General features: G+C 39.9%; 3 protein-coding genes across 5 annotated transcripts; 2 read left to right on the forward strand and 1 right to left on the reverse strand.

Annotated features, from left to right (window-relative positions):
- The first annotated feature begins 17,006 nt into the window (after positions 1-17,006).
- LOC110939600 (thioredoxin-like protein AAED1, chloroplastic) lies at positions 17,007-19,374 on the forward strand. Its single transcript, XM_022181167.2, has 9 exons — positions 17,007-17,239; positions 17,454-17,592; positions 17,664-17,709; positions 17,814-17,873; positions 18,409-18,445; positions 18,625-18,704; positions 18,799-18,890; positions 19,005-19,065; positions 19,192-19,374. The coding sequence occupies exons 1-9, from the start codon at positions 17,047-17,049 to the stop codon at positions 19,249-19,251; spliced, it is 768 nt and encodes a 255-aa protein (XP_022036859.1). The 5' UTR covers positions 17,007-17,046; the 3' UTR covers positions 19,252-19,374.
- LOC110939599 (pentatricopeptide repeat-containing protein At5g02830, chloroplastic) lies at positions 19,273-24,415 on the reverse strand. The gene is made up of 11 exons (XM_022181165.2): positions 23,343-24,415; positions 22,871-23,163; positions 22,610-22,717; positions 22,338-22,502; positions 21,755-22,267; positions 21,084-21,149; positions 20,896-20,976; positions 20,285-20,382; positions 19,998-20,205; positions 19,847-19,907; positions 19,273-19,761 (listed from the first exon to the last, which is right to left on the reverse strand). The coding sequence occupies exons 1-11, from the start codon at positions 23,905-23,907 to the stop codon at positions 19,436-19,438; spliced, it is 2,484 nt and encodes an 827-aa protein (XP_022036857.1). The 5' UTR covers positions 23,908-24,415; the 3' UTR covers positions 19,273-19,435.
- A 9,070-nt stretch (positions 24,416-33,485) lies between these two features.
- Positions 33,486-43,077, forward strand: LOC110939601 (protein REVEILLE 8). Of its 3 annotated transcripts, XM_022181168.2 has the most exons (9): positions 33,487-33,741; positions 33,855-33,912; positions 34,918-35,041; positions 35,127-35,279; positions 35,369-35,494; positions 35,624-35,733; positions 35,847-35,906; positions 36,056-36,187; positions 42,717-43,077. In XM_022181168.2, the coding sequence occupies exons 1-8, from the start codon at positions 33,593-33,595 to the stop codon at positions 36,137-36,139; spliced, it is 864 nt and encodes a 287-aa protein (XP_022036860.1). In that variant the 5' UTR covers positions 33,487-33,592; the 3' UTR covers positions 36,140-36,187; positions 42,717-43,077. The 3 variants fall into 3 exon arrangements, with proteins under 3 accessions (XP_035839279.1, XP_022036860.1, XP_022036861.1); XM_035983386.1 differs by lacking the exon at positions 42,717-43,077 and having other exon boundaries at positions 33,486-33,741; positions 35,847-35,931; positions 36,056-36,276; XM_022181169.1 differs by lacking the exon at positions 36,056-36,187.
- Positions 43,078-72,089: the final 29,012 nt, after the last annotated feature.

Genomic DNA, 72,089 nt, shown 5'->3' on the forward strand with positions numbered 1-72,089 from the left:
TAAGGATGCTTGTATGTTAGATATAGTAGTTGGGACTAAAAGTAATTTGTTAGGAATTCTATTCATCCTCAATCACGTTCATCGAAGTCGAAATATCACAAATCGTCGCAAACACTCAAAACCAGGCAAGCCGATCGAACAGGGACCTGATCGAACGGGCTAGACGATCGAACAGGCTGTTTCGATCGGACAGTGCTCGATCAGGGATGCTGTTCGATCAGCTGACCCTTTCCTCTTTTGGAAGCCTATTAAATAGGGCTGTCCTTGTCAAACTTTCCACTTTTTGGAAAAGCTCTGACCGACCAGCCTTTTTTCTCACTAAATCTCAAATTCTCTCTCAAACCGGTAAGTATTTTCGTTCTAATCTTTGTACGTTTTTGTTCATTAATCGATTCTCCATCTTTCTATCTTTCAAAACTTGGATTTTCCATGAAATCACCAAGATCTAGGTGTTTCTTGAGTGATGTCATCATGGTGTTTTCGGTGTTCATCAAGAACTTCAATCCTTGACTTCATTCAACCATGAATAAGCTAGATCTAACCGATTTCCACATCAATAACTTAAAATCTACCAAAGATCTAAAACATTCACGTGGAAAAGATTGGAAAGATGGGTTTTTATCTACTTTCAACTCTTTTTACACTTCAACCGTGAAAACGAAGCTTGAAACCGATTTACAAACCAATCTAACAACACATGGTTCAAGATTCGGGTTCAACCGGAGATATACCGATTCCGGGTTAAACGTTAAAACTTAGGGTTTCCAAAACCGTCTCTGACGAGTTTGGGTGATTCCTGCTCGAGTCAGTAGACTAAGTAGGACGTCCAGTTTCGTGGTTCAACTCGGTAGTCAACATCTCCTAAACACCAACAACAACGGGGAATAAACAAGTGTTTAAGTGAAAGGTTGACCGAATCGAGAAGTGGCCGAACGGCAAGGCTGTTCGATCGAACAGCCCAACCGAACGACTATGGCCAGCCGATCGACTAGGCTAACCGATCGACTAGCACTTAGACCCACCAACTCACCAAAAGTGTAGTATTGACGAGGTACTGTTCGATCGACTACGCCACTCGATTGTAATCATTACTGCTCGGATCATGAGATACTATACTTTAAAACACTTAACCTTTTCGAAACATTGGAATGTCACCCGATCGAGCATGCCAGCCGATCGAGTGACATATTTGAAAACGTTACAATGCTAACCGATCGGTTGGGCTAACCGATCGAACCGCTGTTCGATCGACCAACTTGAAAGGTAGTACAAACCATCATACACAAACACATCCTCACATCAAAGGAAGAAACAATCCACTTGAAGGAACCAGCCGATCGAGCCAGCCGGCCGATCGAACGGATGTTCGAACGGACTTTCAAACCAATCGAACAGCCCACTCGATCGAACTGCTGTCCGATCGAATGGCCTACTCGATCCAAGTACATTGTTTACTTTTTCCGCGTTACTCATCGTTGTGTTATCAAATTATTCAGGCTAACCTATTCTCAGTGCTCCCTTCAATCCACAATCAATCACTGTGAGTATACTCGATCCCTTTTTGCTTTCAGCACTTTTGGGGTGTTACATACGTAATCTATCAAAATCACAAACAACACAAAATATTTGGAACGCTAACCTACTTGCATGTATACTTGTCTAAATGATTGCTGTTTATTATGTTTACACGTGGGATGCTATCTGCCTGCTTTAGCAACGTAGTACTATAGTTTGGACTCAGCACCCGTTCACACGGGGTTGCTAAGGACAATTACTTGCATGGATTACGGTGGTAATCATGTATTGCGAACTGTCTCGGACAGTCAACTCGAAGTCATTGTATCGATGGTCCCATGTTGATAATTTACATGCATCGTTTGGCCCTTGTGTACGTGCTTGGTTATGCGTAAACTATTCGAACTCTATATGCTATATCAAACTTGTGTACTCACCTTTACATTATATGTATTGACTTTTATTTTAACGTATGTGACAGGTGTTTAAGCTACTAGCGTGCTAGGGAAGCGAGGCAATAATAAGCTTCTAGGAGTCTGTGACCTTAGGACAGTGTCACGTACCTGTTCCAGGGCCATAATTATCTGTAGATCTTGCACTGGCACCTGTAGTCAGTAAGATCCCCAGTAGTCGTCTAGAAGTCGTAAAACAATATTTACTTTTGGTCTGTAATAATTAAGAATCCGAGTTGTCGGAACAGTTCCATATTGTTTAGTTGATTTCTATGATAACTTGTTATTATTTGGGACACGGTATGGGACGTGTTATATAACTGAATTGTATGATAGTTGTTGTGGAAACTTCTGAACAATCTGTTTCGCTCAGTGCCGCGCCCCGATGGATTCCGCCATCGGTTGGGGTGTGACAGATTGGTATCAGAGCCATAACTATAGGGAATTAGGTTAGACACGATCTAGTCCGGATCGCTGTCTTAGAGACCTAGACTATAGTTAGAAACCAAGAGACCAAGTTTATGTGCTTATTTTATGTTGTTTCCTTCTATTCTATCATTACATCCGAACTCCGAGCCAAATTTTGTAATTTGGACGGGATTAGGAGTGAAATCCGCAAATTCCTGCCTAAATTACAAATTTTTGCCAATTATTTTGTGTGATTTTCTATCAGCAAACGGGGGAGAATTATACCAAATCAGGGCTGAAAACCCGAAATTTGACGAAAACTTTCCTCTAAATATTTCTTAAAACAAGGAAGAAATTGCTAAGCTAGGGGTGAAACCCTAACCTTGGCAGTTATTCCGACCTTATTTCATCTCGCCAAGGCAATTGACGGACTCCAACGACCTGAACTCACGAGTATGACCTAGAATGCACATGCATAATGCCCAAGAATCGAGGCAGAAACATGTCCCCTAGAGTCGAAAGTGACGACAAGTCAACTGTGAATAGTTAAATTGCCATGGTTAGTCGAAGTCTAGTAGCCGCAGACAATCCATTTTCCAATTTTGAGTGTTGCTTTGATGATTTTATATGATTTACCTGTTTACGTGTTTTAAGATTGTTGGGTACTCCATTTGTTATCAATCTGCGTGACCTTTGTTGCTATTCCATCTCGATTCAAATCCCTGTTGATGTGATCTAAACGAAACCAGTGTGCTATGCTACGCTATACGACTAAGTAGGACGATACGATGTGGTATTATCCGATATGCAAAACGAACGACACTCGACTTGTGGTTATAGGTTTCTGTTTTCTGACTGCTCCTGTGGTAAAATTGCGTACGTGTTTAGGAAATTAAGTGCTCTACTTGCTTAATTGCTTATGTGCTCTAATTGCTTCTGTGCTTATGTGCCTCTGTGATTATGTGCTTATGTGTTTACATGTGTTACGTGACGTGAGATGTGACGTGATTCTAAGCTTTAGTAAACTAAGACGTGCGAGATTCGAATTCGTTGTGTTGAGCCCAATGGCGATGTCTATTGCAGACCATGTCGTCATCATCAAGGCCTCGCCAACGTCTTACTCGTCGGGAGAAGAGAGATCGTCGTTTTGCTGCTATCCTCTCTAAAACAGTAGCAAAGGCTGTGAGTGAAGTATTCGAGAACGCAAGCAAGTCATCTGAGGAATCCCGAACCCTCACGCCCAAAGACTCCAACAAAGCTACTTTTAGCTTCAAACAATTCAAGGCATGTGGGCCAAAAGAGTTTACCGGTGAAGATGGCCCTACGGCTCTGTTTCATTGGTTTGACTCGGTAGAAGTCACCCTTCGTCAAAGCGGATGCCCAGATCACCTCCGTACTCTCAATGCTACCGGTGTCTTCCAGTCGCGAGCTTTGGACTGGTGGACTGCGGAAAGGAACAAGCGCGGGAACGACGCTGCATACGAGCTGACGTGGAAGGAATTGAAAGCGATCATGATGGACGAGTTCTGTCCTCCCCACGAACGCCAAAAGTTGGAGGATGAGTTCTGGAGTATCAAGCAAAAGGAGGGAGACAATGCTGGTCTCACTGCCCGTTTCAAGCAATTGAGTATCATATGTCCCGACCAGGTCAAGACTTCCGACATGACCATCAAGAAATACATCCGAGCCCTTCCGGATTGTGTCGCAGATTTTGTTCACGCCGCCAAACCCGCAACGATCGAGGAAACCTACCTACTCGCTGCCGAGATTAATGACAAGCGAGTTAAGGCTGGTGTCTGGGATAAGCCATCCAAGTCGTTGCATCAAGTTACTACCGCATCAACCGACAACCCTACTGCTCAAGCCTCCAAGTCTTCGAGAAGAAGAAGGAAGAACAAGAATTGCGCTGCCGCAACCAATGCTGCTCCTCTTCAATCAGTACCGCCACAACAGCAACAACCACAGCGCACTGCGCCAGTGATCAATGCGCCGCCAGCGAAGCGTGCGTACACCGGCCCCCACCCACTCTGTGCTACATGTTCGTATCATCACCCGGTGGGTGTGGCTTGCCGATTCTGCGCTCACTGTAACGTCTACGGGCATTTCACTGCAAGTTGTCGCTATGGTCCCCGTCAAGCTCAAGCACAAGCCGCTGTCAACCAAGCTCTACTCCCTGCTCCTCAAGCTCCTCAAGCTGCACAGGCCCCGGCAAACAATGTTCGGACCTGCTTTGCATGTGGTGACCCTAACCACTTCGCAAACCGGTGCCCGAACAGGGTGGTGAAACAAGAAGCTCAACAACCCCAGCAACAACAACAACAGCCTCAACAACAAGCCGCTCACGCCAGAACTTTCAACATCAACGCACGCCAGGCTCAAGCTGATAACAACGTGGTCAATGGTACGTTCCTTGTGAATGGTATATATGCATCATGTTTGTTTGATACTGGAGCCGATAACTGCTTTGTGTCATTTGAGTTTGAGAAACTTCTTAGACGTAAGCGCTCTTATCTTTCGACACCCTTCGAAGTAGAAGTCGCTACCGGAAGAACCATTGCTGTCAATTCTGTGCTCCGTGATTGTACCCTCGAGCTCAACAATCATATATTCCCGATTAATCTCATTCCAATGCAACTCGGAAGTTTCGATGTCATAGTAGGCATGGACTTTCTTCGTGAAAACCATGCTGAAGTTGTGTGTGCCGATAAGATGATTCGTTTTGTGCTAGCTAGTGGTGATATTCTATGTGTGTACGGTGAAACTACTGCGAAAGATCTCAAACTCATGTCCTGTCTTCAAGCTCGCAAATATCTCCGCAAGGAATATCGAGCCTTCTTGGCCAACATTGTTGTAGCAGAGACGGACAAGAAAGAGAAAGTTGAAGTCAAGGATGTTCCTGTTGTCCGAGAATTTCCTCAGGTGTTCCCTGATGATCTTCCTGGATTACCTCCAAGCCGTGATATCGACTTTCGAATCGACCTTATTCCAGGAGCCAACCCAGTGGCCAAAGCTCCGTATCGACTCGCTCCATCTGAGATGCGAGAACTCTCAAACCAACTCCAAGAGTTACTTGAAAAAGGCTTTATTCGCCCGAGCACTTCTCCATGGGGCGCACCAGTCCTTTTCGTCAAAAAGAAGGACGGGTCGTTCCGGATGTGCATCGATTACCGGGAATTGAACAAGCTGACCATCAAGAACCGATACCCCTTACCAAGAATCGACGATTTGTTTGACCAGTTACAAGGTGCTTAGTGTTTCTCCAAGATTGATTTACGTTCAGGCTACCACCAGTTGCGGATTCAAGAGGAAGACATACCCAAAACCGCATTTCGAACCCGATATGGCCACTACGAATTTGTTGTCATGCCTTTTGGTTTGACCAACGCACCCGCGGTCTTCATGGATCTGATGAATCGCGTGTGTAAACCGTTCTTAGACCGTTTTGTCATTGTATTTATCGACGATGTCCTGATCTATTCCAGATCGAGGGCCGAACATGCGCAGCATTTGCGATTGGTTCTCGAGTTGCTTCAGGGAAACCAACTCTACGCCAAATTCTCCAAGTGTGAATTCTGGTTGGAGGAGGTTCAATTTCTGGGTCACATTGTGAATAGTCGGGGTATACACGTTGATCCTGCAAAGATTGAGGCAGTCAAGGGATGGGTTACGCCAAAGAATCCGTCAGAGGTTCGCTCTTTTCTCGGATTAGCTGGTTACTACCGGCGATTCATCGAAGGATTCTCAAAGATTGCTGTACCGCTTACCTCCCTTACTCATAAAGACAAGCCTTTTGTGTGGGGAAACGCGCAGGAGACTGCTTTCCAAACCCTCAAACACATGCTGTGCCATGCACCAGTTCTTACACTGCCGGACGGAAGCGATGACTTCGTTGTCTATTGTGATGCTTCAAACCTTGGACTTGGCTGTGTTCTCATGCAACGAGACAAGGTTATAGCTTACGCCTCTCGACAGCTCAAAATTCACGAGAAGAACTATACAACCCATGACCTCGAGCTAGGCGCAGTTGTCTTTGCCTTAAAGATTTGGCGACACTACCTGTATGGTACAAAGTGTACGATCTTCACCGATCACAAGAGCCTACAACATATCTTTAACCAGAGAGAACTCAATATGCGTCAACGCCGATGGGTAGAACTTCTCAACGATTACGACTGTGAGATCCGTTATCACCCAGGCAAGGCGAATGTAGTTGCAGACGCCCTCAGCAGAAAGAATTACGTGATAGGTGTTCGAAACATCCAGGCTCAGTATAACCTCGAAGCTCTCATCCGCGAAGCACAACACGCATGCTTTAACGAGCGTACGTTGAAGAAAGAACGAATCTATCACGATGGAACTCAGCTCGTGAGCAAAGCCAACGGGATATTCTATTATCTGGACCGAATCTGGGTTCCGAGGAGGACAGATTTGCGAAAGATCATCATGAACGAAGCCCACAAATCCCGATATTCCATTCATCCCGGTGCGGACAAAATGTACCAGGACCTTCGCTACAAGTACTGGTGGCCTGGGATGAAAAGGGATATTGCTCTATATGTTGGTAGCTGTTTAACTTGTGCAAGAGTCAAGGCTGAACACCAAAGACCTTCAGGCTTACTCGAACAACCGCCGATACCCGTATGGAAGTGGGAGAGCATAGCTATGGATTTCATAACTAAGCTTCCGACCACGCCATCAGGTCACGACAGTATTTGGGTTATAGTCGACCGTCTAACCAAATCAGCCCACTTTCTGCCGATACGAGAAGACTATAAGGTGGCCAAACTAGCCCAAATCTACACCGACGAGATCATTAAGAATCATGGTACGCCTCGAGATATCATTTCTGATCGCGATGCTCGGTTTACATCGAGATTGTGGGAAACTTTTCAAGCAGCTCTAGGTACGACGCTGAATTTGAGTACCGCATTCCACCCGCAAACCGACGGGCAGACGGAAAGAACGATTCGTACTATTGAAGACATGCTCCGTGCGTGTGTTATCGATTTTGGTGGTAGTTGGAGCAAACACCTACCTTTGGTCGAATTTTCGTACAATAATAGCTATCACTCCAGCATCGAAATGGCACCTTTCGAAGCCTTGTATGGTAGGAGATGTCGCTCGCCCATTGTATGGCACGAGGTCGGTCATTCACAATTGACTGGGCCCGAGATTCTGCAAGAAACGACTGACAAAATCCACCAGATAAGGGAAAATTTGGTAAAGGCCCGGGATAGACAAAAGATGTACGCCGATAAACGACGCAGGCCCCGCGAATTTGCGGTTGGCGACTACGTGCTCCTAAAGGTATCACCTTGGAAGGGAGTAGTCCGATTCGGCAAAAGAGGGAAACTTGCGCCTCGATTTGTTGGACCTTTTAAGATTCTGGAAAGGATCGGTAAAGTTGCCTACAAACTCGAATTACCGGAGGAACTCAGTAATGTCCACCCGACTTTCCATATTTCAAACCTTCGAAAATGCGTAGCCGACCACGACGCAATAATACCACTCGACGATCTTCAGGTCAATGAAACGCTACACTTCGTGGAAAAGCCTGTCGAAATCATGGACCGACAGACCAAGCAACTCAGACGCTCTCGCATTCCTATTGTGAAAGTACGATGGGAAGGCAAACGAGGCGCGGAGTTCACTTGGGAACTCGAAAGTGACATGAAGGCCAAGTACCCGCAGTTGTTCAGATAGATCTGAAGCATCAAATTGGTAAAATCACACGGCGATGTACGGTTCTCGGCCTAATTTCGGGACGAAATTCCCTAAAGGAGGGGAGACTGTAACACCCCGTGTTTTCCAAAGTCAAAGTCAAAGTCAAGTGTTGACTGTTATTGGAATTAAAGATTAATAAAGATTAATTCCATTTTAGTTTCATTTTGATTTTCGTATTATTTGGAGTAAGTGTTGTATAATCAAACTAATCGACCGAAAATCGAACTGTGAATCAACGACCGACTGTGAATGATAGGAAGTAACAATGCAATAAAGTTAGTCAATCAATAATCAAGCTAATCGAATCAATCATCAAGCTCAAGTGTGGGGATTTTAGTACTTTTTACACGTGTGTGTGTGCCTTATGTGTTACTTGTGCATGTTTACTTTTTATGTTAAAGTGTGTGGTGAATCAATCAAATCAATCAAGACTCAAGGTGAATCAAACTCAATCGAAATCGAAATCAAATCGTGGTGTAAGGATGCTTGTATGTTGATATAGTAGTTGGAACTAAAAGTAATTTGATTAGAAATTCTATCATTCTCAAATCATCGTCCATCGAACTCGAAATATCGAAAATCGTCGCAAAACACTCAAAACTAGGCAAGCCGATCGAACAGGGCAACCTGATCGAACAGGCTAGCCGATCGAACAGGACTGTTCGATCGGACAGCTGCTCGATCGGGGATGCTGTTCGATCAGCTGACCTTTCCTCTTTTGGAAGCCTATAAATAGGGCTGTCCTTGTCAAGCTTTCCACTTTTGGAAAAGCTCTGACCGACCAGCCTCTTCTTCTCACTAAATCCAAGATTTCTCTCAAACCGGTAAGTATTTCACTCTAATCCTTGTACGTTTTTGTTCATTGATCGATTCTCCATCTTTCTATCTTTCAAAATCTGAATTTCATCCATGAAATCACCAAGATCTAGGTGTTCTTGAGTGATGTCATCATGGTGTTCTTGGTGTTCATCAAGAACTTCATGTCCTTGACTTCATTCAACCATGAATAAGCTAGATCTAACCGATTTCCACATCAATAACTTAAAATCTACCAAAGATCTAAACATTTCACGGTGGAAAAGGATTGGAAGATGGGTTTTTATCTATCTTTCAACTCTTTTACACTCAACCCGGTGAAAACGAAGCTTGAACCGATTTACAAACCAATCTAAACAAACACATGGTTCAAGATTCGGGTTCAACCGAGAGATATACCGATTCCGGGTTAAACGTTAAACTTGGGTTCCAAAACCGTCTCTGACCGAGTTTGGGTGATTCCTGCTCGAGTCAGTAGACTAAGTAGGACTCCAGTTTCGTGGTTCAACTCGTAGTCAAAACATCTCTAAAACACCAACAAACAACGGGAATAAACAAGTGTTAAGTGAAAGGTTGACCGAATCGAGAAGCTGGCCGAACGGCAAGGCTGTTCGATCGAACAGCCCAACCGAACGACTATGCCAGCCGATCGACTAGGCTAACCGATCGACTAGCACTTAGACCCACCAAACTCATGAAGTGTAGTATTGACAAGGGTTCTGTTCGATCGATCGAGCCACTCGATTGTAAACATTACTGCTCGGATCATGAGATACTATACTTCAAAACACTTAGACTTTTTCAAAACATTGAAATGTCACCCGATCGAACATGCCAGCCGATCGAGTGACATATTTGAAAACAAGGAAGTGCTAACCGATCGGTTGGGCTAACCGATCGAACAACTGTTCGATCGGCCAACTTGAAAGGTAGTACAAACCATCATACACAAACACATCCTTCACATCAAAGGAAGAAACAATCCACTTGAAGGAACCAGCCGATCGAGCCAGTCGGCCGATCGAACGGATGTTCGAACGGACTATCAAACCAATCGAACAGCTCACTCGATCGAACTGCTGTCCGATCGAATGGCCTACTCGAACCAAGTACATTGTTTACTTTTTCCGCGTTACTCATCGTTGTGTTATCGAACTATTCAGGCTAACCTATTCTCAGTGCTCCCTTCAATCCACAATCAATCACTGTGAGTATACTCGATCCCTTTTTGCTTTCAGCACTTTTGGGTGTTACATACGTAATCTATCAAAATCACAAACAACACAAACTATTTGAACGCTAACCTACTTGCATGTATTACTTGTCTAAATGATTGCTGTTTATTATGTTTACACGTGGAGTGCTATCTGCCTGCTTTAGCAACGTAGTACTATAGTTTGGACTCAGCACCCGTTCACACGGGGGTTGCTAAGGACAATTACTTGCATGGATTACGGTGGTAATCATGTATTGCGAACTGTCTCGGACAGTCAACTCGAAGTCATTGGTATCGATGGTCCCATGTTGATAATTTACATGCATCGTTTGCCCTTGTGTACGTGCTTGGTTATGCGTAAACTATTCGAACTCTATATGCTATATCAAACTTGTGTACTCACCTTTACATTATATGTATTGACTTTTATTTTAACGTATGTGACAGGTGTTTAAGCTACTAGCGTGCTAGGGAAGCGAGGCAATAATAAGCTTCTAGGAGTCTGTGACCTTAGGACAGTGTCCACGTACCTGTTCCAGGGCCATAATTATCTGTAGATCTTGCACTGGCACCTGTAGTCAGTAAGATCCCCAGTAGTCGTCTAGAAGTCGTAAAACAATATTTACTTTTGGTCTGTAATAATTAAGAATCCGAGTTGTCGGAACAGTTCCCATATTGTTTAGTTGATTTCTATGATAACTTGTTATTATTTGGGACACGGTATGGGACGTGTTATATAACTGAATTGTATGATAGTTGTTGTGGAAACTTCTGAACAGTCTGTTTCGCTCAGTGCCGCGCCCCGATGATTCCGCCATCGGTTGGGGTGTGACATAATGCACAGTAGTGGTTGACCCAGAAGTAGCCTTTTTCGATCCATTCTGTGAAATAAGTGCAGTGTTGTCATTGCTTGGATTGGTAGAAGAAACAGAAATGCCTGCGGCTAACAAACTGGACTTGTGATTATTCTCCCGTTGCTTGTCATCAAGCTCACATGCTTTGATATGAGAAATCATTTCAGTCAAGGTGCATCTTGCGAGATCTTTCGTCCGCTTGATCATAGCAACGTGATTATCCCAACTCTTTGGCAAGGCATTCAGAAGTTGTCGATTCTGAGCAGCCTTTGAAGGAAGGATTTCTTCTAGATCCATTTGAGTAATGATCTTTGAGAAACGCTGAATCTGATTCTCAATGGTTTCCCCATAGACGTAGTTGAAATTATTGAAATTTTGCCTCAATAGGTTCCTTCTGCTTTCCCTCATGTCTTCATTCCCTTCGTACACATCAATCAATGCTTCCCACAATTCTTTGGCTGATTTGCAAGTGCGAAATCCCATAGCAATGTCTGACCCCAGTCCCATAGTCAAGTAGGACGTTGCTCGATTATCTTCTTCTACAATAGCGTAATCTTCGTCAGTATACTCAGCACGAGGTTTCTTGACTTTGACTCCAGGGTTCGTTTCCTTCTCATACATGATTTCTCTAGGACCTCTTTCAATCACCCTCCAAAGCTTAGGCTCCTTAAACTTAATATGTTGCTCAAAACGCCACTTCCATTCAGGAAAGTCATTTGCATCCAAGAGCCTTGGAATACGAGAGCTGGTTCCAATTTTGGAGTCCAACTCTTGCTGAGCATTTGTGACAGCTAGGTCATTAGCAGTTGACATGTTTTCTTAAAGTTAATTAATTAAATTAATTAAGGTCCAACAGTCCAACAGTCCAACAGTTCAACGGTTCAACAGTTCAGCAGTTCAACAGTCCAAAACACGTGTTTCAGATTGACGTTGCGAGTCGAGACCACGATTGCGAGTCGAAACCAAGATCAAATAACTCGAGACTTGATTAGTTGCGAGTCACCCACTACTTGTCGAGACCAGCCGATTGCGAGTCGAGACAAAAACAGCACAACTCGAGACTTGACTCGAGACCTTCAACCGTTGCGAGTCGAGACCAAAACAGGACAAGCCGAGACCTCTGTTGTTGCGATTCGAGACCTGCAAAACAGACAAGTGATAAGAACTGTTGACTCGAAATCCCGGATTTTCAGCACTTCCAAAATTCAAAGATTTGAAATCTTTGAATTCTCCTCAATCAGCTCCGAACAATCAGCAAACAGATTTCTGAAAATTATACGATCCAAATCAGTAACAATTTTAACAAAAACACCAAGAACAGATCAGTATAATCGATTCCTTGCACTGCAAAACAATCACCACAAAACCGATTAGTAATATTAGTTTAATCTTGAATCTGAATGATATCAAAACCGAACCAAGAATGGTTTCTTGGCTCTGATACCAATTGTAAAACCCGAGCAGGATCAATCAATGATATCAATAATATCTTGTGAAAGCGCGGAATTCAGTCACAAGACGATTCAAGATTAAACAATAATAATCAATGATAGTTGAGAGTAATCGAAATCACAAACCAAAAGATTCTTGCATTCAACGATGAACGTAGACTGATACAAGAACTATCACAGGGACTCGCAACCGGATACACAACCAACAACCTCAACCCTAAGGTTGAGGTTTGTTTAAATACTAAACACTAGGACCGAAATCTAGGCCCTAAACACTAATGGGTTGCGAGTTGACCCTAACACCCCTAATCGGCCCATTACAAACATTAAGAAATAAAACAAAAACAACCCTTTTAACCCCTGTACTATATTCACCTGCATGAATAAACCTTCAGGTTCCAACATCTTCGCTGCTTTTAGTTACAAGGTCGTCTACATAGACCTCCAAATTTTGCCCAATCTGTGTCTCGAACACCTTGTTCATTAGCCTCTGATAGGTAGCTCCTGCGTTTCGTAGGCCAAAAGGCATTTTTGTGTAACAGAAGATGCCCACATCGGTGTGAAACGCTGTTTTTTCTTCATCTTCTTTGGACATCTTAATCTGATGGTATCCCTTATACGCGTCCAGGAAACATTTGAATCGGTAGGGTACCAGAGAGTCGACCTTTAAATCAATCTCGGGTAGCGGGTATGCATCCTTTGGGCACGCCTTATTTAAATCTTTGAAATTAATGCACATTCGCCACGTGCCATCTGGCTTTTTTACCATAACCGGGTTGGATACCCATGTATGGTATTGCGTTTCCCTAAGGATTCCAGCTTCCACTAATTTTCGTACTTCCTTGACAAACGTTGCCCGTCGGTCCGGGGCCATGCTACGTTTACCTTGGGCAACCGGCTTAACGCCTGGGAGTGTGGCGAGCTTGTGTTCTGCTTTATTACGGGGGACTCCTGTCATGTCAGAATGCTCAAAAGCGAAGATGTCCACGTTTCTTTTTAACAGTTGCTTCAGGTCGTTTCTAACTTCTGGAGACAAAGTGTCCCCGATTGTGACCATCTGGTCCGGATGGCGTGTGCTTAGTACCCATCTTTCTGGGCCCGTGGCTCCGGTGGGCCCTTGGCGGCATCGTTTGGTACTTAGTACTTCTCCAATCTTGTCACGAAACACAGTGGCGATACCTCGCGGTGTGGGAAACTTCATGAAACCTCTTGCCGTGGAGACTATGGCATCCAATTTCCCCAGGGTGAATCTTCCGATTATCACATTGTGGTACGACTCAACGCGAACCACAAGGAAGGTTAGTAGTATGGTTCTTTCTTTGGGTGACTGTCCAAAAGTTACTGGGAAAGTGATTTGACCAATAGGGTCTACCTTTTCCCCTGTGAACCCTTTGATGGGGGCGTGTACTGATTCAAGCAACTTTCTATCTTCTGGTTGCATTCTGTTGAAGCAATGTTCATAGATAATGTCTTCCGAGCTCCCGGTGTCGACCAGGATTCGCCTCATGCGGTAGTCTCCTACGGCTGCGGATATGATCAGGGCATCTGTAGTGAGGTGCAAGTCTTCCATCCGAGGTTCTATGGTCATTGTTGCCAACATCCAAGGTTCGAGCGTGGAGAAACTCCGCTTTGCCCCCCTTCCCATATCCGCGTGCACCATGTTCAATTCACGCGGCCTCTTGCCCGCCGCCTTGTCATTTTCTTCTTTGACGACAGGCGGGCCTTGCTTGATGTCTCGTACTAAGTGTGCCAATTTGCCCGACTTTACAAAGTATTCGATCTGCTTCTTAAGCTGAAAACAATCGTTGGTGTCATGCCCGCTCCCCTTGTGGTAGTCACAGTATTTACTCGTATCCTTGTTAGGGTTATCTTTCAATGGTTTTGGCGGGTTAAGCCTGAGGTTTTCTGAGGCTAAAATCTCAGCCGGTGTCTTGCTTAAGTTGGGATATTCGGATCGAGGTTTCGATGGCTCATTTCTTGAATAGGAGTTTCGGTGGCTGTCATACCGCGAGTCTTTGTCGTTTCTCTGGTATCGATCCCCCTATTTTTGCTTTTAGATCCCCGGTGATCTTTTTCCTTCTGATTCTTTAGGGCTTCTTTCTTCCTATTGGCTGCGTGGCTGGCTGCTACCGCCTTCTCTTGTATAACATATACTTTGGCTATTCGTAGTATTTCATCGATGGTCGGGGGTACGCCATCCCTTCCATGTAGTGTTCTCAGCAACTCGTCGTCATTGACTCCCTGGAGGAAAGCTCCACATGCCAGATCATTCGTCACGCCTGGGATCGCCAGGCTTTCCTTGTTAAACCTGATGATAAGATTTTCTACCGTCTCATTGTCCCGCCGACGGATGTGAAGGAGCTCGTTTCTATCTTTCGTGTGTCTGCGCTGCTGGCTAAACTGTAAGATAAACTTTGATTCTAAATCTTCAAAGCTGTCTATTTCGCCTGTGGGCAGGCTATCCCACCAGACTCGGGCCGCGCCCACTAGCATTTGTACGAACATCTTGCACCATAAGGGCATGGACCAACATGCCACTTCGCCGGCGCTTTTGAATAAGTTGAGATGATCATCCGGGTCGGCGAGACCATCATACTTGCCAACCGTTTGGGGCATTTTAGGTTTTTCCTTGATAGGCACCTCGGCAATCCTTCGAGTGAATTTAGACCGGAACGTCGCGTCTAACGGCTTGTACGGTCTAGTAAGTTCATCTTCTTCCACATTTGTAGGCTGTGCTGGTGGGGCGTCCATACCCGGGACAGTTCCCACTATTGGGTTGGAGTTTCCTAATGGGGACACCCGGGGCCTGACTGTGTTTCCCCTGTCGTACACGGGCTCAGCCGTAGGCGGAGTCTGGGTATAAATCGGTTGTGGCGTTGGGACATTCCACCAGGGCGGCATGTAAGCCGCGTATGGCGATTGAGTGCTACCCTGCGTGGTTCCTTGGAGCGGATACGCCGAACCCCCGTACGAGGGTAAATACCCATAAGGGGGTGCATAACAATACCCAGGGAAGTATACTTGGTTTCCTGGTGTGACGGGGGCGTTCATTATTCCGGCCGGCATGATGACCGGCTGGTGAGGCGGTGTTGATAATGCCGCCGTGAGCGCCGCTGAGTATAGCGGTGGCATCGAGTTGGAAACAAGCGGTTGGTAGTATTGAGGCATGCTAGTTTGTGATACGATGGTGCTGGGGCTCGCCGACGCGATGACAGGGACGGAAGAGAGGCGTGAAGCCTGTGTATTAGTAGTTATCGCTGGGGTGAACATATTACCGTTAGCTCCCCCCAACTCCCTTGATTGTAGTTGTGAGGGCATGTAAAGAAACGGACTCGTCACCACAGTCTGGGAAGAGACGGTGGTGATGTTGTCAAAACCTGGCGGTGGTCCTTCTGCCTCGAACTCTGGGTCTAGCGACCTCGTAATGGCTGGGGAAGACTGTGGTACGGCACCGGGGCTCGCCCCCAACGCCAAGTTATTGTTTGTCATCGTTTGATTTGCTACGTTCTGATCACTTGCCATGAGGTTCTGTCACTGAATAGGTCCCACGGATGGCGCCAATGAAGAAACACTGACCTGTGTAGTGATTTTGGGCTAGGACTTCAATGATTAGTGACCCGAACGCTTGGCTGCAAAACAGAAACACCGTTAGGACTCGTTACAGGAATGGGGTTATTCCTGTAACTGCCCTCCGGCGTGAGAATAAGTCTCGGTTTTTGGGAGTAAAGGGAATTGAGGAGAAGAAGTTATATGAGAGTCAGATCATACCTTATACGTTTACCTCTATTTATAGGTTCTCCCTTAGGGTTTCCTCTAACCTAGGATATATTCCGATAAGTTAGAGATTTACATGATCTTCCCGAAAAGTTGGAGATTTGGTTTTGTAACTTCCATGTAGATATGGAAAGTTCTAGAATAATCATTTATATTTACATTAAAATAATAGGTTGTAACCGGGTCAGATTGACCGATGCGGGTCACACCTCGTCAGACTCATTGGCTAGCCGTCTAATATTCTGAATTTAAAACTTTAAACTATTAGTTAATAAATTCTATTCGACTCATTAAAAGTTGAAAATATATATATTTAATATTTTCCATCTTTTTAAATTAATAACTTATATATCATCAATGAGGTAGTGATGGATTGGTTAGGGAAAAATTTGGTGTTGCTTGTTACCCAGGTTCGACTCCCACTCGCTCCATTATTTTCTGCGGCATTCAGGTGAAGAGTGAATACGGGTGGCGTCGGTTCATCTTGGATGAGAGGCGAGGTTTTACCGATTATTCCACTGTCGTGCCTTCGGGCGGGTGGAGGTCGGGTTTTCGCGCATCTGGAAGAACCAAAGGGCTGGCGGTGGTCAAGTAGCCGACCTTAACCACATCGGCCGATGTCACAGTAATTGGCACGTCGTTCCTTGCCGTAAAAAAAATAACTTAACTGCATTCAAAAAAATATATATATATCAATAAATATGTCGTGACAAATTCCCAATCCCAGAAAATATGGAAAAGTATGCACAGGGCCACGTGTAACAATATTTGCCACCAAACTCAACGGCCAAAATTAAATTCCTATTTTTTCCAGTAACAACTTCTTCAAACTGAAAATGGCGATTACTCTCTCAGCTTCAAGTCTCTCTCCGATCACTCGTACCTACCTATCTCCTCCTACTAATTCTCATACCACCACCACCAGTAACAATAATAATCTCACTCTCTTTCCCTCCTCCAACAAACCCCTTCTTACTTCTTCATCACATGCTCGCCGCCCTGTCTCCGCCGCCGTCACCAGCTCCACTGGCAAGTTTTATGCATACCCTTTTGTATTCACACACTACTTTATTAGACAACAATGCAATTGGTCAAAGTTATTGGTCAATTATAAAACCTTGTAAACCCTAATTACAATTCTTCAATACAAACAGTTAGAATTACACATTTACACTCACTTAACGGTGTTTAATTTTAATGAAGATATTTGATGTTTATGTTAATTGGAGGGTTAATTGTGCAGGAGGAACTTCTCAAACTTCTATTGAAACTGGAAGTTTGTTGGAGAGAGTAGAGGTGTTTGATTTGAATGGAAAATCGATTTTGATTTCTGACTTGTGGAAGGATCGGAAGGCGGTTGTTGCATTTGCTCGTCATTTTGGGTATGCATATCTTTTTATTAAGTTATGGTTTTTTATAAGATTTATAATTTTGTATGCGCGTTGAACTGCAGATGTGTCCTTTGTATGAAACGAGCTGATTTGCTTGCTGCTAAGAAGGTATGCGACCGCAACCTATACAAACTAGAAATGATAAGACTTAAGAGTTATTGTGATCATTTTTGCAATGTATGCTAACTACTTATGCAATTTTGATGTATCAGGATAGGATGGATGCTTCAGGTGTGGCACTTGTCTTGATTGGGCCCGGTAGCGTTGATCAGGTGTGGATATGTACCCGTTGTCTGTGTTGATTATCTTGATTTTTTTTCTTTTACCGTTGACAATTTCGACCCATTAACTTACAATTTGGTTGATTTAGGCTGTGTATTATCTTAAATGGGTCAAATATATTGTTTATTACTGGAACAAGAGTCGGTCAAACGAGTTGAAAGTTGCTAAAAGTCTATTTTTGATACACACAACCTCCTAAGCTATTTTATTGAAATATTTAGATTATCATTGTAACAATATTGTTTCTTAAACATACTTAGTGATTTAGAGCATTAGTTACTTGTAGAGCTTTCAATAAGTTGATGATATATTTTTGGAAACTCAACCGACCCGGACCATTTTACCCGTTACCCAGCCCAACCCGTCCATCCTGCCATTCCTCATTTTCTATATTCTAATGGAGAAAGGAATTTCCACATGCTTAGATCAGGAAAATTGTATTTTATTGTATCAGTTTCTTTACATTCCTTTAATTGATAGGTATTTGCTCTGTGTATTTCTTCCGACTGTTTTAATCTTGTGCAGGCTAGAACTTTCTCTGAGCAGACGAAATTTAAAGGAGGTATATATTCAAGTTAGACAGTATGCTACCCATCTCACTCTACCTTTACTTTAATAAAAGGTTTTATGTAAATACAATACCATTCAGTAAAGACATAATTTTGCCATCAAAATTGAAAGTAAATAGGTAATCCTAGCTTAACTTATAGCAGAATGACATGTACGCGCTGCTTGTTGCAGAAATCTATGCAGATCCTAGTTATGCATCATACAAGGCACTGAACTTTGTTTCTGGAGTCACAACTACATTTACACCCGGGGTATGTACATAATATGTTTTGTATGTTAAGTTGCTTTGTTGCCAAATTTTACGGTTTTTAAGTTTTTAGTTTGTGAATCATATGGAAACAACAGGCTGCTTTGAAGATTATAGAAGCATACATGGAAGGTTACCGACAGGATTGGGAGCTTTCCTTTGAAAAAGATACTCGTACAAGAGGTGGCTGGTATGTATGCTTGTTGTCTTCGTTACTTTGTAACCAATAATTAAGATGTTAACATCATAGTGTGGAAAGATAAAGCGTTGCATACAATTGATATAAAATCGGTTATTTGGTCAGGCAACAAGGCGGAATCATAGTTGCGGGTCCTGGGATAAGCAACATCTCATACATCCACAAGGTGAGCATCTCGTGCACCCACACCCACACTTGAACCCAACTCGCATAATCGGATCATCATGTTGATCGGGTCTTGTTCGATTAACAACATTCCCATATTACTTATGTGTTTTTGTGACTAACACAGGACAAAGAAGCGGGGGATGATCCTGATGTAGAAGAGGTCTTGAAAGCTTGTTGCTCGTGAGAATGTAAATATATACGATGATACTCTGCTACTCTGTGTGTATAAACTTCATCAAAGGTTATTACAAAATACAAGTGACTTTTATTTATATTCAATTAATATGAAGATAAGAGCTTAGTGTCACAACATACAAGTACATTATTCCAATATTGATATCTACAGAATACAATTGTGGGTATGAATGTCATTCCACTTTTTTCTGTAACCAATGGTACAAGGACCTTCTCGTCACCTTCAACCTATGCAAAACTGCCGGTCTTCTGTTGGATGATTTTGACAACTTGGTTCCTTCTAGGGTTTCATGTAAGTCAGGCTGTGAATTGAAGGGATTCTCCACGTTGATTCTTATCTCCGTCGGCATTTTAGGTCCTAATGAGAGAACCTCGAGCCCGAGATTATCTTTTAAAAGTTTAACTATAGCATCTTTTACATCAAATTCGTTTTTATCTACAGCTGTACCAACTTCCTGGACTCCCAAGATTATGAACATGTCATCTCTCATAAATTCTCCTGCAACAAAAACATGCTTACGCATTAAAATTCATAATCAAGTGTGTCGATATCAATATGTATGTAACAAAGAATGCACTGTTACCAGGATGGTAATTCTCTTTTATCATTCTCAAAACAGCTAGGACGACAATTCGCGCTTCAACCTGTTGAATACATTATGTTAAACAATATCTATCTACGAAACTCAAATCATTTATCACTATGAAATTATATTCCAATTAGTTATGTGTTACCTTTGTGAGGCCTCGAAGATCGACAGCTATAGATTGGGTACCCTTCTGCAAATGTGATGCGACTTTCTCAAGAAGTAAACTGTGGGGTCCACCTAAATCCCTTTTGTTGGTATGTTTAAGCTGGCCTTGTGATCGATGGTTATCTTGTATTATCCCTTCACACCATTCCTCTATTAGTTCCTTGAGATAGTAATCATTGGGTTTGAACCTACACAATTAAAATATATATGTTTATATATTCCAATAAAACACACAGCACAGCAAAGCACAAGGCTTTTGACGCGTACCCTGATTTACGCATGTCTTGATAGATAGAAAGACATTGTTGAACTTCTATTAGGGAACCGTATCTGGTACGGGCCCTGAGAAGCGTGTTATACGTCACCTGAAATTCAAAATTGTTCAACGGTTTAGCATTTTGTACAATTAAATCTATAAACATATAAAATTTAAGAGTAAAATGCCATTTTCGTCCCTGAGGCAACAGTTTTGCGACTTTCGTCCAAAGGTTTGCTTTTCCGTATCTGGATCCAAAAGGTTTGAAATCTTGCCATTTTCATCCGGCTCATTAACTCCATCCATTTTTCTATGTCAATTCAGGGGTATTTCCATCTTTTTGGTTAACTTAAAGGGCATTTCGGTCTTTTTCAAACCTTAAGTTAACAAAAAAAGACAGAAATACCCCTGAATTAACATAGAAAAATTGATGGAGTTAATGGACCAGATGAAAATGACAAGATTTCAAACCTTTTGGATCCGGATGCGAAAAAGCATACCTTTGGACGAAAGTCGCAAAACTGGCCAAACCTCAAGGACAAAAATGGCATTTTACTAAAAATTTAATTTGGCATTGACACAATATTTACTTAAGAGCATATTGTCACAAGACATTCCTCACCATATTTGGTTGTATTTGATATCTCTTCATCTCTGCAAATAACGAAAATGCCAAGTTCAACTCCCTTTGTTTTACACAAACCTGTAAATAAAATCATTTGTAATCAGAGTCAGAATGATTATATGCCCTGCTGATTTTTATTTTTTCCACATATACTAAAATGCCCAACAAGTAAGAAAAGTTTGAACCTTAATAGCAGCTGTATATGCAATAACATCAGGCGGCACACCAGACTCACGCATGGTTTTCAAAACCTGCACTGGAGGAACAAAAGTTGTTAAAAGGTTATATAATGTGGATTTCCGCAACATGTGTCAAAATAGGTAATTCTATTTACGAGTCGTAATAATTTAGGTTGACCCAACACTTATTCTCCAAATTGTTTAGATTTTATCACAAGAAGAGTAAAATGCATTTTCGTCCCTGATGTTTGGTCAGTTTTGCGAGTTTTGTCCAAAAGTTTGTTTTTTCACATCTGGATCCAAAAGGTTTAAAATCTTGTCATTTTCATCCAGCTCGTTAACTTCATCCATTTTTCTTCATTAAGTCAGAGGTATTTCCGTCTTTTTTACTAACTTAAAGGGCAATTCGGTCTTTTTCACTTTATGTAAAAAGACCAGATACCTCTGAAAAAGACCGAATTGCCCTTTAAGTTAACAAAAAAGACAGAAAGACCCCTGACTTAACGGAGAAAAATAGACGGAGTTAATGATCCGGATGAAAATGGCAAGATTTCAAACCTTTTGGATCCAGATGCCAAAAAATAAACCTTTGGACAAAAGTTGAAAACTGGCCAAACCTCCGGGACGAAAATAGAATTTTACTCTTACAAGAAATTGAACACCACTATGTCTCTTACCTGTACAGCACGCTTAACGTCACCAGAACCGCCATAAACACCAATCAGAGTTGACCAGCTTATATGATTAGGGCTAAGTCCAACTGTCTCCATCTCATCCATTAAGGCTTTTGCAAGAAAGTGATCAGTGCCACAAGCTTTCATCAACACATTATACGTTGAAACGGTAGGTTTAAAAGGAACATTAATAGCCGTTTGCGAACCGCCAAGTGTCAAACTTCTATCAGTCATCTGAAATGAATTGTTTTTCCAATTCTGAAACAAACGAAAGGCTCTATCATACTGTAAAGCCTTAACACATGCATGAAGGAGGACATTGCAACACTGTGAATTTGGCATGCAACTGGCTAAAAGCATTTCTTCAAATAATACGAACGCTTGATCTACTAAACCAGATTTGGCACATGCACTGATTAGCGACGACCACGTAACTATATTCGGAGTCACACCGGCTTCAATCATTTTGTCTTTTATTCCCAGTGCCATTTGCCACATTCTTTCATCTGTAAATACCTGGATTTGATGGTGAAGGAATATTATTTCATAAATACAAGATACTGGACTGTAAAGAGGAATATGGTACCTTAATCATTGTGCTGTATGTGAAGACATCTAACTTTAATGATCCTATTGATTCCAAATGCTCTACCTCCGTATAAATCTCCTGGGCTAAATCACGTCTAGCAGCAAGTGAGCATGATTTCAGAAGGATATTATATGATGCGATATCTGGAGCAATACCTAGACTCTGAATAGGTAAACTGAATTAGTCAAAATATTCCCAGGCCCATTCAGAGCTGAATCAAGAAAACGAAAAAATGAAATTGCAAAAGGCTATGTGGAAGAGAGTATTACTTGCATATGCTTGTAAATATTCATTGTGTAGCTCAAGTCACGGGCATTTACATTCATAAGACTGTTGAACACATACAGATTCGGGTTGATATTTTGAGCATTTAATTCCTGCGCCAATTTCACAAAAACGATATAATATAAACAGGAATTAAAGATAATATTTCTAAAGTGAAACACTAACAAATTGAGAATATGTGTACATTTATCCTCTAAATTTTCTATAAACTACAATCCAGAATTTAAATGGAAGTATGATCATACCTCATAAATGGTTCTAGATTGCAAATGGTCATGACAAAGACCACAAACATCTATGATTGTTCGGTAAGCATACATATTCACACATCCCAATTTCTGCTTGGATTCTTCAAAAACAGTCAGCGCAGATGCCATATCACCCCTCTTTCCAAATTCAAGTATTCCACTACAGAACACTTCATCAGCGCGGGTACAAAAACCTGCATACCTTATAACTGCTTGCGTATTCCTTTTGGTCACACAGTTTCTAATAACCTCAATCGGTTGCACCACATCTTCAATGGTTAAACCAAATCCTGAACCACATTGAGTTGAAATAATTAGATAAATGAGTAACCTATAGGCTATAGCAACCGAAAAGTCGAAAACTACTTCTATATCAATTAAAACTAGAACTAACTGTCATTAACAATTCTAATAATCTAACATTCATTGAACACAATTAGGGCTACATAATGAGTTTAAAATAGTTTACCAGACAGTGTTTCCAGCAAATCAACAACATCATCCACACCACCGTGATTTAAACCCCGACGACATTCTCGACCGATCGTGTCTACAACCGATTGATCAGACAGCAACACGTCCACTACACTACCAATCCCTAGCTTCTGAAAACCGGTCAAAACTCTGTTCAGCCTCTGAAACCTCTCATCACTCTCAATTACACACAAAATCCCCTTGGAAAGAAGCTCAGCATTCAACAACGCCGAAAATTCAACCGAACTAGCACCGCCAGTGGTAACCGTTTCTACAATCATGAAAAAATCGTCGAACCTTGCATCTTCGGCAAGCTTGGAGGCTAATTCTGCGTAGTAGTTGATCTGAGTGTGGCTCTTCCATTTGAAAGTGGAGAAGAGAGGAGGACGGTGAGATTTGGTGGAGGAAGACGGTGACGGTGATGGTGATGGTAGCGGTGGTGGTGGTGGTTTTGGTTGTTTGGGCGGTTGTTTAGGTTTAGTAGTGCGAGTGTGTTTGGGGAGTGGCGGAGGAGTGGAGACAGAGGAGGCGGTTATGGTGATAGTGGTGGTGGTTCTCATTTCCCGGCTAACCGGCCGTTTATCTGGTAACCGGTTTTAAGAGATTTTCATTGGTGATTGGTTGGATTGTATTTGAAAGGCGGGTGTTGGTGGGATAATATGATCCTCTGACCCGTTAGATTCAGGCCAGTTTTTTTTTTCAACTTTTTTATTTCTTGTGTAGTTTCAACAAGAAAATGCAAATTTATCAGAAAGAAATCGGCAATTATTAGGGATGAGCATTTGGTTGATATTGAATTTCTCGTACCGAATTATTTTTGGTACTGAATCGACAATTATTAGGGATGGCCTTTAAATATCGGTGTCATACCGTAGCATACCGAACATTTTCAGTACCGGTACTCATATTTGGCGAATTTCGATACCGGTACCAAACTCATCCCTGACTATTATAGTATTTGTTGACATACGGATTAGTGACTATAAAACTAGGGCTGCAAATGAACCAAACGTTCGGTGAACAGTTCGTGAACCGTTCGGCGGGAAGTTCGTTTGTGTTCGTTCGTTTATTAAACAAACGAACACGAACAAGAAATTTCGTTCGTTTAGTTAAATGAACAAACATGAACAGAGGTCGTGTTCGTTCGTTTATGTTCGTGAACGTTCGGTAACGTGTCCGTTTGTGTTCGATAGTTCATTAGTGTTTTTAGTTTTTATATCTATTTAAATACTTCAAAATTCCGACAAATTAAATATCTAATAAGTGTTAGTGTATTATATATTCCGTTCATGAAACGATTGTTTGTGTTCGTTTGTTTCCATTTGTGTTCATGAACATTAATTTGTGCTCATTTGTGTTCATCAACGTTCGTTTTTGTTCGTTGCCTAAAATTAACAAACAAACACAAACGAACATGAACAAGTTCATTTCCTTAACAAACGAACATAAAATCTCGTTCGATAAGTGTTCGTGAACGGTTCGCGAACACATATATTTCTTAACAAACGAACACGAACAAGGTCTTGTTCATGATCGTTCGGTTCGATTGCAGCACTATATAAAACCATAATAAATATACTTTTTGCAAACAATTTTATACAACTATTATTTAATTTCTATAAATTATATACCCGTATACAAAGCAAAGGTTGCTTTTAAAAAATATATTATCATTGCATGTGCAGGGCCGGTCTTAGAATTTTGAGGGCCTAAAGCAAATTAAAAATTCGAGGCTCTTTTAAATTTTTTTAGGTCTGTAATTTCGGTTTGTATCTGACATTAAGGGTATGTTTGGCAAAATTAGCTGATGGTTGGAAGCTGGTAATTGGTAGATGTAGCTTTTTAGATATATTTGGTGTTTGGCAGAGTAGCTGGAGCTTTTAATAAAATGTATAAAATAACCAAAATGGACATAACTAAAAATTTTAAAAATTTGTGCATTGAAAAGTTTATTATCTTTAGTGGTTAAAATAGTCATTTTTCCCTAAAAGCTTGTAGCTCCTTCTAAACGCTACTAGTAGGAGCGTTCAACCAAAAGTTTCAAGCTCCTAACCTAAAACTTTCAAGCTCCTTCAACCAAACAAAGTTTTTTTTTGAGTATGAGTTTTTTCTTAAAAGCTTAAATCTAGAAGCTCCTAAAGCTCCATGCCAAACATACCCTAAATACATTTAGGAAGAAACTTATAAAGCACTTAACCACTATATAAACTAGATGATTTCCCTAATCATATAATGTCGGGATCTAATACATAAATCAAATCTAAGTTTGTTAAAAGAGTTTAACCTAACAAATAACAACTTACATTATGTGTGAAAGGAATTAAAACATGCTACTTATTTTCACTATACTATTCTTATTAGTTAGAAACGATTTTTTTAAATAAAATTTTGCATAGACGTATCATGTTAAAAATTGTGTGGACAAAATATTTTAGCTTATTAAATTAAGAGAGATGATTAAAAATGATGCATTTATAAACCTTTATTAAAAGAGTGAGTGAGGTGATTAATAATTTTGAAAATGGGTAGCAGGTGAGATTCGAACCCAGCCCTCTACAAAAGCCAAATCTTGTTCTTACCACCAGACTACACTTGTATTAATGTTAACAAATATCATCGTAAATATAATTTTCTTTTTTTATTTAAATATAGATTTATTTTTGAGAAAAATGCCCGGATAGTCCCTGTGGTTTCGTCTTTTTTCACCAATAGTCCCTAACTTTTTAAAATTACCTGAATAGTCCTCAAGTTTTCAGTTTCTGTTCCCGGATAGTCCCTGAAACGGATGGGGGTTAGTTTTTGGTGTTAAGTAGATGTGAAATTACTAAAATGCCCTTGTTATTAAAAAAACTTAAATGTAAAAGAAATGTATTTAAATTAAGTGATGCCCACCATTCTCTTCATCATCATCCCAACCCACCCTCATCATCAACCACCATACTCCACCATCATCAACAACCAAACCCACATCAAGCTTCAAACCCAAAACAAAACCAGAATCATCATCATCCTGTTGATCCAAAACCAACCAAATTAAAAATTTAAAACCATAGATTCCTTAATTCAGAACACCACCCCATAATAATCAAATCAAAACACCAGTGACATCATAACAAGCAACGAATCCAACGAGAGGAAGGAGAGAGAAACACGGAAAGAATCCTTCATACCTTTTCTGCTTTCTTTCTGTTCCTGCCTGTTTCCTTTTTCTTCAATTCCATTTGGCTTCAATTTTGTGGTTATGGGGTATATTTTACATTCATCCTTCATTAAATTCATGTTTTAATCGAATTATTTCGTTTCCCCATTGTTATTTGGTTTGGGTCCAAGAAAAATTTGCTCCTTTTGTTTGATCTAGATTTTAAAGGGTTGATTTGTATGTTTGAATGCAAAGATCTGATTGGGTAACATATTGATAAAAGAGAGAATATTGTGGGGTTTCTGTGGCTGTAATCAGGGGCGGACCTACACTTAGTGGGTCGGGGTCCACGGACCCCAATCTTTTTTAAAAAAGTAATAGAAACGATATATAAATTTTTTGAAGGACCCCATAAAATTATTTCAAAGGACCCCATGGTCTAAAATTCAACCCTGTTGCAATGGTAAACCCCTTTCATCTTAAAGCAAAGGTGGCACATTCGAGACTCTCTACTATCAGTTTTTTTTTTTTTTTTCCCACTAGCAGATATGTTTTTGTAAGTTGTTTGTTTTAGATATGCTATGCAAGTGTCCTTCTCTAGCTTCTCTGTACAAATCATTAAGTAAAAGTCAATAGTTTATGTTGAGCATTGGTAGTTTTGGTAACTATCCATATTAAAATAAAAGTCAATGGGTTTATAAATTCTTAGTTGTTAATGTGAAAATAATGTATTCTTTCATATTAATTATTGCTAATGCCAATGTTGTTTTTTGTCAATGAATCCAATGTCTACAATAGTGTTGACGTTACTCTAAATCTTCTGAATTCATTAACAAAAATAAGCACCATCAACAAAAAAGTCATGAAAGATAAATTTTGAAACTCCAACATATTTGAATCATTAAGACACTTCTGCTGGTATATGGGTTTAAGAACCACTTGGTCGCCCTGCCCGAAATTCTAACTTTTGTTATGAAAAATTTGAACACTGAAAAAAGAGGACCCCATTGAAAAAAAATCCTGAGTCCGCCACTGGCTGTAATTCGAATGATGACTTGCTATTGTAAGAGGCGAAATCAGGGGAAGGTTGCCATGGCGGTGGTGGAGGATGAAGTGAGGAGGGTAGGTGGTGGGACCCACACCTGAGAGAGAGAGCAGGAAGAGAAAGGGATAATATGTGGGTGTATATATTTTGTTTTATGATGAGGGTATTTTAGTAATTTTACACTTACTTAACACCAAAAACTAACCCTCATCTATTTCAGGGACTATCCAGGAACAAAAATTAAAAACTTGGGGACTATTCAGGTAATTTTAGAAAGTTGGGGACTATAGGTGAAAAAAGGCGAAACCACAGGGACCATCAGGGCATTTTTCTCTTTATTTTTTTAGTTTTGGAGGCCTTATTTTTTCGGAGGCCCTAGGTTGTCACCTAGCCCAATTACATTAACGGGCCGGCCCTGCATGTATGATATGTGTGGTGTCACACCCAATTTTATTGATTTATTGATTTATGGCTTCGATTCGCTAATCATGATTTTCTCTCAGTTTTGTTAAACTTGTCCACTTTCCTTTTAATCTTTGATTTAATCGATTTGGGTATCTATTTAGATCCTTAATTTCAATATTTTCTTTTGTAATTTCAAAATTTTGGCCAAAGTTTCATATATGTATTTAGTTCAAAAACAACTTTACTTTAAATATGTACCGTTTTGGAGAGACTGTGGCTTTAAATCTCTGCCGGAACAATAATAGGGTTTTTGATTTCCCAAGTCATCGTCCGAATATCCATTTTTCCAAATTATTAAATTTCAACCACAGAACACAAGCTTTTGATTTTCCACTCATCGCCCGGGACAGTGATAGGTTTTTGAATTCTCAAGTCATTGTGACGCCAAGGATTTTAAAAAAACCACTCATCGCCAGAATATCCATTTTTCTCAATTATTAAATTTCAACCATAGAACAGGGCCGGCCCGTAAGGCTTATCAACCTAGGCTATGGCCTAGGGCCACCAAAAAACAAGGGCCTTCAATTTTATTTCTTTTCATATATTAGACTTGCTTTTTTTTTTTGTCATTTAAACAACGTTTCTAGGCCCAATATTTAGGATTTTACACTAGGAGTCCGCACTGTCCACGCACGCCAACAACGGTTAAACAACGTTTTTTGCCATTTAAACGACATTTCTAGGCCCAATATCAACCCTCGTTGGCGTCTTTTGAGTAAGCAATGTGAAATTGATTGCGGATTGAGCGAAATTAGGGCCGATATCAGGAAAAATCATCGCTCTAGTTATTGAGTGTCTCAAATTTCAATCTCAATTCATTATTTCATTTATACCAATAATAAGGTCCTGACTTTGTAGTTCGTTTAGGACCTCCAGAAATGTTGGAACGGCACTGCCATAGAACACAAGCTTTTTATCTGAATTTGTGTACCTTGAATGTGTGTGTCATTAGAATTTTGAAGTTCTTTCATTATGGGCTGGACAAATGTCAGCCCATCTATCCACAAAGGAGCCCAAAGTTTTAAATATTTTTGAGTGGTATATTATGGAGAACTTTTTTCTGGATTAAAGTGGTATATTATGGACTTCTTGTTATTATTAAATACGCGTGATACTCTGATATTATAAATGTTAGTATTTATATTGATTAAGATTTAGATAATATCTAATAGTTTTTATTAAATTAATAAATGTTAGTGTTTATATTGATTAAGATTTAGATAATATCTAATAGTTTATATTAAATAATTCATTAAAGTTGATTATGATTGCTAGCACCAAACATATTAATATGACTGGCCAGATTTCTTATACAAAAAACTTGAGAAAAGTAAGCATAGCTTTTTAGTACCGACCATTGTTTAAGTGAGGCTAATAAGGTAAGACAAAAGACAATGACATAACATTGTTAAATGAGAATCAAAATCATAAAGAGTGATTACAACTAAAAAACAAAATTCCGATATAACTAAAAGAGGTATATATGAAACAGATATATTAGGTCAAATAGAACAAAAGTAACCTAACATGTACTTTTTAGTACATAAAATATTTATGTAACATCCAACCTCTCATACTAGCCAATATAGACCATTTTGCCCAGTCAATGTTCACAACTTTGTTTTTGGCTTCCCGATGGGTACTTGAGTACTTCCCATAAAGATACCAACCTAAAATTAATCTCACCCAAACACGCTTTGTGGAGTTCTCCATTCATCAATAGTTAAGACGTCCAATATGAGTTGACGGTACAAGAGGTTGAGATCATGTTCCAACATATCTCATGTGAATGGGCGATGTAGAATCTACGTAAGTGTCACTTATACATCACATGCTTTGTCTCGATGTCTCTTTTCTTGATTGCTAGACAATAGACAAGATTTGTTCACTCAGTTTGCAAATACATTAGTATTCACTCTTGAACCCCACGTAAACTATACCTTTATATAAAAGTGATAGAAGACATAAAACTATACCTTTATGGCTTTATGGCTTTATCTTATGAATTTTGTTCATCTATAAAATGAAAGAAACGCTACCCACGTGAGCAGTTTCCCTTTCTTTAAATGTGTCTTTTGCCTACAGGAAAGAGCTTGAAGATTTAATTTATTGAACAAAAAATTAACGAAGATTGAGATAGGAGATTAATTAATAAATTTTAAATTAGGTCTCAAATTTTAAATAAATTATATTCTGACTTTTAACTTTCAACGTTGAAGTCAATGACAAATACATTTAAGCCAGCAAATACTTTGTTTGCGTAAAGCCCTTTATATCCGTCGTAACTTCCCAATTTTCGTGGATATAATAGTCAACACGTGTTCAAATCCCATTAGCAGTTCATATGTGTCCACTAATCAACCAAAGGTTACGAAAACCGTTAGATCTCGATGATCCAACAGTGGAAAAAGTTAGGACTTTGCCACGTGGTCCCAGGTCCTTAAACTTGTGGTTGGGACAGAGTCACACGTTGCAGGCGGTAGGCCCACTTCGAATATTTTAGTATTTAATTTAATACTAGAGAAAATAATTTATCGGCGGTGATTTCTCGGTATGCCGGAGATGGTCCGTTTGTGTAGGCTTAACAGAACACCCCCATGATTTTAAATATATGCAAAACATGCCCTCGTCTTTATATGGGTTTGCAATACACCATATTTAACTTCAAAGTCTTTAATGTTTGTTTTTTTTGACATATCACTTTTAAATTGCAAATTTACTTCAATAAACATAAATGTTTATAAAATTTTGAGTTTAAATAAACAAAGAGAAAATCATCAAATTAGACATGTTGACTATGAAATTAACAAAATAGATATTGAAATTGAGCCGACAAAAAAACACGCCGTCTAAGATAGCTAGGAATTAGCCTGACACGAAAACTTTTGTAAAGTACATACTACAAATCTACAAGCAAACCAGTAAAATGACAACACATGTAAAAGCGGGAGCTAAGCCTTAGTTGGTGGAAAAAAGCAGTAGTTCAGCCTTAGCTAGCGGCTAAAATTTAGCCTCCCTTTTACACGTGTGTTGGTTTGATCGGTTTTTTCGTGGACTCTTGGTACTTTTCATCACTTATTTTGTCAGCTAAGGCTTAGCCCCATATCCGATGGTGCTTATTTGGTTGTCTGATTGGATGGTTTTGAATGTCTATTTTTTTAAATGTTTAGGTTTAATGTCTATTTTGTAAAAAAAAAAAGAGTTAATATGCCTGTTTTCGTGATTGTCCATTAAAAAAAGAGTTAATATGCCTTTTTAATACACATAAGTGCTCACTGGGAGTAAGAATTTCGCCGTTCAAAAAAAAGGAGAGAGGGGACCAACATTCAAATCTCACGCTCGTTATGCAGACACCCCCCCCCCCACCCCAAACCCCCTCACATGAAACCTCATAGGGGCGTTAGCGCGTTACCCCATAGCACATGGCCTAAGCTTCTTAGATAATTGCAACAAGTGGTAGATATATAAATAGGCTATAAGGGTGTAAGGGGCACTCCCCTAAGGGTGAAGGGGGTGCTCACCTAATAGGTGAGTCCCCTCTCTTACGTCAAACCAATCCCCGTGTGCCACGTCAACTCCCCTCTTAAACTCCCCTAACACCCCCATTTGATGGCGCCACTCCCCTCTTAACTCCCCTTATTTTTTTATTCAAAAAAAAAAAAAAAAAAAAACAAACAAAGAAAAGCTTTGATTGGTTGAAAGTGGGCTGGCCCCACCACCTTTCCCCTCTCCTCCATCGGTGACAGCCCACCGGTTTCGACCCTCTCTCTACCTCACCGATTTAACGGCGCCACCCACCTAATCGGTGAAAACCCTCCCCGCGGCACTCCCCGAATTACGCCCCGCCCACCCTAAGAGGGGAGTCCCCTCTCTTACGCATAACCAATCCTCGTGTGCCACGTTAACTCCCCTCTTAAACTCCCCTAACACTCTAAATTGATGGTGGCACTCCCCTCTTAGGTGACTTGGTTTTTTATTAAAAAAAAAGGAAAACTTTTCATTGGTCCACTCCTCCCTCTCTCCTCCCCTCTCTTCGGTGAATCCCCACCGATTTCACTCCCCCAAACCACTCACCTAAGTGATGGCGGCGGTGTTCCCCTTAGGTGAATGAGGTCACCGAATGGGGTCACCGAAGGTGCCCCTTACACCCTAATACTTCACCAAGTCGTTTATAGGATATTTTTCATCATGTCAAATGTGACAGTTAAAAAATTAAGAGATTCATATTTGGAGTAGATAGATAAGTAAACCATGCGTAATGATCATTATATGGGCGTGAAAAGGATTGATAAGGACAAGAGAAATAAAATTGGGAAATAATAACGGAAGAAACATTGTGACAAACATTTAATGGGGTTTGTCCGACTTCAGGCCCAGACTCCTCATCTAAAGCCCTACTATAATTGTGGAAACACATGACTCTTGAATGTTATTAATACACGCATTTATTTAGTCTTCTAATTATAATGGTAGTATGCCAAATTTAATTTCATAAGATTTGTCAGCATCTACCAACTTCAGATTAACCATATAATTATCTTATAGAGGCATGATGTAATTATTATCTCATTCTCAAACAGAAACATATCAAAATTTCATGTACCAAATAGAAAAAATAACTACATACATACATAAAATTGGAACAACACGATTCATTTTCTTGTATGATTTAACTTTACCAGCTAAACATATGTATTGTTGATGATAAGTGAACAAAAAACTGAAAAACTGATAAACTGGGAGTTATACGTTTACACCATATTTTTTAGCCTATGTTAATGGAATAAAGTAGGATATATTAACAAAAACAAATACATGACTATGCTATATCTTCACGTATTCCATTACCATAGACGTAACTAGAGCTGCAAACAAATCACACGTTTGGCGAACAGTTTTTGAACCATTTGTTGGGAAGTTCGTTCAATTAAACAAATCAACATGGACAAGAAATTCATTTCGTTTAGTAAAATGAACGAACATGAACAGAGGCCGCGTTCGTTCATTTATGTTAGTGAATGTCCGATACGAGTTCGTTTATGTTCGATAATTCCTAAGTGTTTTTAGTTTTTATTTTATTTATATACTTCAAAATTCTGACAAATAAAATATTTAATAAGTGTCAGAGTATTATATATTTTGTTCATCAATGGTTGTTTGTGTGCGTTTGTTTCCATCTGTGTTCATGAACATTAGTTAATTTGCGGTCATCTGTGTTCATCAACGTTCGTTGCCTATAATTAACAAACGAACACGAACATAAAATCTCGTTCGGTAAGTGTTCATGAACCATTCGTGAACACAAATATTTCATTACAAACAAACACTAACAAAGCCTTATTCGTGTTCGTTCGGTTTGGTTGCAGCCCTAGACGTAACTATTATACGGGGTGTGTTTAAATCGACACACCCCCCACGAATACTTTGTTAAAGGTTTTGTAAAATCGGTGAAAGTATAAGGTCCTCAATACAAAAACTGAAACTAAACATTCAAGTGGGGCGATTTATTGAAGGTCGCCACAGATCACCTGAGCCACACAACAACACATACCGACGACACTCCATAACCCGCAGCATCAGAACAACAACAACAGGCATGAACAGTAACAGCAAAAACTCTACACATTCATCTTCTTCATCAATGGATAGTTCCGGCAAGAAGGTTCGGAAGCCCTATACTATTACAAAGTCCAGAGAAAGCTGGACTGAAGAAGAACACGATAAGTTCCTTGAAGCTCTTCAATTGTTAGTAACTTTTCTTTGCTCCAAATTTTATTATACATCACGAATGATGTTCATGTTAATTGTTTATGCAAGCTAAAAGTCAATTCTGTGACTTCTGTCTCATTTTCTTTCAGGTTTGATCGTGATTGGAAGAAAATTGAAGACTTTGTTGGTTCAAAGACAGTAATTCAGGTGTATATTTCTCATCTGTACTTTAACAAATCCTATGTTAGATCTGCTGCCCATATTAATAACTCAGGATGTTTTTAATTATGTCAGAGATACCGTTTATGATTAAAAAAAAACACAATAAATGTTGCAAAAAGTAAATAATAAAACGAAAAAGGTGTGGCTTGAGGCTTGTGATAAACATTGTGTACGGTGCGGTTGTAAGGTGCATCCCCTAGGTCTAAGAGGTAGAGAGTTCAAATTCTGCAGGTAGTGGTGACCTTGAGATTTCCGACCGGGGGTTCGAAAACGTATATACCAAAAATTTCTATAAAACCGGGGGGTCAAAAACGTATATACTCAAAAATTTCTATACGAAAACTACATACTCTCCACTAACGAGCGAAAAGTTCAGAGGGTCGGCCGCCCCCTCCCCCCCACCCCCACAAAGCTACGCCCTTGCCTGCAAGGTACATGTATAGGAGTATTTAAGAGTATATTAGTTTACCGCTGAAAAAGTATATCTGTACCACTTGCCATCCAATTTCTCACACCACTTTCGTTTCAATGTACAACTTTAAACATCGATATCTCTTTCATTTTGGCTCTGTGTTGGATACTTCTTTGCTCGTTGCAAAGCCTTTATGAAAGAGAACGTAAACCCTTTAATTAATAATTATTATATAATAATTACATAAATATTTGTGTACAAAATTAGTAAAAAATCACCTTTTCACTAAAATTTCCAACAAATTATTCAATGTATTACTTTCTATGCGTTGTAGAACCATGCTTTAAATCACTGGACTCATTTTTCTGTATGTAATTTGGTTGAAATGCAGCTTGTTATATATGATTTGGTCTCTGGTGTGTTCACCCCCTTTTAGTTTTGTTTATTAGTAATTCGCTAAAGGGCATCGATTAACTCCTTAACTATAAGTCTATAAGTGAATATAACTGCATTTGAGCTTAACATTCTAATGATATACTTCCTTAATTTTCAATTGAAGGGGGTAATTCTATTTGCAGATACGAAGTCACGCCCAGAAATATTTTCTGAAGGTCCAAAAAAACGGATCAATCGCACACGTCCCGCCACCTCGTCCGAAACGCAAGGCTACACATCCTTATCCACAAAAGGCAGCCAAAAATGGTTGTGTATAAAATATACTCCAAATTTGTTATATTTTATATCTGTAATTTTTATTTTAATAACATTTTCTTTAACTGTATGGCAGTTCTATTACCACTTCAAACATCCATGTGCTATCCTTCCTCAATGAGTACCCTTACGCCTGGATATACTCCGTGGGACGACACTTCCCAGCTTATCAGTCCATCTAGTGGAATTATGACTTCACACGATGAATATGATCTACATGGGATTGAAGGCATGCATACATATTTGTAATCTTTCGTTTCTTACTCGTCTGATAAGGTTATTCCGGCATTTAATATTAAGTCAATTGCCATTCCTCAGCTGACTCTGGATCAAGAGGCGCGCTAAAGATTAGTAACATCAGTAGTAGTGGCGTAGGGAGCTCCAGTAGAGAAATTCCTAGTTCTGAACTATCAAAACAAACGGAACCAGCTTCCGTCCTTCATGGTAATCTTGTACTTCATATATACATACATGTATCTATTTAAGTTGGCGACCCACACTACTTGATTCTGTTCTAAGTGAACCAATTCTGTAACTGTCGTCCTTATTTTTTTTATTGAATACCTTTTTCAGGCATACCAGATTTCTCTGAAGTTTATAGCTTCATTGGAAGTGTTTTTGATCCCGAAAGTAAAGGGCATGTGCAGAAATTAAAGGAGATGGATCCTATAAACTTCGAAACAGTGAGTCAGTTCAGATTTATTAATGTCAATTGTATTATCCATCGTTCTATTAACGCAATCTTGGAGTTGTTAACTTCAGCAAAATTCTAAATTTCTTTCATTTGACCGAGCAGGTCTTGTTACTAATGAGAAATCTCACGGTCAACTTGTCAAGTCCCGACTTTGAGCCAATGGTATTTATGTCCTTTCCATGAACCTGTATCTTTTTCTAGTAACCGGTAACTTAGATATTATAATAGATCTTACATCATAACATCCATGAATTTTGTAAATATTAGTGGTTTTGTTAGTCTTGACCTCTAGATTATGTTGATGGGTGCAGAAAAAGGTCTTGTCATCATATGAAACCGATTCCAAAACTTTAGGAGTGTCCGCAGACAGTGTTTACGAACGCCCAAAGCAATGAGATTAGGGGCTTCCAAAACTATAGGAGCGCCCTCGTAATTACTATGTAGTATGTCTTTTCCTTTGATCTATCCTAACTACTATAGTTACATGTTGTAAGATTAAATATTTATTTATTTATATTTAATCTAGTAGCCATCATTATCATTTATATAATACGGATCAAAATATATTAAAACCTATAATAAATTAGTTGGTAATTGTTGATGGGCCAGATTACCCTAATTAACTAATTGGGTTTCCCCTTGGGTGTATATAAGGAGATTACCAGAGAGGGATTAGGGTTAGACCCTCATAACATCACACAAAAAAACGCCATCCTCTCTCTCCATTACTACGAGTTCTTCAACCCTAAAGAACTCGGTACTACCATCAAGAAGATACATCCTAAAGGGGAACCAGACCAATCTGACGAACATGACGTCTACTTCCCTCTCTGGTGTGGTGACTGCTAATCAGGTACACACCTCTTATTTTATTGTTCATGATTGAATTTACATCATTAGGGTTTATGTTTTACCCATGATCTTATGATATAATCAACATGTGGTATCAGAGCGTATGTTGATTATATCAATTCAATCAAGGATATCAATGAATTGAACTATATGAATTAATCAAAACATTAAGATTGTATTTTTCCAGATTTGCGATTTTTTAATCTGGATATTGATTTGAAAATTAAATCAATCATAATTACCTTTTGTTTGATGGTGACTAAATCATTTTTTTTTATGAGAATAATCGCCCAGAATTGCTTTATGTGGCTTTGAAATTTAAAAGTATAATTAATTCAATGAATTGTTTTTTGTATTAAAGTTCACATGAATATTGAACTGAAGTCATGTGTTCTTGTAATGACTCCATAAATTCATTTTTTAATCCACGCATAAATTGAATTTCGTGGAATGGATGGATTTTCTCATTGAAATATAATCCACGCATATATTTGAATTTTCTCATTCAAATATAATCAACATGAATATTAAATCAATTATTATATTGAGATTTCATTTATTTTATTTATATGAATGTTTGTTATGATGTCATCTAATTTTGTGATAGATTAGATTTTGATTATATTTCCTAAAATTGTATAACTTTATCTCCAAGTTTCGAATAATATATTATTTATAATCGAATAACTAACTTGGATAGATAGAAATATCTTGAAATGATAATCAAAATCCATTAAAATTAGCTGATTCAACCTTATCACAAAACAGCTGTTAACGAGGTTGCTACTCGCAACCATGAGGTTGCTACTCGCAACCATGAGGTTGCTACTCGAAACCATGAGGTTGCGACTCGAAACCATGAGGTTGCGACTCGAAACCATAACATGATTGATCGAAACCATAAGGTTACGACTCGCAACCATAACGTGATTAGTCGAGACTAAGGTTGCGACTCGAAACCATAACAGCATAACTCGAGACTAAGGTTGCGACTCGAAACCATAACAGCACGACTCGAGACCATGACTCGAAATCTCAAAACTTAGGCTGTTTAATGTGAACTAAGACTTAGCTAATTAATAATTGGTTTTGTAAATACTTAGTTAATTAATAAGGATCAAATAATGTTTTACAAAACCAAAATAGCTTAACTTGAATGAGCTTTTGATGTATTAATTCTGGCCAAAGCTGATTTACTACATCTATTTATTGTTCAAGTCTTATAAAAGCTATGTTAAGTATGCATTACAAACGTGAAATGTCTTAATTCTGGCCAAAGCTGATTTAATTCATTTATGTTTAGCATGCTTGACAAGTGCATAACTAAAGTGATTGTCTCATTTCTGGCCAAAGCTGATTTGTCACGATTACTTTGCACACATACTTAAATGATTACACTTCTGGCCAAAGCTGATTTGTCTTTGTTTAAGTAGGATTTTACTAAGTCTATTATTTTGATGTTAGTAATAGACATATCACAATCTCTTCACATAATGATCCTTATATTAATGATCCTTACTTAATTTTATGATCATTTCGTCTGCCTTATTTTAAGTACCCATAATTTTACTCACTATAATTTACTTCTACCTATATCTCATCCACTCTAATTCCTAAACCCAAATGTTTGCTTTATTTAAAGTTTCTATTGGAATTAGCTCTTAAATTAAATCCTTGATTATTTCTTAAGACACGATAATCCTATTGCTCTCTTCTGATAAAGATTATAAAGAAGAAAATTAGAGCATGATGATCAGGACAAATCGAACATGATGTCTCTTATAATAATCAAGAACTCTCTAACATAATGCTATCACTAAAGTTATTCCAGATTAAGATTTTCCTAAGGCTAATCTCTTATATATGGAATAATCACTAGAACTCCTAAGATGCATGCCTTCTTTTAAAATTCTAAACTATAAAGTTAAGTGGTATATGTGAATACATAATAATGTACGATACCATGACCCGTAAAGTTAAGGGCTTACGCATGGAAATAAGTACATTTTTCCAGTACATTACATACTAAGATTTTCACTTGTACAATTTGATGCCTTATAAATCAACTATAACACACAAAAGTACCAAAGTATAATGAGTGTGTTGATAAGCAACATATGTACAAATAAATAAATGTTTAAAGCTGGAAAATAAGTTGTTACTCACCTTACAACCACTTAATTTAAAAGAGGATTGTTTTAAGGTCTATAGACAAATTACAAGTAAAAATTCCAACTTTTAGTTTCTTCAAAGGAAAATCTCACTGCATAATTATGTCATTAGACTAAACATAAGCAACGAGACTATCCATTATTCTAAAGAACAGTTGGATGAATTAATTAGGTAGTCACTTCCTATGATATTTAAGTCTACTAATTTTTAATATTCCTATTAACACATGATAAGTTGACTCTAGTTCTAAACGTTTCCTTACCAGAACTCAACAAATAATTAACATGAGAGTTAGTGACAAAATTAAATGTTAAGGCTATAAAAACCATAATAAGCAGTCTTCTAACAAAACCTTTCGATACCTTACATATTCTAAAGATTAATCAGAATATAGTATCATAATTAAGCTATGTTATGAAGGCTGTGAGGTTTGCATGGTTAACATAAAGTCACACTTACTTAAACTCTCATATTATTTGTTTTAATATCTGAATTGAAACATTACTAAGATAAAACTAGATGATACCTTACACTTTCACAACTTTTGTCATCATGTAAATGAGAATTTGACAAAAGGAAAATGAGACTTAAAAACTTCATCCATTATAACCAAAATTCATGAGAAATCATGACATGGTTAATGAGGATGATTTCTTATCTAATCTCATTCTAAGTGTTTTTTTAAATCATGGCGTTATAGCCCTAAATATCACATGGCTCAAGGAATAAGTATGGGTCCATCATAAGTCATTCATTGACATTCGTGGAACTTATTCCAAATGAAACATTTAGACATAATTCATTTATCATTTAAAGACTATCTACTTGTATCTAAATTTGTCGTATATGGCCCACAGTTTTTTAAAAGAAATCTATTCATATATGTACTTAATAAGATTTCTATTAAATATGTCCCTAAAGTTTCTCATGATATCTGGACATTAAAGGAATCAAATAAAGTCTAACGTATATATGATAGGTTCCTACGTCACGTAGCTCATTGAAACTTCTCTTGTAGCATTCTAGAGATATTAAAGATCAGTGGGAGCATTAAGTGTCTTAATAATAACTTGCAATAGTTGCAAGAGGTGGGGAGTGAAAAATTTATATTACTTCAATTTACACCTCTTGTACAAGACACTGCTCCATTATGACACTGTTCTATCAAAACTTGCCTCCTTAAATCTAAAGCTACTCTTACAAAAGTTTCATTGTTGCTTAATTGTGGGCACACTTAGATTTCTTATCTAAACTAACATAATCCTCAACAAGAGAAACTACAACGACTAACGTCATTAATATGTTTTCTCTATTAGAATTTGTTGGTCATTAAACATTGACCCTAAGCATGCCGAGTTCCTTAAGTTTTCTAAGGTCAGTGGGAGCAGTCAAAGTCCTTATTATGACTTGCAAGGAATACAAGAGGCGGGGGGAAGAGTGTCATTAAATTCACTCCGAATTTAACTCCGATTACACCTCTTGTACACTATACTGCACCAACTCTTACAAACTTAGAATGAAAATGATAGCAACCTAACCAAGAGCTAATCCATAAAATTGAAACTTTTAATGAACCCAATAATCAACTCAGGAGGTCATCTAGGTTTAAAAACCTACTAACTTTGATGATTACATAACCTCCCTAACTGAAGTTGAAATGGATTTTGGAAAAGTTTACTGATCCTATCTCTTCAAATTAAGCCAGTAGAGTTAATCAATCTTCTAAATAGAATAAAATCGTTTTCTAGTAAAACTGATTTTATGTGTTCATATAACGTTTGGGATTTGATTGAATTACCTAAGAGTGTTCATAACTAAACCAAATCCTTATATAAACGTTAAGACACAAAGAAGCATGATTGATTGTCAAAGGTTATACTTAGGAAGAGATAAATTATCAAAGATTTCTTTGAGGATCATCACTGTTCTAGTAGCTTATAATAGTTTAAAGCTACATTAGATGAACATTAAAAGAATTTTCCCTAACAATGGCTGACACATTTACATGTTCATTAGATAACAATCTAAAGTTTCAAACTGAAGGTTAAAGAACGCTTCATTGTAAGCCAATAATATCCATGTATGGGTTAATGCAAACATTATAATGTGATCTTAACGTAATTATTTTCATCAAGAATCAAGTGGATTAATGAACCTACCTCAAAATGAGTGGGAGCAACTAAATTAAACTTGTCTATATAGATGATATTCTTTTGACAGGTATATGTTACATAAGTCAAAGCATTGTTAACAAAAACTTTGATATAATAGATCTCAGAGATATCTCTTACATAATAGATATCATAACATGTTGAGATAGACCAAATGGGACATTACTTCCGTTCCATAAGTTTAACATTAAATTGGTCCTTACATATGTAACAAACAATACTGCTCTCCTTTAGAGGATAATAGGATAAATGAGATTATTTCTTACGCTTCACTAATTAGAAGCCTTACGTAAGTTTAAGTCTATACTCGTTTAGATATTACTCATATTGCAACACACTAGATATGTCTAGATTAATGTGAAGCATTTAATTGAGTATTACAATATCTTTAAAAGAAACGAGAGACTATAATTTAAAGAAGAAGTGAGAATTAAAACCGGTTTATTACTCTAACTTTGTAATATTCAAAGATGACAAAATGTAATTTCGGGTATATCTTTATGTCAGCAGACAAAACCTATCTTATGGAGGAGTCATAATAAACTGATAATAACAACCTAAGATATGACGATATAATATATTGTTGATCACAAAGCAATAGTCACTAAATGTTGTTGGAAATTTATCAGTGGACTCATAAGTTTATTAACTCCATATAATTAATATATTGAAGACTTATTGTGATAAAGTCAGCTACCATGTCTCCTTGAACAGTAACAGTTCGAGAGGTGCTGCATTACATTTCGATACACAATTAATTATTCGTTTATGAACGAATTGAGGAAACTAAATCTTTGTATCGAATGCATTCATGATATGCTTAAGGATCCTATAACTAAAAGTCTATCACCCATAACTATTATGTAAGCGCTTATAATAATCACGGGTTTATTGATGACTATGTACAACTGCATATCGTACTATGAATGATTAACTTTTAATATTCCTCATCAGTTTGATTTTGTATGTCTCTTACATATGTTCTGCCGGTGTAATGACATATAGACAACTATAAATACAAATCAAACGCTAAAGGGCTTGTTTGTATTTTGATCATAACTGTTAGGTTTTAAATTAAGGCTATAGTATGACTAATGGGGGTCCTGAGTCGCATAATGATTCAACGGCTGTATTTCTCTGCTATAGTTCTTGTTTAAAGCTAAAATGAGTATTAACTTCTGATCAGACTTATCTAATACTCATGATAAATGATTATTCGGCTAAGTGGGAGAATGTAAGATTAAATATTTATTTATTTATATTTAATCTAGTAGCCATCATTATCATTTATATAATACGGATCAAAATATATTAAAACCTATAATAAATTAGTTGGTAATTGTTGATGGGCCAGATTACCCTAATTAACTAATTGGGTTTCCCCTTGGGTGTATATAAGGAGATTACCAGAGAGGGATTAGGGTTAGACCCTCATAACATCACACAAAAAAACGCCATCCTCTCTCTCCATTACTACGAGTTCTTCAACCCTAAAGAACTCGGTACTACCATCAAGAAGATACATCCTAAAGGGGAACCAGACCAATCTGACGAACATGACGTCTACTTCCCTCTCTGGTGTGGTGACTGCTAATCAGGTACACACCTCTTATTTTATTGTTCATGATTGAATTTACATCATTAGGGTTTATGTTTTACCCATGATCTTATGATATAATCAACACATGTACATTATCATTTCATTATCAATACAATTTATTTTCGTTCTTTATACGATCAAACGTTTTGTTCTGAACCATGTGTTCCTGTTTATCAGAACTATAGATGAGACGCGTGTGGAAGTTTACATGGAAAGCTCTATGAATGGTGGAAACCATACAAAAGGAGTTTGGAACACGCACAAGGATGTGAAGATCAAATCTCCAAAAAGAAGTCCGGTGTGGTTTAGAACCGCGAATATCAAATGTGAAGATGGTCATACAGTTCGGGGTTGTAGCCGGATACGGGTGAATTTCTTGAAGATCTTCTTGTGATTTTATATGTTTTTTTTTTATATATTTTTGGCTAGTATATTGTAAGAGTGGTGTCACTAAAAGTAAAAAGAGGGAAAAGTAATAATGCCTAACAAACTGTTGCAGAACAAATTTTGATTTATGTACCGTTTCCTTGAACTTGAATGGTGGTGTTTAGTCTATTGCTTTTATTCAAAACTTGATGATAGACATCACGACCTTAAAATGAATGATTCAATAATGGAATGAACGCCCTAAAAGGTGTCTTGCACGCTTCTAAAGAATAATATGAGTTGTTGAATAAATTTTCATGGTTATAAGACTACTGGGTGTGGAGGGGCTTGGGTTGGGGGTATTGCTCGACACGTGCAGAACAAATTGCTTGATTGCTCACGGGCTTTCGACAAATTTGTCTTACCCTATAGATTTGGCATTTTAGTCCTCCTTCCACATATTATTTGGAGATTTCTGTACACGTTTCAATCAACGTTTTCTATATAGGTCCCTCTCCTTCCACATAGTTGGGATTAATTGGAGATTTGGGACACGTCTCAGTCGACGTATTCAATATAGGTCCCTCTCCTTCCACATAGTTGGGATTATTTGGAGACTCGCGACATGTCGTCTCATAGTTGGACGAAAATTTTATCTCTTTTCCACATAGTCGGGAATTAGTTGGAGATTTAAAACACGTTTCAGTCAACGTATTTAATATAGGTTCATCTCCTTCCGCATAGTTGGGATTTCAGTCAACGTATTTAATATAGGTTCAATGAACGTAGAATGTAATTCCTTCCTCCTTCCACATAGTCTGGATAAATTGGAGGAGTGGATATATATTGTTACATAGTTGAACGATAAATTCCCTCTCCTTAGTTGGAGATTCGGGACACGTGGCGTCTCGTAGTTGGACGGAAATTTACGGGTGTTACAGACTAGCACATGCCATTTAATTTGATTGTCTTACATAACTTATGCAGATAAAAGACATGACAAAGGAAGAATTTGTTCATTTTCCCGTCAGAGCACCGGATTCTCTAAAGGAAGCTCAAAATACAGAGGTGTTACCCTGCATAAATGCGGTCGGTTAGAAGCTCGAATGGGGCAGTTACTGTTGGGTTGTGGAGGATTTGACTAGTAGGGGTGTTCTTAGTTACACTCCTTCTGTATCTAGCAGGGGTGTTCTGTGTTATACTCCTCCTGCAGCTAGCAGGAGTATTCTCTGTTAGTAAAGTTTAAAGTCAACAACCCTAATTGTAACCCCTATATATACTTCTTATTCATGTCTGTAAACCTTTGAGCACCTAATAAAGAAAAGAACTAGTTGTGGGAGTGGATGTAGGTCAGATTAGACCAAACCACTATAAATCTTGTGTTCTTGTTCTTGTGATTTAGAGTGTCTGAGTGTGTGTGCTTGTTACAGATTGTTCTTGTGTTTGTGGAATCGTGTTCTTGGTCCTAACAACTGGTATCAGAGCTCAGGCTCTTGATTGATTCACACGAACTAGGTAAGAGGTGAAGAAGAAGAAGACTTACCTGTTGAAGAACAAGCCGTGGTCTCGGGTTTCAGTCACAGTCGCAGACATAGCGTCTAGGGTTTCTAAACCAGCCGCCGCTATGTAACACCTCGAATTTTTGTATCCAATGATGTGTTAACACGTGTCTTTTGATTACACGTGGCATTGATATTAAATAAAGGACTAATTTTGACAAGCCTTGAAAGTATGTAAATTCGAGGGTTATAAATGTCAACAAAGGGTAAATATACTGTATAGTAACCCTAAAAGATGCTCGTACCTTCAAACGAATAAATCATGGATCGTACGGAAGCGAAACGCGGAAGAAAGTGAGAGATTACGAGCTACAGTGGTTAACCGTGTCAACATGTTTAAATTATACCTCTGAGTGGCCCTTTAACGTTCCCGAGGCTTTGTAACAGTATTACACGCTCACCAGAATATACTGTATAAATTCCGCGAAGTTCCGTTTTAAAACGAGAAAGTTATGATCAAATTCGTAAGAGAAGGGTTAAAAGCGTCAATAATATAATTTAAGGCTTTCCGGATAATAAGTAATCTAACCGGGGGCTTAACGATATGGGTAAATAACGCGAGGTCCTTAGTTGTAATTAATCGAGGGCCAAATCGCAAAGTTACCCCTTCAAACCCGAAAGGTCAGGTAATTAATTACCAAGATTTTATAATCATTACAAAAGATTTAAAAAGATATTCATTTTAACCCCTTACGGACCGTAAAGGTTATGCCTTACGGACCGTAAGGAGGGGAATGATTGATTTTGATCCGCCTATGGCTTACGGACCGCAAGGCCTAAGCCATAAGGTCCGTATGCGATGCCCAGCGACAGAAAAATGGCTGTTGGCACTTTTAAGCGGTAAAACAATAAATGATGGGTTCTCCAGAGGCATGGGCGCCCCCTACTCGACCCATAACTCTCTAGGCCACCTGCCATTCATCCATGGTCACTTGTAGAGTGTGTTGTGATGATCTTAAAGCCCTTCTTGCACTATAAATAAGCACATTGTGTGCATAAGTTCATCACAACTCAAAAACACTTCTCTGGTCACTTCAAAAGCTCCCAAGTGTTCTTCTTTGTTCTCTAAGCAAGCCTAAGCTTCTGTAAGTCGTTTAAATCCTTTGTGGTTTAGTTTTACTTAGTAATATAGCTAAAAACCAAACCGTCGTAACTACGGTTTGACTTCAAAATAAATCCGTAATAGCTCAGTCTTATGACGGATCAAAATTAGTTATGAGTTGGTAATTATGTGGGTAATAAACCCCTAAAAGGGTTCCCTCTGATCGCCACTCTAACTAGTTCAAATGTCGAGTCAAACGAACGTTTAAAAAGTCAACAGAAAGCCGTTTTTGCGAATCTTGCATAATCTGTAATGTGTATGCTATGAAACCTGTTTTGATGATCCTAAAACATGATATTAAGTATATAAACTTGTTTACGCTCGTTCAAATCGACCATTTGCTATATTGAACCGGTTCGGAGCCGAATGTCGCAAAAGTTTGACTTTTGCTTTGACTCCAGTTCTGACCCGTTTTAGTGAGGTATAGATATGCCTTAGGACTCTCTTAGGACCAGGTTACATGATGGTATAACCCTCTGTGACCGGTTCATTGTTTGTCCGAGTCTTTTACGCATTTCCGTTAATCGCCTAAAAGTTGACCGTAACGGCCTTTGTAAAATAAAACGAGTATTTCGGACGCGTGAACGGACCATAACCTTGCTTACTAAATTATAAGCATGTCCTTGAAGTTTCACGTCAATCCGAGGTCTAGAATGAGAGTTATGCTAAATAGCGCATTTATAAGAAACTTTTGTAATAAACGGCGCAATTAGCATAACGCCTATCTAAACCAAGATTTCGTCACCAAAACTTATACCCACTGTTATAAAATAATATTTCTGGAATTTTAAAGATTTTTAATAATTTTTACCTCGCTCATAACCTGCGGTTATGGCTACGGTTCGGTAAATACCGAATATGCCCTTTTTCGGCCAAAACTTGAGTTCTACAAAGTCTTTTGACCCGATTCCAGTTGCTACTGATTTTAAATAATAAATAAAGTATTTTAAACTTTATAAACTGTTCGGGAAACTCGGATTTCCTGTAGAACTCGAAAAGCTCTTTAAAAGTCTTTAAAATGACCGAAAACCCCTACGGGGCGTAATATTAACTTAAACTCGTTACGGGCATCACGGAAGGTATCCTACTGATACCACAACCTCCTTAAGGCATATTAACTTAGGAAATAAACGTAGGACTCTCATAGTTAACCGTTTCGCCTATTGTGCGCACGGTTCGGCTTATGGAACTAGTTTTCATAAATTAGCCGACATGGGTCAAACCATATTATTTTGACCCCAAAATCCAGAGTGTGAACCTTGAACCCATATAAAACAAGTCTCTGAACTTGTTGGGTCGGAAACACACTCCATTCTCGGTTTTCGCCTTTTCGCGCGATTAAACCATATTTATATTTCGGAACCAACCGGTCTAGGCTACGGCCAATATAAAGACCCGTTAGGATTCTAATAGGTTAATTAAAACCTTCGTTCCAGAATAGGAGCCCCAGTAAAAGCTACCTGTGACGTAATCCATTAAGGAATATACTTGCAAAGGTAAATACTTTAACTTATTTTCCCTTATACGGGCTTGGGATACGGTATATTAATACCGCTTGATTGAGCATCATATCTTCCATCGCTTAGGTGGTTAATTGAATAATGTGATCGGCTCATTTAAACAGTCTTGTTACTTAAAAGCCTTTGGGGGGTTAATGACCATTGTCCCGGATATCCTTGGCATCATTTTACGAAATGGCCACGACCTCGACATCCCGGTGTAGGCGTACACCCGGTATATTATGTCGACATTATTATTATTAAAAGACGTAGCCGTTGGTTTTTACACTACGGTTTTACGCAATGTGGTGTGTCTATTAATCTTTAACCCGGACAGGATCCGGGCTACTGAACGCATAAAAGGACATGTAATTCGTTCACAAGATTTTAATAATTTTCCCAAGTTATAAAAGAGTTTGTGCCTCGTGCATTCAAATCAATTTTAATAAACATTTTCAAATGTGTCAGTTGAACGTATTTACCAGTGTAAACTGACGTATTTTCCCCAAAAGATTAAGTGCAGGTACTACACGAAATTTGGCTGGTAATAGCTTCCTAGCATCACGAATAGTCTCGCAAACTTGATGCTGTATCTGACTGAACAATACTTTATTTTATTTATGATCCCCTGTGGATACAATTCGACTTCTGTAATACACTTGATATTACATTCAAAAGGTTGAATTATATTTATCTTGATGCTTCCGCTGTGCATTCATATAATTGTGTGGTTTGACTATATTGTTGCCAACTACGTCACGGTAATCCCCCACCGGGCCCACCGGTGAGACACGTGGAAATCGGGGTGTGACAGGTTGGTATCAGAGCCAACATTGAGTGAATTAAACACTATCCTAATGTGTTTAATCTCAGTGACACAATTGCACATACTTGAGTCTAAACAAGAACATAGGACAAATTCGAATTGTTATTCCAATTTTGTCTTTTCTTTTATTATTGGTATTTAAAGTTTTATAAAGCAGGAAATATGCCGCCAGTGATATTCTGAGGAAGAGGAAGGGGAAGAAGAGGCAGAGGAGAGATCGTTACTCATCACGATCACGAAGCCGGGCCTTCAGGTACGCGAGCTCCTTCAACCACGAGGAGTGAAGAACCGCAAAGGCGAAGAGACCTTTACGAACCTGCGAGGCATTCCACCTCGCACAGCTCGACGGCATCATACCGGCACTCATTCGGGCCAAATTCCGAGAATGATCCCAACAACCCGCAACCCTCCTTCATACCTCTACAACGTTCGGTATCGCACCGAAATTTTGACGACTCTACTCCATACTTCAGAGGTCAGTTTAATCAAGCTGACTACATCTAGGAACCTTCAGGTTTTGTTCCACTAGGGCCACAAGATCACTTCTCCGAAGATCATATGGACGAAGATACTGATCCGACAGAACCTGCTCGTGGTACGCCCACGCATCCGATAGAAGTCTCTGATGGGTCATCCTTCCATGGCACACCCTATCAGGGGCCAGATAGTTTCCAAGCGTTGTTTGACCGACATGAGTGGTTGTAACACCTCGAGTTTTTGTGTCCAATGATGTGTTAACACGTGTCATTTGATTACACGTGGCATCTATGTAGGTCCCCTTGATGTTATGTGGATCGTCACAGAATCGTCTTTCCAATCAAGAGTGCGGAATCCTCTTGATCAGAATTAGCAGAAAAGTGTAGAAACAGCAAATCACTTTCAACCGGGTTTCTATTGATTATCAAACAAACGTATTACAATCAATCAAACCCTAATTCGTCCAAGCTATAACCCTTACACGAAATTGCTAGAACTCTCACGAAAATCCTCTCACAAACACTGTTTTGGCTGATTCGCTGATTAACTGATCAACCTTAAACCCTAATGTCTAACCTTGTTTATATACCACAAGGTTTACAAGTTGGACTAGGGTTTCCTACATGGGCAAGGCCCAATTCGTTTCCCTACATCCAATTGGGTTTAGTTTAGCCCAAACACTATAAACTTACTAATACAAAGCTAAACCCGCTAACTGTTTATCGTTAAACTAATTACAAGATATCCAAAGACCAAATCTAAGCTGTTGTCACAAACATGCACCAACAATCTATAATAAATAAAGGACTAATTTTGACAAACCTTGAAAGTATATAAATTCGAGGGTTATAAATGTCAACAAGGGTAAATATACTGTATAGTAACCCTAAATAAATGCTTGTACCTTCAAACGAATAAATCATAAATCGTACGAAAGCGAAACGCGGAAGAAAGTGAGAGATTACGAACTACAGGGGTTAACTGTGTCAACATGTTTAATTATACCTCTGAGTGACCCTTTAACGTTCCCAAGGCTTCGTAACAGTATCATACGCTCACTAGAATATACTGTATAAATTCCGCGGAGTTCCGTTTTAAAACGAAAGAGTTATACTCAAATTCGTACGAGAAGGGTTAAAAGCGTCAATAATGAAAGTTAAGGCTTTCTGAACAATTTATAAAATAAACGGGGACTTAACAACGCGGGTAATTAACACGAGGTCCTTAATTGTAATTGACCGAGGGCCAAACCGCAAAGTTACCCCTTCAAACCCGAAAGGTCAGGTAAATCATTACGAAAGATTTCGTTATTAATTACCAGATTCTGTAATCATTTCAAAAGATTTAGAAATTCTGGAAATCTAACCTCTCGCGGCCCGCGTGAGGTTTAGACATAAGTTGAGGCGGGCCGCGAGCCACCTCAATTACGCGTCTGAGTTCTTAAACTCAGGCGGCCCGCGTGAAAGTAGCATGGAATGTCCATGCGGGCCGCGTGGGACGCCCAGATGCAGAAACATTGTAACTACTTGACCTTTGGACCCTTTGAACGATCAACAACCAATTAATGGGGCATGGGCACTCTATGCTCGACCCATAACACTTAGGGGACATCTGCCCATCATCCACACTCAGTGTAGCATGAGTTGTAATGATCTTAGAGCCTAAGTTTCACTATAAATAGCCACATTGGCTCATAACAATTCACACAACACAAATCAACTTCTCTGATCATTCTAAAGAAGCTCCAAGCATCTTTCTCTGCTCTATAAACAAGAACACACTTCTGTAAGTCGTTCACAACCATTTTGGTCATACATTTCCATAGTTTTAGCCTATAAACACAACCGTCGTAACTAACGGTTGTCATTACCATAACTTGCAAATGGTTCAGTCTTATGACGGATCAAAAGTAGTTTTGAGAAGGTAATTATGTGGGTAATAAACCTCTAAAATGGTTCCCCCTGATCACCACTCTAACTATGTCAAATATCGAGTCAAACGTGCGGTTAAAAAGTCAACAGAAAGCTATTTTAGCGATTTATGCATAATCTGTAATGTACATGTTATGAAACCTGTTTTGACACTTATAAAACATGATATTAAGTATATAAACTTGTTTGCGCTCGTTTGAATCGATCATTTGCTATATTGAACCGGTTCGGAGCCGAATGTCGCAAAAGTTTGACTTTTGCTTTGACTTCAGTTCTGACCCGTTTTAGTGAGGTATAAATATACCTTAGGACTCTCTTAGGACCAGGTTACATGATGGTATAAACCTCTGTGATCGGTTCATGAGTTACCCGAGTCTTTTGCGCATTTCCGTCATTCGCCTAAAAGTTAACCGTAACGGCCTTTTGAAATTAAAACGAGTATTTCGGACACGTGAACGGACCAAAACCTTGCTTATTAAATTATAAGCATGTCCTTAAAGTTTCACGTCAATCCGAGGTCTAGAATGAGAGTTATGCTAATTAGCGCAATTTAAATAAACTTTTGTAATAAACGGCGCAATTAACATAACACCTATCTAAACCAAGATTTCGTCACCAAAACTTTTACCCACTATATTAAAATAATATTTTGGGAATTTTAAAGATTTTTAATAATTTTTACCTCGCTCATAACCTGCGGTTATGGCTACGGTTCGGTAAATACCGAATATGCCCTTTTTGGCCAAAACATGAGTTCTACAAGGTCTTTTGACCCGATTCCAGTTGCTACTGATTTTAAATAATAAATAAAGTATTTTAAGCTTTATAAGCTGTTCGGGAAACTCAGATTTCCTGTAGAACTCGAAAAGCCTTTTTAAAAGTCTTTAAAATGACCGAAAAGCCCCTACGGGGCATAATATTAACTTAAACTCGTTAAGGGCGTCACGGAAGGTATCCTACTGATACCACAACCCATTTAAGGCATATTGACTTAGGAAATAAGCGTACGACTCTCATGATTAACCGTTTCGCCTATTGCGCGCACGGTTCGGCTTATGAAACTAGTTTTCATAATTTAGCCGATACGGGTCAAATAATATCATTTGAACCCCAAAATCCAGAGTGTGAACCATTAACCCATATAAAACAAGTCTCTGAACTTGTGGGGACAGAATCACACTCCATTCTCGGTTTTCGCCTTTTCGCGCGATTAAACCATATCTATATATATCGGAACCAACCGGTCTAGGCTACGGCCATTATAACGACCCGTTAGGATTCTAAGAGGTTAATTAAAACCTTCGTTCCAGATTAGGAGCCCCAGTAAAAGCTATCGGTGATTTAATCCAAATTAAGGAAATATACTTGCAAAGGTAAATACTTTAACTTATTTCCCCTATATGGGCTTGGGTTACGGTATATTAATACCGCTTGATTGAGCATTATATTCTTCCATCGCTTAGGTGGTTAATTAAATAATATGATCGGCTCATTTAAACAGTTTTGTTGCTTATAAGCCTTTGGGGGGTTTAATGACCGTTGTCCCGGATATCCTTGGCATCATTTTACGAAATGGCCACGACCATCGACATCCCGGTGTAGGCGTACACCCGGTATAAAGTGTCGACATTAAATTAAAAGACGTAGCCGTTGGTTTTTGTACTACGGTTTTACGCAAACGTGGTGTGTCTATAAATCTTTAACCCGTCACGACCCGGGCTACTGAACGCATAAAAGAACATGTAAAACGTTCACAAGATTTCATTATAAATTTTCCCAAGTTATAAAAGAGTTTGTGCCTTGTGCATTCAAACCAATTTTAATAAACATTTTCAAATGTGTCAGTTGAATGTATTTACCAGTGTAAACTGACGTATTTTCCCCAAAAAGATTAAGTGCAGGTGCTAGACGAAATTGGCTGGTATTAGCTGCCTAAGCATCACGTACATAGTCTGGCAAACTCGATGCTACATCTGAATGAACAATATTTTATCATTTTGATCCGCTGTGGATTTATTCAACTTATGTAATACATTTGATATTACAATCAGAGGTTGAAATATATTTATTTATCTTTAAGCTTCCGCTGTGCATTATATAATTGTGTGGTTTGACTATATTGTTGCCAACATCGTCACGGTAATCCCCCACCGGGCCCACCGGTGAGACACGTGGAAATCGGGGTGTGACAGGTTGGTATCAGAGCCAACATTGAGTGAATTAAACACTATCCTATTGTGTTTAATCTCAATGACACAATTGCACATACTTGAGTCTAGACAAGAACTTAGGACAAATTCGGATTGATACTCCTTTTTGTCTTTATTTTCGATTCGATTTTTAATAAGTTTTGGAGCAGGAAAATGCCACCTGTTATATTCAGAGGAAGAGGAAGGGGACGAAGAGGCAGAGGAGAAATCGTGACACATCACGATAACGAAGCTGGACCATCGGGTACAAGACATCCTTCGATGACACGGAGCGAAGAGCCACAACGACGAAGAGATCTTTACGAACCCGCGAGGCATTCCACTTCACACAGCTCGACGCCATCCTACCGGCACTCCTTTGGGCCAAACTCAGAAAATGATCCCAATAACCCACAACCTTCCTTCATACCTCTACAACGTTCGGTATCAACCCGGAATTATGACGACCCTACTCCCTACTACATAGGTCAGTTTAATCCGGCTGACTACATACAGGAACCTTCAGGTTTTGTTCCACTAGGGCCACAAGACCACTTTTCTGAAGATCCCATGGAGGAAGATGAGGATCCAACTGAACCTGCGCGTGGTACGCCCACGCATCCGATAGAAGTTTCTGATGGGTCATCCTTCCATGGAACGCCCTATCAAGGACCTGACAGTTTCCAAGCGTTGTTTGACCGACATGAGTGGTACTACACGCCACCTCAACAGACATCACAACAACCCCGACATCCACAGGATCCCTCTGAGGATTCACGCTTTGAGGCAGTTACGCCACCACCTCCGCCACCGGCACAACCAGTAATACCTGATCCGCCAAGGCGTAGGAGGACAAATGCTCGTATGTCTACACGAGGAGGAGGGGGTATCCACTTCAGCACTCCTCGACATTCTAGTAGTAGCCACTATCCGCCCCTACGAGAAGAAGGACCTTCAAGTCCTATACAGGAGGCGAACTCCGCACCAGCTGCACAAAATTCGCCACCATTTGGGTATGATCAACCCATACCTGCTTATACGGGTCCAACGGCTTACAACCCGTTCGAACCGTCACAAGCACAATACAACTACGGCTATGAGCGCGACCCATATGTGGTGTCGGCTAGATATAATGCACGCTACCCTGACGGAGCACATGGAAACATGGGACCACCGGATTACTCAGCTCATGGGTATCCAATACCTCCCAGACCTCCAGTTCCACATCAAGCGCCACAACCACGTTTCTCTCCTCCTGAACAGGAAGAAATACTCCATCGACTAGATCGTGTGGAGAGAGAGTTCGAGGAAGAGAAGAAAAGCCACCGAGGATTTCTCAAGGGCTTGGCAAACCTACTAAAGGGCAAAAAGAAGAAACGTGACCACTAGCCCTTAATAGTTGTACGAATGTAATTTCTACTTTAAAATAAGTCCCTGTGTGGACAACTTATCGTATTTCAGTCCCTATGTGGACTTATCTTCTAGTCCTTACATGGACACCTATCTTATGTTAGTCCCTGCGTGGACTTGTCACTTATTTTAAAACCTCTGTGGAGGTATGTACTATTTGAAAGACCCGTTTAGGGCAATATGTAACTGTATTTGAGATTTTGGAATGTATGTTATGAGTTTTGTTTTAATATGTATAAAATAAATCAAAACCATTCCTTTTATATTGATCTGCCTAAATAAAGAATCCTAAAAGGTGAAACCTAGCTTGGTGTCTTTTAAGATCCAGTCAAGATGGTACGACCTAATTGAAAAGATTCTGATTCCCTGTTAACCTCTGTACGCATGTTAACGATCATGGCAGATGTGATTCGTTAAAATCACGCACGTCATTCTTATACAATAATCCTTTAAGGATTTCAAACCCCACTAAATGATTTATAAATCGTGGGTTAAATCACCAATGAAGGTGATCAATATTATTAAATACATCCATTAGTGATGTAGTGCCTACGGGCCAGTATTATTAAAACATCCATTAGTGATGTAGTGCCTGCGGGCCAACCTTATTAAAACATCCATTAGTGATGTAGTGCCTACGGGCCAGTATTATAAAAACATCCATTAGTGATGTAGTGCCTACGGGCCAGTATTATAAAAACATCCATTAGTGATGTAGTGCCTACGGGCCAGTATTATAAAAACATCCATTAGTGATGTAGTGCCTACGGGCCAACCTTATTAAAAACATCCATTAGTGATGTAGTGCCTACGGGCCAACCATATTAAAACATCCATTGGAGATGTAGTGCCTACGGGCCAACCATATTAAAACACCCATTAGAGGTGTAGTGCCCATGGGCCGTATTAATTGTCTTATAACGACAAAAGGCAGTGGTGGTCTATGACTCCCTGTCAGAAAGAGATAAAAGAACTACGGTTCAACTCTCTATGCCTTCGATTCTCTGAAATCTCGGCTAATATTATAAAACATCATCATGATTAGGCTTTATGCCACCAATACTATTTATATAGCTGAAATAGGGTATATTCAAATCCTAATATGAAATGAAATAATAAGTTAACCAAATATGGTCTCTGTACCATGGTTGACAAATTGTCATAAAAGACAATTATATAATAATCGCCTAAATAAAATTTTGTTATCTTCTATAACAGATTCAAGTTACAATGGCGGATCCCAATGGAGAGAACAGCCACACAAATGAAGATGACTATGACAATACGCCAGTGCATCTGACAGGCGCACAACTGAAGGCTCTGATTGACAATGCTGTTCAGGCAGCTATTGATCGTCAATATACTGAGTCCCAAGGCAGAACCGTGTCAAAACCACCCTCTAAACCAAAGACACACTCCAAACCACCCTCTGAACCCAAGAAAGATGACGACAAACACTCGTCCACTGAGCACAGCGTTCATCGCGATAAAGAATATACTGACGCATCCAGTGCTAAGGGTTGCACCTACAAATACTTTGTATCATGTAAGCCCCGGGAATTTACAGGGGAGAAAGGTGCTGTTGATTGCATCACCTGGCTGGATGAGATGGACACTATAGTGGACATCAGCGGGTGTGCAGCGAGGGATGTGGTGAAGTATGTGTCCCAGTCTTTTAAGGGCGAGGCCCTGGCATGGTGGAGGGCGTTGGTGCAGGCATCTGGTAAGTCTGCTTTGTACAAGATGACATGGGAGGAATTTATTGCTCTCATTAAAGAAAACTACTGCCCTCAGCACGAGGTTGAAAAGATAGAGGCTGATTTTGTCTCACTGGTGATGACGAACCTGGACTGCCAGGCGTATTTGACGAGTTTCAATACCATGTCTCGTCTAGTTCCATACCTTGTGACACCAGAACCCAGAAGAATCGCCCGTTTCATTGGGGGATTAGAGCCTGCAATAAAGGCTAGCGTAAAGGCTTCTCGGCCGACGACCTTCAGGTCAGTTACTGACCTCTCCTTGTCTCTAACTTTAGACGTTGTCCGTCTGAGGACACTAAGGAACAAGGAGGCTGAGAAGAGAAAACGTGAGGATGATACCTCACGAAGATCAGGGAAGAAGCACCGTGGAAGCGGTGAAGGCAATAGAGGGTCGGAGGCAAAGAAGGATGGGCAAGCTGGTGGAAGGCCCAACTGCAAGATATGCAAGAAACCCCACTCTGGGAAGTGCAGATTTGCATCAAACTCACAGTCACAATCAAAGACTCCTTCCTGTGGACTATGCAAGTCCAAGGATCATAAGACTGTGGAGTGCAAGAAAATAAAGGATGCAACCTGCTATGGTTGTAATGAAAAAGGGCACATCAAGAGTAATTGCCCAAAGTATGCCAAGAAGGCGGAAGAGACAAAGAAGTCAAATGCGAGAGTTTTTCGCATGGATGCAAAGGAAGCGGTTAAGGACGACAATGTGCTTACAGGTACTTTCCTCGTAAATAATATATTTGCAAGAGTACTATTCGATTCTGGCGCCGATAAATCCTTTGTAGACCAGAAATTTTGCCAACTACTAAATATGCCAATCAAAACCCTTGACGTGAAATACGAAGTAGAGTTAGCAGACGGCACGATCGAAAACGTCTCTACTGTTTTAGAAGGATGTGAAATGTCCATTAGGAACCATTCTTTTCCTTTATCTCTACTTCCCTTCAAATTAGCGGGTTTTGACATTGTGCTAGGCATGGACTGGTTATCCCATAACCAGGCCCAAATCATTTGCGGCAAGAGGCAAATAGTTTTAAAGACTCCGAGTGGTGAATCACTTACCATTCGAGGAGATACGCAGTACGGATTGCCCGAAGACGTATCTATGCTCAAAGCTTCTGGGTGTTTGAACAGAGGCTGCGTAATTTACATGGCTCAGGTGATAATTGAAGAACCGAAGCCAAAGATCGAGGATCTTCCTGTCATTTCTGAATACCCCGAGGTTTTTCCTGAAGAACTACCTGGTTTGCCACCAGATAGACAAGTGGAGTTCAGAATTGACATCATTCCTGGAGCAGCTCCGATAGCAAGAGCACCTTACAGATTAACTCCGACGGAAATGAAAGAACTGAGGACCCAGTTGGATGAACTGCTGGCGAAAGGTTTTATCAGACCTAGTTCATCCCCCTGGGGAGCTCCTGTCCTATTTGTAAAGAAGAAGGACGGATCGATGCGGTTGTGCATCGACTATCGAGAACTAAATAAAGTTACTATAAAGAACAGATATCCTTTACCAAGGATCGATGATCTATTCGATCAACTGCAAGGAGCAAGCTACTTCTCAAAGATCGACTTAAGGTCGGGTTATCATCAGCTAAGGGTCAGAGATGAAGATGTACATAAGACAGCATTTAGGACTCGCTATGGTCATTACGAGTTCCTAGTGATGCCTTTTGGGCTCACAAATGCACCGGCTGCATTCATGGATCTCATGAATCGCGTCTGCAAGCCGTATCTGGACAAATTCGTCATCGTCTTCATCGACGATATCCTTATATATTCCAAGAATCAAGCAGACCACGAGAAGCACCTCCGTTGCATTCTCGAATTACTACAGCGTGAGAAACTCTATGCCAAGTTCTCGAAATGTGAGTTTTGGCTACGAGAGGTTCAGTTTTTGGGTCACGTTGTGAGTGAGCGTGGTATCCAAGTGGATCCCGCTAAGGTAGAGGCAGTCATGAACTGGCAAGAGCCAAAGACGCCTACCGAAATCCGTAGCTTCCTGGGGTTAGCAGGATACTACCGGAGATTTATTGAAAATTTTTCGAGGATTGCTGCGCCCTTGACCTCCCTAACCAAGAAGAAAGAAAAGTTTGTTTGGGGCCCAAAGCAGCAAGAGTCCTTCGAAATACTGAAGCAAAAGCTAAGCAACGCACCTGTGCTGACATTACCAGAAGGTACTGATGAATTCGTAGTTTACTGCGATGCATCACACACGGGCATGGGGTGTGTTCTTATGCAGAAGGGCAAGGTGATTGCCTATGCTTCAAGGCAATTAAAGGTGCATGAAAAGAATTACACCACCCATGATTTGGAGTTGGGTGCCGTTGTATTTGCACTGAAATTATGGAGGCACTACCTTTATGGTATTAAATTTGTGATTTATTCTGATCACAAAAGTCTCCAGCACCTGTTCAACCAGAAGGAGTTGAATATGAGACAGCGCCGTTGGATGGAAACCCTGAATGATTATGACTGCGAGATCAGGTACCATCCCGGCAAGGCGAATGTAGTCGCCGATGCCTTGAGCAGGAAAGAAAGGATAAAACCTATTCGAATCAATGCCAAGAGCATTGAAGTCAAGAACAATTTAATTGAAAGGATATTAGCTGCACAGCGAGAGGCTGTGTTGGAAGCTAACTATCCAAATGAAAAGCTGGGAGTAACTGAGGAGCAGTTGACTCTTAGCAAGGATGGAATCCTTAGATTGAACGGACGTATATGGGTTCCGATTTATGGAGGACTACGAGATGTTATCCTCCAGGAAGCCCATAGTTCCAAATACTCGGTCCATCCTGGTGCTGACAAGATGTACCAAGACTTAAAGGCAAATTATTGGTGGATAGGCTTGAAAAAGTCTGTAGCCGCCCATGTAGCAAAGTGCTTGACTTGTGCTCAAGTCAAAGCCGAGCACCAAAAGCCGTCTGGCTTGCTACAACAGCCTGAACTTCCCGAGTGGAAATGGGAATGCGTAACTATGGACTTCATAACCAAGTTACCCAAAACCAGGAAAGGAAACGATACAATATGGGTCATAGTCGATAGGCTGACTAAATCAGCTCATTTTCTACCCATCAAGGAGACGTATAGCTCCGATATGTTAGCCCAACTTTATGTTGATAAGATTGTAGCCTTACACGGCATACCTGTGTCTATTATCTCCGACAGGGATACTAGATACACATCTCATTTCTGGAAAAGTTTCCAGCAATCTTTGGGCACGCGTTTAAACTTTAGTACGGCTTACCATCCACAGACGGACGGTCAAAGTGAGCGTACTATCCAAACGCTAGAAGACATGCTTCGTGCATGTGCGATCGATTTAGGTGGTAACTGGGATAAGAACCTACCCCTGATCGAATTCTCCTACAATAATAGCTACCACACCAGCATAAAGGCTGCGCCTTTCGAGGCATTATATGGTAGGAAATGCAGATCGCCTGTTTGTTGGGCGGAAGTAGGGGAGGTCCAACTATCAGGACCAGAGATTGTTTTCCAGACAACGGACAAGATTGTCCAGATCCGGGAACGTCTCAAGGCTGCCCGCGATAGGCAGAAAAGCTACGCTGATCCAAAGCGTAAGGATTTTCACTTCGAAGTGGGTGAAAAGGTATTACTTAAGGTGTCACCCTGGAAGGGAGTGATGCGTTTCGGCAAGAAAGGCAAACTGAGTCCGAGATACATAGGACCTTTTGAGGTCATTGAACGAGTCGGGTCAGTTGCCTATAAGTTGAACTTGCCTGAAGAGCTCAATGGAATTCACAACGTGTTCCACATCTGCAATCTCAAGAAGTGCTTCGCCGATGAATCGTTGGTGATTCCGCATACAGATGTGCGTATAGATGAGAGCTTAAAATTTATAGAAAAACCTTTGTCGATTGAAGATCGACAGGTGAAGAAGCTTCGCAGAAAGCACGTACCGATTGTAAAAGTCAAATGGGATGCTCGTAGAGGTCCTGAATATACGTGGGAAGTCGAAGAAACAATGAAAGAAAAGTACCCCTATTTATTTGAGTAAATCTCGGGTCGAGATTTATTTTAAGGGGGTGAGGATGTAACACCTCGAATTTTTGTGTCCAATGATGTGTTAACACGTGTCATTTGATTACACGTGGCATCTATAATAAATAAAGGACTAATTTTGACAAACCTTGAAAGTATATAAATTCGAGGGTTATAAATGTCAACAAGGGTAAATATACTGTATAGTAACCCTAAATAAATGCTTGTACCTTCAAACGAATAAATCATAAATCGTACGAAAGCGAAACGCGGAAGAAAGTGAGAGATTACGAACTACAGGGGTTAACTGTGTCAACATGTTTAATTATACCTCTGAGTGACCCTTTAACGTTCCCAAGGCTTCGTAACAGTATCATACGCTCACTAGAATATACTGTATAAATTCCGCGGAGTTCCGTTTTAAAACGAAAGAGTTATACTCAAATTCGTACGAGAAGGGTTAAAAGCGTCAATAATGAAAGTTAAGGCTTTCTGAACAATTTTTAAAATAAACGGGGACTTAACAACGCGGGTAATTAACACGAGGTCCTTAATTGTAATTGACCGAGGGCCAAACCGCAAAGTTACCCCTTCAAACCCGAAAGGTCAGGTAAATCATTACGAAAGATTTCGTTATTAATTACCAGATTCTGTAATCATTTCAAAAGATTTAGAAATTCTGGAAATCTAACCTCTCGCGGCCCGCGTGAGGTTTAGACATAAGTTGAGGCGGGCCGCGAGCCACCTCAATTACGCGTCTGAGTTCTTAAACTCAGGCGGCCCGCGTGAAAGTAGCATGGAATGTCCATGCGGGCCGCGTGGGACGCCCAGATGCAGAAACATTGTAACTACTTGACCTTTGGACCCTTTGAACGACCAACAACCAATTAATGGGGCATGGGCACTCTATGCTCGACCCATAACACTTAGGGGACATCTGCCCATCATCCACACTCAGTGTAGCATGAGTTGTAATGATCTTAGAGCCTAAGTTTCACTATAAATAGCCACATTGGCTCATAACAATTCACACAACACAAATCAACTTCTCTGGTCATTCTAAAGAAGCTCCAAGCATCTTTCTCTGCTCTATAAACAAGAACACACTTCTGTAAGTCGTTCACAACCATTTTGGTCATACATTTCCATAGTTTTAGCCTATAAACACAACCGTCGTAACTAACGGTTGTCATTACCATAACTTGCAAATGGTTCAGTCTTATGACGGATCAAAAGTAGTTTTGAGAAGGTAATTATGTGGGTAATAAACCTCTAAAATGGTTCCCCCTGATCACCACTCTAACTATGTCAAATATCGAGTCAAACGTGCGGTTAAAAAGTCAACAGAAAGCTATTTTAGCGATTTATGCATAATCTGTAATGTACATGTTATGAAACCTGTTTTGACACTTATAAAACATGATATTAAGTATATAAACTTGTTTGCGCTCGTTTGAATCGATCATTTGCTATATTGAACCGGTTCGGAGCCGAATGTCGCAAAAGTTTGACTTTTGCTTTGACTTCAGTTCTGACCCGTTTTAGTGAGGTATAAATATACCTTAGGACTCTCTTAGGACCAGGTTACATGATGGTATAAACCTCTGTGATCGGTTCATGAGTTACCCGAGTCTTTTGCGCATTTCCGTCATTCGCCTAAAAGTTAACCGTAACGGCCTTTTGAAATTAAAACGAGTATTTCGGACACGTGAACGGACCAAAACCTTGCTTATTAAATTATAAGCATGTCCTTAAAGTTTCACGTCAATCCGAGGTCTAGAATGAGAGTTATGCTAATTAGCGCAATTTAAATAAACTTTTGTAATAAACGGCGCAATTAACATAACACCTATCTAAACCAAGATTTCGTCACCAAAACTTTTACCCACTATATTAAAATAATATTTTGGGAATTTTAAAGATTTTTAATAATTTTTACCTCGCTCATAACCTGCGGTTATGGCTACGGTTCGGTAAATACCGAATATGCCCTTTTTGGCCAAAACATGAGTTCTACAAGGTCTTTTGACCCGATTCCAGTTGCTACTGATTTTAAATAATAAATAAAGTATTTTAAGCTTTATAAGTTGTTCGGGAAACTCAGATTTCCTGTAGAACTCGAAAAGCCTTTTTAAAAGTCTTTAAAATGACCGAAAAGCCCCTACGGGGCATAATATTAACTTAAACTCGTTAAGGGCGTCACGGAAGGTATCCTACTGATACCACAACCCATTTAAGGCATATTGACTTAGGAAATAAGCGTACGACTCTCATGATTAACCGTTTCGCCTATTGCGCGCACGGTTCGGCTTATGAAACTAGTTTTCATAATTTAGCCGATACGGGTCAAATAATATCATTTGAACCCCAAAATCCAGAGTGTGAACCATTAACCCATATAAAACAAGTCTCTGAACTTGTGGGGACAGAATCACACTCCATTCTCGGTTTTCGCCTTTTCGCGCGATTAAACCATATCTATATATATCGGAACCAACCGGTCTAGGCTACGGCCATTATAACGACCCGTTAGGATTCTAAGAGGTTAATTAAAACCTTCGTTCCAGATTAGGAGCCCCAGTAAAAGCTATCGGTGATTTAATCCAAATTAAGGAAATATACTTGCAAAGGTAAATACTTTAACTTATTTCCCCTATATGGGCTTGGGTTACGGTATATTAATACCGCTTGATTGAGCATTATATTCTTCCATCGCTTAGGTGGTTAATTAAATAATATGATCGGCTCATTTAAACAGTTTTGTTGCTTATAAGCCTTTGGGGGGTTTAATGACCGTTGTCCCGGATATCCTTGGCATCATTTTACGAAATGGCCACGACCATCGACATCCCGGTGTAGGCGTACACCCGGTATAAAGTGTCGACATTAAATTAAAAGACGTAGCCGTTGGTTTTTGTACTACGGTTTTACGCAAACGTGGTGTGTCTATAAATCTTTAACCCGGCACGACCCGGGCTACTGAACGCATAAAAGAACATGTAAAACGTTCACAAGATTTCATTATAAATTTTCCCAAGTTATAAAAGAGTTTGTGCCTTGTGCATTCAAACCAATTTTAATAAACATTTTCAAATGTGTCAGTTGAATGTATTTACCAGTGTAAACTGACGTATTTTCCCCAAAAAGATTAAGTGCAGGTGCTAGACGAAATTGGCTGGTATTAGCTGCCTAAGCATCACGTACATAGTCTGGCAAACTCGATGCTACATCTGAATGAACAATATTTTATCATTTTGATCCGCTGTGGATTTATTCAACTTATGTAATACATTTGATATTACAATCAGAGGTTGAAATATATTTATTTATCTTTAAGCTTCCGCTGTGCATTATATAATTGTGTGGTTTGACTATATTGTTGCCAACATCGTCACGGTAATCCCCCACCGGGCCCACCGGTGAGACACGTGGAAATCGGGGTGTGACAGTGGTACTACACGCCACCTCAGCAGACATCACAACAACCGCGACATCCGCGAGATCCCTCCGAGGATCCACATTTCGTGGCAGTTACGCCACCACCTCCGCCACCGGCGCAACTAGTAATGCCTGATCCGCCAAGGCGTAGGAGAACAAATGCTCGTATGTCCACACGAGGAGGAGGGGATTTCCACTTCAGCACCCCTCGACACTCTAGTAGTAGCCACTACCCGCCACTACAAGAAGAAGGACCTTCAAGTCCTATACAGGAGGCGAACTCCGCACCAGCTGCACAAATTCGCCACCATTTGGGTATGACCAACCCATACCTGCTTACACGGGTCCAACGGCTTACAACCCGTTCGAACCGTCATCACAAGCGCATTACAACTACAATTATGAGCGCGACCCATATGTGGTGTCGGCTAGGTATAATGCATGCTATCCTGACGGAGCTCATGGGAACATGGGAGCACCGGACTACTCAGCTCATGGGTATCCAATACCTCCCAGACCTCCAGTTCCGCAACAAGCGCCACAACCACGTTTCTCTCCTCCTGAGCATGAAGAGATACTCCACCGACTAGATCGTGTGGAGAGAGAGTTCGAGGAAGAGAAAAAGAGCCACCGAGGATTTCTCAAAGGCTTGGCGAACCTACTAAAGGGCAAAAAGAAGAAACGTGACCACTAGCCCTTAATAGTTGTACTAATGTAATTTCTACTTTGAAATAAGTCCCTGCGTGGACATTTATCGTATTTCAGTCCCTACGTGGACTTATCTTTTAGTCCTTGCATGGACACTTATCTTATGTTAGTCCCTGCGTGGACTTGTCACTTATTTTAAACCTCTATGTAGGTATGTACTATTTAAAAGTCCCGTTTAGGGCGGTGTGTAATCGTATTAAAATTTTGGAATATTATGTTATGAATTTCATTTTTATTACTATATATGAAATAAACCAAAACCATTCCTTTTAATTTGATCTGTCAAAATAAAGAATCTTAGAGTGAAACCTAGCCAGGTGTCTTTTAAGATCCGGCCAAGATGGTACGACCTAATTAAAAGATTCAGATTCCCTGTTAACCTCTGCAAGCATGTTGACGATCATGGCAGATGTGATTCGTTAAAATCACACACGTCATTCTTATACAATAATCCTTTAGAGGATTTCAAAGACCCAACTAAATGATTTACAAATCATGGGCAAAAATCACCAATAAAGGTGATCAAATTATTAAAACATCCATTAGAGATGTAGTGCCTACGGGCCAATCATGTTAAAACATCCATTAGAGATGTAGTGCCTACGGCCCAACCCTGTTAAAACATCCATTAGAGATATAGTGCCTACGGGCCAACCCTATTAAAACATCCATTAGTGATGTAGTGCCTATGGGCCGTAATAATTGTCTTTTAAAGACGGAAGACAGTGGTGGTCTATGACTCCCTGTCAGAAAGAGATAAAAGAACTATGGTTCAAATCTCTATGCCTTTGATTCTCTGAAATCTCGGCTAATATTATAAAACATCCTCGTGATTAGGCTTTACGCCGCCGATATTATTGTTATAGCTAAAATAGGATATATTCAGATCCTAAAACTAAGTGAGTAATAAGTTAATCAGATATGGTCTCTGTTACCATGATTAACAAATTGTCATAAAAGACAATCCTATAATAAACTCCTAAATAAAATTTTGTTATCTTCTGTAACAGATACAAGTTACAATGGCGGATCCCAACGGAGAAAACAGCCATACAAACGAAGATGACTACAATAATGCGCAAGTGCATCTGACAGGCGCACAGCTAAAGGCTCTGATTGACAACGCTGTTCAGGCAGCTCTTGATCGCCAATACACCGAGTCTCATAGCAGAACCGTATCAAAACCACCCTCCAAACCAAAGTCACAATCCAAACCACTCTCCAAACCCAAGAAAGATGACGATAATCACTCGTCCGCTGAGAATAGTATTCGTCGTGATCGAGAATATACTGATGCATCCGGTGCCAAGGGTTGCACCTACAAGTACTTCGTGTCTTGTAAACCCCGGGAATTCACAGGGGAAAAGGGTGCTGTTGATTGTATCACCTGGCTGGATGAGATGGACACTATTGTGGACATCAGTGGGTGTGCGGAGAAGGATGTGGTGAAGTTTGTGTCACAATCATTTAAGGGCGAGGCCCTGGCATGGTGGAGAGCGTTGGTACAAGCATCGGGTAAGTCTGCTCTATACAAGATGACATGGGAGGAATTTATTGCTCTCATTAAGGAAAACTACTGCCCTCAGCATGAGGTGGAGAAGATCGAGTCTGATTTTGTGTCATTGGTAATGACAAACTTGGACTGCCAGGCCTACTTGACGAGCTTCAATACGATGTCTCGCCTGGTTCCGTACCTTGTGACACCAGAGTCCAGAAGAATCGCTCGTTTCATTGGGGGATTAGAACCCGCGATAAAAGCTAGCGTGAAGGCCTCTCGGCCGACGACCTTCAGGTCAGTAACTGACCTCTCCTTGTCTCTCACTTTAGATGCTGTCCGTCTGAGGACGCTAAGGAGCAAGGAGGCAGAAAAGAGGAAACGTGAGGATGATACCTCACGAAGGTCAGGAAAGAAACACCGTGGAAACGGTGATGGCAAAAGAGGGGCGGAAGCAAAGAAAGATGGCCAAGCTGGAGAAAGGCCCAAATGCAAAATCTGCCAGAAACCCCATTCTGGAAAATGTAGGTTTGGGTCGAATTCACAGTCCCAGCCAAAGTCTTTTGCCTGTGGACTATGCAAGTCCAAGGACCATAAGACAGTGGACTGCAAGAAAATCAAAGATGCAACATGCTATGGTTGCAATGAAAAGGGGCATATCAAGAGTAACTGTCCCAAGAATGCCAGGAAACCAGAAGAGAACAAGAAGACAAATGCGAGAGTCTTTCGTATGGATGCAAAGGAGGCTGTGCTGAACGACAATGTACTTACAGGTACTTTTCTCGTAAATAATATATTTGCAAGAGTACTTTTCGATTCAGGCGCTGATAAATCCTTTGTAGACCAAAAATTTTGCAAACTATTGGATATGCCTATCAAAACCCTAGATGTGAAATACGAAGTAGAGTTAGCAGACGGCACGATAGAAACCGTCTCCACTGTTCTAGAGGGATGTGAAATGTCCATTAAGAACCACTCTTTTCCTCTATCTCTACTTCCCTTCAAACTAGCAGGTTTCGACATTGTTCTGGGCATAGACTGGTTATCCCGCAACCAGGCCTAAATCGTTTGCAACAAAAGGCTTATAGTGCTAAAGACTCCGAGTGGTGAATCGCTTACCATTCGAGGAGACACGCAGTATGGATTACCCGAGGACGTATCTATGCTCAAGGCTTCTAGATGTTTGAACAGAGGCTGTGTCATTTACATGGCTCAGGTGATAATTGAAGAGCCCAAGCCGAAGATAGAGGATCTTCCTGTTATTTCTGAATATTCCGAGGTTTTCCCCGAAGAACTACCTGGTTTACCACCAGATAGACAAGTGGAATTCAGAATAGATATCATTCCTGGAGCAGCTCCCATAGCTAGAGCGCCCTACAGGCTAGCTCCTACTGAAATGAAGGAACTAAGGACCCAGTTGGATGAACTGTTGGCAAAAGGTTTTATCAGACCTAGTTCGTCTCCCTGGGGAGCACCTGTCCTATTTGTAAAGAAGAAGGACGGATCGATGCGGTTGTGCATCGATTATCATGAGCTGAACAAAGTTACCATAAAGAATAGATATCCTTTGCCAAGGATCGACGATCTGTTCGATCAGCTGCAAGGAGCGAGCTACTTCTCAAAGATCGACTTGAGGTCGGGCTATCATCAGCTAAAGGTCAGAGATGAAGATGTGCATAAGACATCATTTAGGACTCGCTACGGTCACTATGAGTTCCTAGTGATGCCTTTTGGGCTCACGAATGCACCGGCTGCATTCATGGATCTCATGAATCGCGTCTGCAAGCCGTACTTGGACAAATTTGTCATCGTCTTCATCGACGATATCCTTATATATTCAAAGAACCAAGCTGACCACGAGAACCACCTCCGTTGTATTCTCGACTTGCTACAGCGTGAGAAACTCTACGCCAAATTCTCTAAATGTGAATTCTGGCTACGAGAAGTCCAATTCTTGGGACACGTTGTAAGTGAGCGTGGTATCCAGGTGGATCCCGCTAAGGTAGAGGCAGTCATGAACTGGCAAGAGCCGAAGACTCCTACCGAAATTCGTAGTTTCCTGGGGTTAGCAGGATACTACAGGAGATTTATTGAGAATTTTTCGAGGATTGCTGCACCCTTGACTTCCCTAACCAAGAAGAAAGAAAAGTTCATTTGGGGCCCAAAGCATCAAGAGTCCTTCGAAATTCTGAAGCAGAAGCTAAGCAACGCACCTGTGTTGACTTTACCTGAGGGTACAGAAGAATTCGTAGTTTACTGCGATGCATCACACACAGGCATGGGGTGTGTGCTTATGCAGAAGGGCAAGGTTATTACTTATACTTCACAACAATTAAAGATGCACGAAAAGAATTACACCACCCATGACTTGGAGTTGGGTGCCGTTGTATTTGCACTAAAATTGTGGAGGCATTACCTCTATGGTATTAAATTTGTGATTTATTCTGATCACAAAAGCCTTCACCATCTGTTCAACCAGAAGGAGTTGAACATGAGGCAACGCCGTTGGATGGAAACCTTGAATGATTATGATTGTGAGATCAGGTACCATCCCGGCAAAGCGAATGTAGTCGCTGATGCCCTGAGCAGAAAGGAAAGAGTGAAACCTATTCGGATCAATGCCAAGAGCATTGAAGTCAGGAATAACTTGATTGAAAGGATCTTAGCTGCACAGCGAGAGGCTGTGTTGGAAGCTAATTATCCTAAGGAAAAGTTAGGAGTAACTGAAGAGCAGTTAACTCTTAGCAAGGATGGAATCCTTAGATTGAACGGACGAATATGGGTTCCGATTTATGGAGGACTACGGGATGTTATCCTCCAGGAAGCCCATAGTTCCAAATATTCTGTCCATCCTGGAGCAGACAAAATGTATCATGACTTAAAGGCAAACTATTGGTGGATAGGCTTTAAAAAGTCTGTAGCCGCCCATGTAGCAAAGTGCTTGACTTGTGCTCAAGTCAAAGCTGAGCACCAAAAGCCGTCTGGCTTGCTACAACAGCCTGAACTTCCCGAATGGAAGTGGGAGTGTGTAACTATGGATTTTATTACTAAGTTACCAAAAACCAGGAAAGGAAACGACACAATATGGGTCATAGTCGATAGGCTGACTAAATCAGCTCATTTTCTACCCATCAAGGAGACGTATAGCTCCGATATGTTAGCCCAACTTTATGTTGATAAGATTGTAGCCTTACACAGCATACCTGTGTCTATTATCTCCGACAGGGATACTAGGTACACGTCTCATTTCTGGAAAAGTTTCCAGCAATCTTTGGGCACGCGTTTGAACTTCAGTACGGCTTACCATCCACAGACGGACGGTCAGAGTGAGCGTACCATTCAAACGCTAGAAGACATGCTTCGTGCATGTGCGATCGATTTAGGTGGTAACTGGGATAAGAATCTACCCCTAATCGAATTCTCCTACAATAATAGCTACCATACCAGCATAAAGGCTGCGCCTTTCGAGGCATTATACGGTAGGAAATGTAGATCGCCTGTTTGTTGGGCGAAAGTGGGAGAGGTCTAATTATCAGGACCGGAGATAGTTTTCCAGACGACGGACAAGATTGTCCAGATTCGGGAACGTCTCAAAGCTGCCCGAGATAGGCAGAAAAGCTACGCTGATCCGAAACGTAAGGATTTTCACTTCGAAGTAGGTGAAAAGGTGTTGCTTAAAGTATCACCCTGGAAGGGGGTGATGCGTTTCGGCAAGAAAGGTAAACTGAGCCCGCGATACATAGGACCTTTTGAGGTTATCGAACGGGTCGGGTCAGTTGCCTATAAATTGAACTTGCCTGAAGAGCTCAATGGAATTCACAATGTGTTCCACATCTGCAATCTCAAAAAGTGCTTCGCCGATGAATCATTGGTGATCCCAGACACAGATGTGCATATAGATGAGAGCTTGAAATTCGTAGAGAAGCCGTTGTCGATTGAAGATCGACAGGTGAAAAAGCTTCGAAGAAAGCACGTACCGATTGTAAAGGTCAAATGGGATGCTCGTAGGGGTCCCGAATACACGTGGGAAGTCGAAGCCACAATGAAAGAAAAGTACCCCTATTTATTTGAGTAAATCTCGGGTCGAGATTTATTTTAAGGGGGTGAGGATGTAACACCTCGAATTTTTGTATCCAATGATGTGTTAACACGTGTCTTTTGATTACACGTGGCATTGATATTAAATAAAGGACTAATTTTGACAAGCCTTGAAAGTATGTAAATTCGAGGGTTATAAATGTCAACAAAGGGTAAATATACTGTATAGTAACCCTAAAAGATGCTCGTACCTTCAAACGAATAAATCATGGATCGTACGGAAGCAAAACACGGAAGAAAGTGAGAGATTACGAGCTACAGGGGTTAACCGTGTCAACATGTTTAAATTATACCTCTGAGTGGCCCTTTAACGTTCCCGAGGCTTTGTAACATTATTACACGCTCACCAGAATATACTGTATAAATTCCGCGAAGTTCCGTTTTAAAACGAGAAAGTTATGATCAAATTCGTAAGAGAAGGGTTAAAAGCGTCAATAATATAATTTAAGGCTTTCCGGATAATAAGTAATCTAACCGGGGGCTTAACGATACGGGAAAATAACGCGAGGTCCTTAGTTGTAATTAACCGAGGGCCAAATCGCAAAGTTACCCCTTCAAACCCGAAAGGTCAGGTAATTAATTACCAAGATTTTATAATCATTACAAAAGATTTAAAAAGATATTCATTTTAACCCCTTACGGACCGTAAAGGTTATGCCTTACGGACCGTAAGGAGGGGAATGATTGATTTTGATCCGCCTATGGCTTATGGACCGCAAGGCCTAAGCCATACGGTCCGTAAGCAATGCCCAGCGACAGAAAAATGGCTGTTGGCACTTTTAAGCGGTAAAACAATAAATGATGGGTTCTCCAGAGGCATGGGCGCCCCCTACTCGACCCATAACTCTCTAGGCCACCTGCCATTCATCCATGGTCACTTGTAGAGTGTGTTGTGATGATCTTAAAGCCCTTCTTGCACTATAAATAAGCACATTGTGTGCATAAGTTCATCACAACTCAAAAACACTTCTCTGGTCACTTCAAAAGCTCCCAAGTGTTCTTCTTTGTTCTCTAAGCAAGCCTAAGCTTCTGTAAGTCGTTTAAATCCTTTGTGGTTTAGTTTTACTTAGTAATATAGCTAAAAACCAAACCGTCGTAACTACGGTTTGACTTCAAAATAAATCCATAATAGCTCAGTCTTATGATGGATCAAAAGTAGTTATGACTTGGTAATTATGCGGGTAATAAACCCCTAAAAGGGTTCCCTCTGATCGCCACTCTAACTAGTTCAAATGTCGAGTCAAACGAACGTTTAAAAAGTCAACAGAAAGCCGTTTTTGCGAATCTTGCATAATCTGTAATGTGTATGCTATGAAACCTGTTTTGATGATCCTAAAACATGATATTAAGTATATAAACTTGTTTACGCTCGTTCAAATCGACCATTTGCTATATTGAACCGGTTCGGAGCCGAATGTCGCAAAAGTTTGACTTTTGCTTTGACTCCAGTTCTGACCCGTTTTAGTGAGGTATAGATATGCCTTAGGACTCTCTTAGGACCAGGTTACATGATGGTATAACCCTCTGTGACCGGTTCATTGTTTGTCCGAGTCTTTTACGCATTTCCGTTAATCGCCTAAAAGTTGACCGTAACGGCCTTTGTAAAATAAAACGAGTATTTCGGACGCGTGAACGGACCATGACCTTGATTACTAAATTATAAGCATGTCCTTGAAGTTTCACGTCAATCCGAGGTCTAGAATGAGAGTTATGCTAAATAGCGCATTTATAAGAAACTTTTGTAATAAACGGCGCAATTAGCATAACGCCTATCTAAACCAAGATTTCGTCACCAAAACTTTTACCCACTGTTATAAAATAATATTTATGGAATTTTAAAGATTTTTAATAATTTTTACCTCGCTCATAACCTGCGGTTATGGCTACGGTTCGGTAAATACCGAATATGCCCTTTTCGGCCAAAACTTGAGTTCTACAAAGTCTTTTGACCCGATTCCAGTTGCTACTGATTTTAAATAATAAATAAAGTATTTTAAACTTTATAAACTGTTCGGGAAACTCGGATTTCCTGTAGAACTCGAAAAGCTCTTTAAAAGTCTTTAAAATGACCGAAAACCCCTACGGGGCGTAATATTAACTTAAACTCGTTACGGGCATCACGGAAGGTATCCTACTGATAACACAACCTCCTTAAGGCATATTAACTTAGGAAATAAACGTAGGACTCTCATAGTTAACCGTTTCGCCTATTGTGCGCACGGTTCGGCTTATGGAACTAGTTTTCATAAATTAGCCGACATGGGTCAAACCATATTATTTTGACCCCAAAATCCAGAGTGTGAACCTTGAACCCATATAAAACAAGTCTCTGAACTTGTTGGGTCGGAAACACACTCCATTCTCGGTTTTCGCCTTTTCGCGCGATTAAACCATATTTATATTTCGGAACCAACCGGTCTAGGCTACGGCCAATATAAAGACCCGTTAGGATTCTAATAGGTTAATTAAAACCTTCGTTCCAGAATAGGAGCCCCAGTAAAAGCTACCTGTGACGTAATCCATTAAGGAATATACTTGCAAAGGTAAATACTTTAACTTATTTTCCCTTATACGGGCTTGGGATACGGTATATTAATACCGCTTGATTGAGCATCATATCTTCCATCGCTTAGGTGGTTAATTGAATAATGTGATCGGCTCATTTAAACAGTCTTGTTACTTAAAAGCCT

This window comes from Helianthus annuus, chromosome 14 (assembly GCF_002127325.2).
Source record: "Helianthus annuus cultivar XRQ/B chromosome 14, HanXRQr2.0-SUNRISE, whole genome shotgun sequence".
Taxonomy (NCBI): Eukaryota; Viridiplantae; Streptophyta; class Magnoliopsida; order Asterales; family Asteraceae; genus Helianthus; species Helianthus annuus.

Excerpts from the sequence above, each read along its gene's own strand:
- LOC110939600 (XM_022181167.2), top strand. The coding sequence starts at position 17,047 with ATGGCGATTACTCTCTCAGCTTCAAGTCTCTCTCCGATCACTCGTACC. Across the intron at positions 18,705-18,798 it reads CAACTACATTTACACCCGGG|GCTGCTTTGAAGATTATAGA; the intron begins GTATGTACATAA and ends TGGAAACAACAG. Across the intron at positions 18,891-19,004 it reads ACTCGTACAAGAGGTGGCTG|GCAACAAGGCGGAATCATAG; the intron begins GTATGTATGCTT and ends TTATTTGGTCAG.
- LOC110939599 (XM_022181165.2), bottom strand. The coding sequence starts at position 23,907 with ATGAGAACCACCACCACTATCACCATAACCGCCTCCTCTGTCTCCACT. Across the intron at positions 20,206-20,284 it reads CAAGACATGCGTAAATCAGG|GTTCAAACCCAATGATTACT; the intron begins GTACGCGTCAAA and ends TTAATTGTGTAG. Across the intron at positions 19,762-19,846 it reads AAAAGAGAATTACCATCCTG|GAGAATTTATGAGAGATGAC; the intron begins GTAACAGTGCAT and ends TTTTTGTTGCAG.
- LOC110939601 (XM_022181168.2), top strand. The coding sequence starts at position 33,593 with ATGAACAGTAACAGCAAAAACTCTACACATTCATCTTCTTCATCAATG. Across the intron at positions 35,280-35,368 it reads TGATCTACATGGGATTGAAG|CTGACTCTGGATCAAGAGGC; the intron begins GCATGCATACAT and ends GCCATTCCTCAG. Across the intron at positions 35,907-36,055 it reads GTCCCGACTTTGAGCCAATG|AAAAAGGTCTTGTCATCATA; the intron begins GTATTTATGTCC and ends TGATGGGTGCAG.